Here is a 72,089-nt window from a genome sequence, read left to right on the forward strand (position 1 = left end):
TCAGTCTGCGAGGGTACGTAGACACACTCTCCCCCTCTCATTGCTATGCATCTCCTAGATAGATCTTGCGTGATCCTAGGAATTTTTTTGAAATTGCATGCTACATTTCCCAACAACAAGGACATTAATCACCTAGATACGTACACATATGGGATGGGCTTGTGGGTCCTGTGGCTTTGTTGTGGGCCAGTTGCGGGATTTATGTCAAAACTTTTATTATATGCATACATAATATTAATAAGGCCTATTTAAAAATTATATTAGACGCGGGTACATGGGTACACAAGTATGGGTTATACTAAACCATACCTGTACCCACTATACCCGATGGGTTTCAAATTTTCCTATTTATGTACCCATGGGTACTTTTGTGACCCATACCCTTGCCCTAATAGGGTTCTTACCAGCCGGGTACGCGGGTAATGGTACCCATTGCCACCCTATCTAGAACAGAGAGGTTGGGGTAGATGAAATCCCATCTTTGCTTGGAAAAAGGGCATCCCCAAAATAAGTGGTCAGTGCTTCTTCCCGTTGACAATTGAGTACAACACAGTTGTATCCATCCAGCTCAAAAGTCTTTCTTCTTAATATATAAATTCCTTGTGTTAATTATATCATGGAGCAACATCCAGAAGAACACTTTGTGTTTTAGTTGACAAGAGCTTTTCCATATCCATTTAAAATGTTCAGGAACCTTTTTATAACCAATCAGTACTTTGTAAGCCTTTGCTGATGAGTAAAATTCATTTCCCCAGATGTAGCTCCATGTATCAGCCATTTCAAAAAATTGCGATTGCCTGACCTTAATACGAATACTTTCCATCTCCAAAAAATTGCATGTGCTTGTGTTCTTAGTGGAAGATGGAAAATATCTTCTATGAATTCAGTACTGATCATTTGGTTAACATTAATTTGAGCATTGATCACAAAGGAGAACAGATGAGGGAATTTGTGCTTTAAGATGCTGTTATGCCAAAGATCCTCCCAGAACAAAGCACTTTTACCATCTCCACATTGCACCTAGCTAGGGCATTGTATTGATTTTGAGCTTAGACAATAGAACGATAGTTCTACGGTATATCATTAATAAAATTTAAATATTTACAAATAGGTAGCAAAAGGAAAAAACATCAGCTAATGCCAGTTCTATAGGGAAAATGGCCATATTAAGTTATAGATTTAGCTCAGTCCAGCGTCTAATCTTGTCTTCTTTGCTCTCCTTTGCCCTGAGTTGTGCTACCAAACCCCTCTTTCAAGTAGAATTTCTAGGTGACTATGCTTTGCGGTGCTGATCTAAAGATCTTATCATTTCTAACAGCCCATAGACTCCAACAGCCCATTATAACAATGTCCATTGCTATCTCTTTGGGTAACTGGCATAAATAGAGTAGAATCTCATCATAAGCTGAGATGCCTCTGCGTCAGCCTGGTAAGAGATGATCCCAGTAGTAGAGAGCAAATGGACAGTTCCAAAAAAGATGGATGAAAGTCTCTTCGATATCTTCCGAGCATAGTGCACAATTATAGTCCTACAGGAACATGCTTTTCCATTGAAGTAGGTTCTTGGTGTTCAGTCTATCATGTAGTAGGAACCAAATAAAAATCTTGTGTCTGAGTCTGCATGAGGTCTGCCAAAGGTTTTTGAAGATGAAGTGGGATGTGGTAGGCCCCATTAGATCCTTATACATTTTCACGGAGGAATACTGATTGGATGTCCAAGAATAAGTCCAACTGTCATCATTCTGTGTAGCCTCTCTGTTGTTGATCAGCTCTAGGATCTGATTGCATTGCAAGAAGGCTTGCTGGGAAAGAGGCCTATGAAACTGCATGCTGATATCTACATGGGCCATCATGGTGGCTAAAGTAGAGTCCTTATCAGCAGCAAAAGAATGAGTCTAATTATCTGACCAAAAAAGAATGGTGTCTCCCTTTCCTACCTTGCATACAGCATGGGCATTATAGATGGGTAGAAGTTTGAGAATAGATTTCCACCAAAAAGAACCCACCATTCTTTCTCCAGGTAGACTTCCCTGGTAATATGTTTCCTAGATGATATTTACCCACAGGGTGTCCACCTTCTTTAGAAATTTGTGTAGGTACTTCATAAGCAAAGCTTGATTGTGAGTTGCAATATCTAGAATACCAAGACCTCCCAAATTTTTAGGTTTGCAAACAGTATCCCAAGAGATCAAAGCAGGTCCAGTCTCTTGTGTCCCAATTTTTCTCCAGAAGCATTGCTTGAGATAAAAGTCAATTTATTTCACCACTTTCTTGGGGAGCATTGAAGGAAATATGCCCTAGAGGCAAAAATAAAGTTGTTATTTATATTTCCTTATATCATCATAAATATCTATTATTCATGCTAGAATTGTATTAACCGGAAACTTGATACATGTGAGGATACATAGACAAAACACAGTGTCCCTAGTAAGCCTCTACTAGACTAGCTCGTTAATCAAAGATGGTTAAGTTTCCTAACCATAGACATTGTTGTCATTTGATGAACGGGATCACATCATTAGGAGAATGATGTAATGGACAAGATCCATCCGTTAGCTTAGCATAATGATCGTTAAGTTTTATTGGTATTGCTTTCTTCATGACTTATACTTATTCCTTTGACTATGAGATTATGCAACTCCCGGATACCGGAGGAATATCTTGTGTGCTATCAAACGTCACAACGTAACTGGGTGATTATAAAGATGCTCTACAGGTATCTTCGAAGGTGTTTGTTGGGTTGGCATAGATCAAGATTAGGATTTGTCACTCCGAGTATCGGAGAGGTATCTCTGGGCCCTCTCGGTAATGCACATCATAATAATCCTTGCAAGCAATATGACTAATGAGTTAGTTGTGGGATGATGCATTACGGAATGAGTAAAGAGACTTGGCGGTAACAAGATTGAACTAGGTATGAAGATACCGACAATCAAATATCGGGCAACTAACATACCGATGACAGAGGGAATAACGTATGTTGTCATAACGGTTCGACCGATAAAGATCTTCATAGAATATGTGGGAGACAATATGAGCATTCAGGTTCCGCTATTGGTTATTGACTGGAGAAGTGTCTCGGTCATGTCTACATAGTTCTCGAACCCGTAGGGTCCGCACGCTTAACGTTCGATGACGATTTGTATTATATGAGTTATGTGATTTGGTGACCGAATGTTGTTAGGACTCCCGGATGAGATCACGGACATGAAGAGGAGTCTCGAAATGGTCGAGAGGTAAAGATTGATATATTTGATGATAGTATTCGGACAACGGAAGTGTGCCAGAATGTATCGGGTACATATCAGAGTACCAGGGGGGTTACCGGAACCCTCGGGGGGAAGATATGGGCCATATGGGCCATAGGAGGGAGGCACACCAGCCCACAAAGGGGTGGCGCACCCCCCACAGGGAAAGAGGCCGAATTGGACTAGGAGAGGGGGTGGCGCCCCCTTTCCTTCCCCCCTCTCTCTCCTTCCCCCTTCCCCCTCCGGTAAAAGGAAAGGGGGGGTGAATCCTACTAGGATCCCAAGTAGGATCACTTCACCATCACCTTCACCACGCCGTTGTGCTGACGGAACTCTCCCTCGACACTTTGCTGGATCAAGAGTTCGAGGGACGTCATCGAGCTGAACGTGTGCAGAACTCGGAGGAGCCATACATTCGGTGCTTGATCGGTCGGAACAAGAAGAAGTTCGACTACATCAACCGCGTTAACAAACGCTTCCACTTTCGGTCTACGAGGGTACGTGGACATACTCTCCCCCTCTCGTTGCTATGCATCTCCTAAATAGATCTTGCATGAGATGAGGAATTTTTTTGAAATTGCATGCTACGTTCCCCAACGGTGGCATCTGAGCCAGGTCTATACGTAGATGATATGCACGAGTAGAACACAAAGAGTTGTGGGCGGTGATAGTCATACTGCTTACCACCAACATGTTATTTTGATTCAGTGGTATTCTTGGATGAAGCGGCCCGGACCAACCTTACATGACCACGTTCATGAGACCGGTTCCACCGATAGACATGCAACTAGTTTTGCATAAAGGTGGCTGGTGGGTGTCTGTTTCCCTAACTTTAGTTGAATTGAATTTGACTACGGCATGTCCTTGTTGAAGGTTAAAACAGCAAACTTGATGAAACACAGTTGTAGTTTTGATGCATAGGTAAGAACGGTTCTTACTAGAAGCCCGTAGCAACCACGTAAAACTTGTGTAACACCCCGCATGTAACTTTCCATATTTGTAACTCCGACTCTTGCCATTTTCGGCTATGTGCTATGATATTCCCTCCGTGGTCGGGTTTTGATTTTTCGTTTTGCATTTTGTTCATGTCATGCATTTCATATCATGTCATCATGTGCATTGCATTTGCATACGTGTTCGTCTCATGCATCCGAGCATTTTCCCCGTTGTCCGTTTTGCAATCCGGCGCTCCTATCTCCTCCGGTGCACCCCTCTTGTTTTCTTTCATGAGCGGGTGTCAAACTTTCTCCGAATGGACCGAGGCTTGTCAAGTGGCCCTAGTATACCACCCGGAGTCCACCGGTCAAGTTTCGTTCCATTTGGAGGTCGTTTGGTACTCCAACGGTTAACCGGGCATCCGCAAAGTCCATTTGAGTGTCCAGCAAAAACCCCCTAAAAACTGGCCCAAAACCCACCAAACTCTCTTCCATGCTCTAGGTCGTTCGATCACGATCGTGTGGGCGAAAACCGCACCTCATTTGGAGCCTCCTAGCTCCCTCTACCTATTTATATGTGAGCCCTCCCGAAAACATTCGCAGTTCCGCAAACCCTAAAATCCCTCCGCGCCGCGCCGGACGCGTCCGCTCCGGCCGGACGAAGCCGCCGCCGCCGCCCGGCCAACCGGAGCGCGCCACGTCGCCTCCTCCCTCTCCCCACGCCGCCGGCCCGCCGGGCCCGAGGCCGGCCCGCCCGCGCCGCGACCGGGCCACGGGCGCCCGCGCCTCCGCCGTCCTTCCCCGCCGCCTCCCGCGCCGCCGCAGCGTGCCGCCGCGGTCGCCGCCGCTGGCCGCCGTGCCCCGCTCGCCGCCGCCGTTCTCGCACGCCGCCGCCGCCCGGGGCGCGCCTCCCGAGGAGCCGCCGCCGTCGACGTCCCCTTCCTCCTCGTCGCGCCCCGCCGCCTCCTCTCCTTTCCTCCGTCGCCGGCCCCATCTGCAACTCCGGCCAGATCTGGATCGGTACAGTAGCCCGGTTTGACTTTCCCCGACCCCCTCAAATTTCCCAAGTCATATTTTTCTACAGCATATGTTCATGTTCGACAGTGCATAACTCCTTGCATGTAGCTCCATTTCGCGCGTGTAATATGTCAAATTGTTCGTCTTGTGATGCTCTACATTTTGTTCAATTGCACCATGTTCATTAGAGGTCATCTTGATGCCCAAATCTCTGTTGGAAGAGGGCTAGTTGCTGTTATCTGCTGGTTCTTAGCAGAACTTGGAGATTTGTCATTTTTGTATCATTAAATCTGTGAATCTTATGGGCATGGGCTCTACATGTGTTTTGTTGTATGCCATTCCATCTTTCCAAGGGTGTATGCCATGTATTTTTGTAATCTATGTGGTGACTAGCAGCTCCGTAATGTTTCTGATTTCAGGGACTTAGTAATTTCTCCAAGTCTTTGTCTGCTGTTATTTTGTTGCCATGTAAACTTGATGCTACAGAGAGATACATGCATATTTTGGTGATGTTCAGTAAGGATGTTTTGTAGCTATAGTTGTAATGGATCAATTCCTGCCCTTGTTTGCAATTATGGAGTGCCATAGCATGACTCAATCTTGCTCTATTTTTGCTATAAAATATTTCTGGCAGATTCTTAACATGATATTCATTTTTGCCAAGCTTATTGTAGTTGATCCATACATGCTATGCTTATACTCTTGCCATGGTTAGCTTGATAAACATGCCATCTTTCTTTATGTATGCTTTTTTTGTCATGCATTGCTCTGTAGTGATTGCATCAAGCTCACAAAGAGGCCTACATATTATTGTTTCTGCCATGCTCTGTTTTCTGCCAAGTCTGAAACCTGATAACGAAACTTGCTATGTTTACATGCTTGCCATCATATCTTCTCTTCCTTTTTGGCTTATGGTCAGTAAGGGACTTTTGTCATATGCATGTAGGAGAACACTTCCATGCCTTGTTTTGCTATGTTAAGTTCCTGTGGCATGTTGATTTCGTGCTCTGAACATTGCTACCTGATGCTGTTTTCTGCCATGTCCAGTTTTTCACTAAGTCTGTGATCCTGTTATCTTTTGCACTTTTGCCATGCTTGTTTGAGCTTGATATGTTGTGAACTAGCCGTAGCTCAGTGTTCATCTTTTGTCAAGCATCTCCTGTAGATGACTGTCATGTGCTTTGTTGCTATGTTGGAGTGCTGTAGCATTGTTACTTGTTGCATTTTAAGTGCCATCATGCTGTTAATTGCAGATTCGTGTCATTCTTGTTTTGCTTGCCATTTGCAAACCGTGCATCCGTTTCCGGTGATCTTTATATCGATTTCGACCGAAATCATCTCATCTTTCCAGTGGCATGCTTGGTTTGCCAAGTTACTGCCTTGTTCATCATTTTCCTTCCGGAGCATGCATACGCATCGCATATCATATATTGCATGTCATACATGTTTTGCACCATGTTGCTTGTGCATTTCTCGTGGTTGAGTTTGTGGTTCCGTTTGTTTGTGTTCTTGTCTTGGGTAGAGCCGGGAGACGAGTTCGTGAACGAGGAACCTGTTGAGTACGCTTACGAGGATCAAGCTTTCGACAACTCTGAGAACCTTGCAGGCAAGATGACCACCCCTCGAAATCACTTCTATCTTTGCTTTGCTAGTTGTTCGCTCTGTTGCCATGCTGCGCTACCTATCACTTGCTATATCATGCCTCCCATTTTGCCATGTCAGCCCCTAACCATCCTTTCCTAGCAAACCGTTGTGTGGCTAAGTTACCGCTTTTGCTCAGCCCTTCTTATAGCGTTGCTAGTTGCAGGTGAAGTTGAAGTTTGTTCCATGTCAGAACATGGATATGTTGGGATATCACAATATCTCTTATTTAATTAATGCATCTATATATTTTGGTAAAGGGTGGAAGGCTCGGCCTTATGCCTGGTGTTTTGTTCCACTCTTGCCGCCCTAGCTACTGATATACCGGGATTATGTTCCTTGAGTTTGCGTTCCTTACACGGTCGGGTGATTTATGGGACCCCCTTGACAGTTCGCCTCGAATAAAACTCCTCCAGCGAGGCCCAACCTTGGTTTTACCATTTGCCACCTAAGCCTTTTCCCCCGGGTTTTCGCGAGCCCGAGCGTCATCTTTATTTTAAACCCCCGGACCAGTGTTCCTTCGAGTGCTGGCCCAAACTGGGCGATGTCCGGCGCCCCCTGGGCAACCAGGGTCTATGCCAACCCGACGTCTTGCCCATCCGGTGTTCCCTGAGAACGAGATATGTGCAGCTCCTATCGGGATTTGTCGGCACATCCGGGTGGCTTTGCTGGTCTTGTTTTACCATTGTCGAAATGTCTTGTAAACCGGGATTCCGAGACTGATCGGGTCTTTCCGTGTGAAGGTTTATCCTTCGTTGACCATGAGAGCTTATGATGGGCTAAGTTGGGACACCCCTGCAGGGTAATATCTTTTGAAAGCCGTGCCCGCGGTTATGAGGCAGATGGGAATTTGTTAATGTCCGGTTGTAGAGTACTTGTCACTTGACCCAATTAAAATACATCAACTGCGTGTGTAGCCGTGATGGTATCTTCTCGGCGGAGTCCGGGAAGTGAACACGGTCTGAGTTATGTATGACATAAGTAGGAGTTCAGGATCACTTCTTGGTCATTGCTAGATGACGTCCGTTCCGTTGCTTCTCTTCTCGCTCTCTTTTGCGTATGTTAGCCACCATATATGCTTATTGCCGCTGCAACTCCACCTCATTACACCATCCTTTCTGTTAAGCTTAAATAGTCTTGGTCTCGCGGGTGTGAGATTGCTGAGTCCCCGTGACTCACAGATTCTACCAAAATAGTTGCAGGTGCCGACGATGCCAGTGCAGATGTTGGGGTCGATCTCAAGTGGGAGTTCGACGAGGAACGTGGTCGTTACTATGTGTCTTTCCCTGATGATCAGTAGTGGAGCCCAGTTGGGACGATCGGGGATCTAGCATTTGGGGTTGTCTTATTTTCATCTGGATTTTGACCGTAGTCGGTCTATATGGTTGTATTTTGGGTGATGTATGAATTATGTTTATGTATTGTGTGAAGTGGCGATTGTAAGCCAACTCTTTATCCCATTCTTGTTCATTACATGGGATTGTGTGAAGATGACCCTTCTTGCAACAAAACCACTATGCGGTTATGCCTCTAAGTCGTGCCTCGACACGTGGGAGATATAGCCGCATCGTGGGCGTTACAAGTTGGTAATCAGAGCCATCCCCGACTTAGGAGCCCCCTGCTTGATCGAATCGCTGGCGTTGTTGAGTCTAGAACAAAAATGTTTTGAGTCTTAGGATTATATATATCGGGGAGTAGGATTCTTTTTACTCCTCAGTCCCTTCGTCGCTCTGGTGAGGTCTCCTGACGTAGAAGTTTTGACTATTCTCTCCTCAAATTTCACAAAAAAAAATTAGGATCACGCGGGTATCTTGGAATCGTTTCGATGGTTTTGTGATGAGAACATTGTTCTTGGTGCCTCCTCACATTTAGGGGTTGTGGCAGTGTCCCGGGGAGTTGAGCTCCGAGGTGTTGTCGTCACAATTTTATCGTTGCAGTTCTGGAATACCTGAGTTTCGCCGACATCGAAATCTCTTTTATGCAGTTGTTGGTGAGATCACCTCGACGCCACCCAGTACTGGGGCGGGAGTTCGGGAGTATTGCCATAACTTGTATAACGGATGTTTTTTGAAGGTTGAGGTAAACGATTTCCGAAGGTTTCTTGGTTATGTGTTGACAGATGGATACAGCTGGATCTAGGGATTGCTAGTTTGTGTGATATATTTTGTGTCCCCTATATCCCCAACACCAGATTGCATAACCAGAAAGTTTCGGGAGTTTATAAGTGGGAATTGAAGTAGCCTTAGGATATCTATCCGACAGACGCATGATATGAGATTGGGGTTCGACGTCTAGTGGTCCGCCTGTACACGGTTGGTTTTACAGTGGTCTCGTAGTGTCTTAAAGAGTCCTTGGCTATGCCGACTCGGGGACGCTTCGTATGTCATGTGCACAGCCTTGTACATGATGGTGCTGTACGATTGAGCCCGTGTGGGCCCCACCACGAAGACTTCGGACGAAATTTCTATCATATGTTTGTTCCGGCTTATTCTGCAAGCCAATACTTTGTTTTGTTTTGTATTATGGTATTCGAGTTGCTTCGAAGTCATATGTTGATTCCATATCTTTTACAAGTGGCTTCTCAACTTATGGAAGTGTGATGATTTACTACGGAATTCATTCGTTCATCTTCGTTCGAATGTTTATTGTGAAGACTATATGTTGCAATTTCTATCCGTTGATTCTACTTATCTATTCTTCTATCAAGATGCTAACGGATGTCACCCTCTTCAGGATGGCTCCGCCAACGCGTCAGAATCCGGATCGCAATGAAGGGAGTCAAGCGAACCCTCCGCCACCACCTCCACCTCCGGAGGCATGGCAAGCTATCATGGCAGCCACCAACTCCAATGCTCAGATGATTCTGCAACTCTTGCAAGAACGTACTCAAGGGCAAGGCAATCAAGGTCAAGGCAACAATCAGTTTTACTTTGCTACTCTCAACCAGTTTCTCGCAAATCAGCCCAAGTCTTTCAGCTACTGTGCCGAGGCCACGGATGCCGATGATTGGCTCGTGGACATCAACAAGCATTTTGAATGTAGCAATGTCAGGCCTGAGGACTATGTCAAGTTCGCTTCTTTCCAGCTCAAGGACCAAGCTACTGATTGGTATCAACAATACCAAGATTCCAGAGGAGGTCGTGTGATCACTTGGACTGACATCTGTCAGGATTTCAAAGCGCACCACATTCCACAAAGTGTTGTTGAGAGCAAGCGTGAGGAGTTCCGCAATCTCAAGCAAGGCAACATGTCTGTGTATCAATACAACATCCAGTTTCAGAAACTGGCTCGCTTCGCTAAACAAGACGTTCCTGATGAAAAGAGCATGATCTATCACTTCAGAGGTGGCCTTAAAGAGGATCTGCAGTTAGCTCTCGTTTTTGTTGAGCCTACTCAATTTGATCAATTATACAATATGGCACTGAAGCAAGAGGCTACTCAGCTCAAGTGTGAGGCTTCTAAGAAGAGAGTCAGAGATGCAGTTCAGTCTTCTTCTTCCTCACTTGTGACAACTAAGCAACAGAAGTTCTGGTTGCCTCCTCCTCCTCCGTTTCGTCAGCCTGACCAGCAGAAGAACAAAGGTGGACATGGTTCTTCCAACTCTGGCTATCAGAACAAGTCTCAGAATCAAGCTCCAAAGTCCAATGCTCCTTATCACCGTCCACTCTCAGAGGTGACTTGCAACAAATGTCAGCAGAAAGGTCACTATGCTAATAAGTGCTTCAACCAAAGGCGTCTTCCTCCTCCTCCTCCTCCTGTCAGATCTTCCAGCAATGCAGTGGTCAAGCATAATCCAAAGTCTGCAAAGGTGAACATGATGAATGCAGCTCAAGCGGAGGAATCTACTGATGTGATAATGGGTAATCTTCCTGTTAATGATATTCCTGCTAAAGTCTTGTTTGATACTGGTGCATCAATTTTTTTCATATCAAGACCTTTTGCATCCATGAACAATTTGCATACTGTTGATCTACCTAAGCCGATAGCGGTTTCCTCTCCGGGATTATTCATGAATACCAAAATGATGGCTCCCGATGTTTCTATCAAGATGGGCAATTATAAATTTCTGTCTTCTCCAATGGTTCTTGGTGACTCGGATATTGATCTTATTCTCGGGATGGACTGGCTTTCTAAGCACAAGGCTCAACTTGATTGTGCTGCCAGGGAAATTCTATTGACACACTCGTCTGAGGATGTGATTATTTATGCCGCTCGTGATGAAACCATTTGGTTATTTTCTCTCAATGAGAAGGGCGAATTGAATGCCATCTCTCAAATTCCAGTCGTTTGTGAGTACCAAGATGTCTTTCCAGAAGAGCTTCCGGGTATGCCTCCTCACCGGCCAGTTGAGTTCGTTATCGAACTAAAGCCAGGCACTGAACCCGTTTGCAAGCGTCCATACAAGCTTGGCCCCAACGAGCTGAAGGAATTGAAGAAACAGCTCGATGAACAAGAGCGTCTGGGTTTGAACAGACCGAGTTCTTCTCCATGGGGTTGTGGTGTTCTTTTTGTCAAGAAGAAGGATGGCACGGACCGACTTTGTGTCGACTACCGTCCATTGAACACGAAGACAATCAAGAACAAGTATCCACTTCCCAACATCAATGAGCTATTTGAGCAACTCAAAGGTGCTAAAGTATTCTCCAAGCTTGACCTTCGTATGGGTTATCATCAGATTCGCATTCGTGAAGAAGATATTCCCAAGACAGCATTCAGAACAAGTTTTGGTTCTTATGAATATACTGTCGTGTCTTTCGGTCTTGTCAATGCTCCTCCAGTTTTCTCTCGGATGATGAATTTCATTTTCAACCCTTATACCAATGAATTCGTTATGGTGTATCTCGATGATATCTTGGTCTTCTCCAAGAATAAGAAGGATCATGCCAAACATTTGCGATTGGTGCTCGACAAGCTCAGAGAGTATCAATTCTATGCGAAGTTCTCTAAATGTGAGTTTTGGCTCGATGAAGTTCTTTTCCTTGGTCACATCATCTCTGCCAAGGGCATCGCTGTTAACCCCGAGAAGGTGTCCGCAATTGTGAATTGGGAACCTCCTCAGAATGTCAAGCAGCTCCGCAGTTTTCTTGGTCTTGCAAGGTATTGCCGAAGATTCGTTGAGAATTTCTCCAAGATTGCTAAGCCTCTTTCCAACCTCCTCCAGAAGCATGCGAAGTATGTCTGGTCTCCTGAGTGTGACGTTGCTTTCAACACTCTGAAAGAGAAACTAGTCACAGCTCCTGTCTTGACTCCTCCTGATGAATCCAAGCCGTTTGAAGTTTGTTGTGATGCTTCTCTCCAAGGTCTCGGTGCTGTATTAATGCAAGAGAAGAAAGTTGTGGCCTATACCTCTCGTCAGTTGAAGCCCAACGAGAAGAACTACCCCACTCACGATCTTGAGTTGGCGGCAGTTGTCCATGCATTAATAACGTGGAGACATCTCTTGTTGGGAAGACAAGTGGACATTTTCACCGATCACAAGAGTCTCAAGTATATCTTCACTCAACCCAACCTCAACCTCAGGCAGACTCGATGGGTCGAAATGATTCAAGAGTACAATCCGAGTATTGAATATACTCCAGGCAAAGCAAATGTCATTGCAGATGCTTTAAGCAGGAAGGCTTATTGGAACAGCTTAATTCTCAAGCCTTTCCAACCGGATCTTTGTGAAGCTTTCCGCAAGCTGAATCTCCACGTTGTTCCTCAAGGCTTTCTTGCCAGCCTCATAGTCTCTCCTACTTTGGAAGATCAAATTCGTGAGGCACAACTCCTTTATGCCATGGTGGAGAAGGTGAAACGTGGTATCGACAAGGGTCTTTCCAAATACAAGTGCTATCGCATTGATGACAGAGACACTTTATTCTTCGAGGACCGGATTGTGGTTCCTAAAGGTGATCTAAGGAAAGTCATTATGAACGAGGCACACAATTCTCTCCTTTCCATTCATCCTGGAAGTACGAAGATGTATCATGACCTCAAGCAGTCGTATTGGTGGACTCGAATGAAGCGAGAAATTGCTCAATTCGTGAATGAATGTGATGTCTGCCGAAGAGTGAAAGCAGAACACCAACGACCAGCTGGTCTCCTCCAACCTCTAGCTATCCCAGAATGGAAGTTTGATCACATCGAAATGGACTTCGTGACTGGTTTTCCAATGTCCAAGCGTGGAAATGATGCTATCTTTGTTGTCATCGACAAGCTCTCTAAAGTGGCTCATTTCCTGCCAATCAAAGAATCCATCACAGCAGCTCAGTTGGCAGAGCTATACACCTCCAGAATTGTCTCCTTGCACGGCATTCCACAATTGATTTCTTCAGATCGTGGAAGCATCTTCACCTCTAAGTTCTGGGACTCCTTCCAGAAGGCCATGGGCAGCAACATTCGCTTCAGCACAGCTTTCCATCCTCAAACTAGTGGCCAAGTCGAGCGAGTCAATCAAATTCTTGAGGATATGCTCAGGGCTTGTGTCATTTCCTTTGGCATGAAATGGGAAGATTTTCTTCCATATGCCGCATTCTCCTACAGCAACAGCTTCCAAGCGAGTTCGAGCAAAGCCCCATTTGAGATTCTCTATGGCAGAAAGTGCCGTACTCCTCTCAATTGGTCAGAGACTGGTGAACGCCAACTTCTTGGCAATGACTTAATCACTGAAGCTGAAGAAATGTGTAAAGTCATCTGTGATAATCTCAAAGCCGCGCAATCGCGCCAGAAGAGTTACTATGATAGTAAGCACCGTGATTTGGCTTTCGAGATCGGAGACCATATCTACCTCCGCGTCTCTCCAATGAAAGGCACTCGTCGCTTCGGTATCAAAGGGAAGCTTGCCCCTAGATACGTGGGTCCTTTCAAGATCATTGGCAAAAGAGGCGACCTCGCCTATCAACTTGAGCTTCCTTCCAACTTCGCGAACGTGCACGATGTGTTCCACGTGTCTCAGCTCCGCAAGTGCTTCAAGACGCCTGAGCGCACTATCAACTTCGAAGAGATTGACCTCCAAGAAGATTTGTCTTATCATGAGCACCCCGTTGCCATTCTTGAAGAAACTGAGCGCAAGACTCGCAACAAGTCAATCAAATTCCTGAAAGTGAAGTGGTCGCACCATTCCAACAGGGAAGCCACCTGGGAACGCGAGGACCATCTCCGTTCCGAATATCCGGAGTTCTTTCAGTCCTAGATCTCGGGACGAGATCCTCTCGCAGTGGTGGAGTGTTGTAACACCCCGCATGTAACTTTCCATATTTGTAATTCCGACTTTTGCCATTTTCGGCTATGTGCTATGATATTCCCGCCGTGGTCGGGTTTTGTTTTTTCGTTTTGCATTTTGTTCATGTCATGCATTTCATATCATGTCATCATGTGCATTGCATTTGCATACGTGTTCGTCTCATGCATCCGAGCATTTTCCCCGTTGTCCGTTTTGCAATCCGGCGCTCCTATCTCCTCCGGTGCACCCCTCTTGTTTTCTTTCGTGAGCGGATGTCAAACTTTCTCGGAATGGACCGGGGCTTGTCAAGTGGCCCTAGTATACCACCCGGAGTCCACCGGTCAAGTTTCGTTCCATTTGGAGGTCGTTTGGTACTCCAACGGTTAACCGGGCATCCGCAAAGTCCATTTGAGTGTCCAGCAAAAAACCCCTAAAAACCGGCCCAAAACCCACCAAACTCTCTTCCATGCTCTAGGTCGTTCGATCACGATCGTGTGGGCGAAAACCGCACCTCATTTGGAGCCTCCTAGCTCCCTCTACCTATTTATATGTGAGCCCTCCCGAAAACATTCGTAGTCTCCGAAAACCCTAAAATCCCTCCGTGCCGCGCCGGACGCATCAGCTCCGGCCGGACGAAGCCGCCGCCGCCGCCCGGCCAACCGGAGCGCGCCACGTCGCCTCCTCCCTCTCCCCACGCCGCCGGCCCGCCGGGCCCAAGGCCAGCCCGCCCGCGCCGCGACCGGGCCCCGAGCGCCCGCGCCTCCGCCGTCCTTCCCCGCCGCCTCCCGCGCCGCCGCCGGCCGCCGTGCCCCGCTCGCCGCCGCCGTTCTCGCGCGCCGCCGCCGCCGCCGCCTGGGGCGCGCCTCCCGAGGAGCCGCCGCCGTCGACATCCCCTTCCTCCTCGTCGCGCCCCGCCGCCTCCTCTCCTTTCCTCCGTCGCCGGCCCCATCTGCAACTCCGGCCAGATCTGGATCGGTACAGTAGCCCGGTTTGACTTTCCCCGACCCCCTCAAATTTCCCAAGTCATATTTTTCTACAGCATATGTTCATGTTCGACAGTGCATAACTCCTTGCATGTAGCTCCGTTTCGCGCGTGTAATATGTCAAATTGTTCGTCTCGTGATGCTCTACATTTTGTTCAATTGCACCATGTTCATTAGAGGTTATCTTGATACCCAAATCTCTGTTGGAAGAGGGCTAGTTGCTGTTATCTGCTGGTTCTTAGCAGAACTTGGAGATTTGTCATTTTTGTATCATTAAATCTGTGCATCTTATGGGCATGGGCTCTACATGTGTTTTGTTGTATGCCATTCCATCTTTCCAAGGGTGTATGCCATGTATTTTTGTAATCTATGTGGTGACTAGCACAAGCATGCAAAGTAGGCTCCGTAATGTTTCTGATTTCAGGGACTTAGTAATTTCTCCAAGTCTTTGTCTGCTGTTATTTTGTTGCCATGTAAACTTGATGCTACAGAGAGATACATGTATATTTTGGTGATGTTCAGTAAGGATGTTTTGTAGCTATAGTTGTAATTGATCAATTCCTGCCCTTGTTTGCAATTATGGAGTGCCATAGCATGACTCAATCTTGCTCTATTTTTGCTATAAAATATTTCTGGCAGATTCTTAACATGATATTCATTTTTGCCAAGCTTATTGTAGTTGATCCATACATGCTATGCTTATACTCTTGCCATGGTTAGCTTGATAAACATGCCATCTTTCTTTATGTATGCTTTTTTTGTCATGCATTGCTCTGTAGTGATTGCATCAAGCTCACAAAGAGGCCTACATATTATTGTTTCTGCCATGCTCTGTTTTCTGCCAAGTCTGAAACCTGATAACGAAACTTGCTATGTTTACATGCTTGCCATCATATCTTCTCTTCCTTTTTGGCTTATGGTCAGTAAGGGACTTTTGTCATATGCATGTAGGAGAACATTTCCATGCCTTGTTTTGCTATGTTAAGTTCCCGTAGCATGTTGATTTCGTGCTCTGAACATTGCTACCTGATGCTGTTTTCTGCCATGTCCAGTTTTTCACTAAGTCTGTGACCCTGTTATCTTTTGCACTTTTGCCATGCTTGTTTGAGCTTGATATGTTGTGAACTAGCCGTAGCTCAGTGTTCATCTTTTGTCAAGCATCTCCTGTAGATTACTGCCATGTGCTTTGTTGCTATGTTATAGTGCTGTAGCATTGTTACTTGTTGCATTTTAAGTGCCATCATGTTGTTAATTGCAGATTCGTGTCATTCTTGTTTTGCTTGCCATTTGCAAACCGTGCATCCGTTTCCGGTGATGTTTATATCGATTTCGACCGAAATCATCTCATCTTTCCAGTGGCATGCTTGGTTTGCCAAGTTACTGCCTTGTTCATCATTTTCCTTCCGGAGCATGCATACGCATCGCATATCATATCTTGCATGTCATGCATGTTTTGCACCATGTTGCTTGTGCATTTCTCGTGGTTGAGTTTGTGGTTCCGTTTGTTTGTGTTCTTGTCTTGGGTAGAGCCGGGAGACGAGTTCGTGAACGAGGAACCTGTTGAGTACGCTTACGAGGATCAAGCTTTCGACAACTCTGAGAACCTTGTAGGCAAGATGACCACCCCTCGAAATCACTTCTATCTTTGCTTTGCTAGTTGTTCGCTCTATTGCCATGCTGCGCTACCTATCACTTGCTATATCATGCCTCCCATTTTGCCATGTCAGCCCCTAACCATCCTTTCCTAGCAAACCGTTGTGTGGCTAAGTTACCGCTTTTCCTCAGCCCTTATAGCGTTGCTAGTTGCAGGTGAAGTTGAAGTTTGTTCCATGTCGGAACATGGATATGTTGGGATATCACAATATCTCTTACTTAATTAATGCATCTAATATATTTTGGTAAAGGGTGGAAGGCTCGGCCTTATGCCTGGTGTTTTGTTCCACTCTTGCCGCCCTAGCTACTGATATACCGGGATTATGTTCCTTGAGTTTGCGTTCCTTACACGGTCGGGTGATTTATGGGACCCCCTTGACAGTTTTCCTCGAATAAAACTCCTCCAGCAAGGCCCAACCTTGGTTTTACCATTTGCCACCTAAGCCTTTTCCCCCGGGTTTTCGCGAGCCCGAGGGTCATCTTTATTTTAAACCCCCGGACCAGTGTTCCTTCGAGTGCTGGCCCAAACTGGGCGATGTCCGGCGCCCCCTGGGCAACCAGGGTCTATGCCAACCCGACGTCTTGCCCATCCGGTGTTCCCTGAGAACGAGATATGTGCAGCTCCTATCGGGATTTGTCGGCACATCCGGGTGGCTTTGCTGGTCTTGTTTTACCATTGTCGAAATGTCTTGTAAACCGGGATTCCGAGACTGATCGGGTCTTTTCGGGTGAAGGTTTATCCTTCGTTGACCGTGAGAGCTTATGATGGGCTAAGTTGGGACACCCCTGCAGGGTAATATCTTTCGAAAGCCATGCCCGCGGTTATGAGGCAGATGGGAATTTGTTAATGTCCGGTTGTAGAGAACTTGTCACTTGACCCAATTAAAATACATCAACTGTGTGTGTAGCCGTGATGGTCTCTTCTCGGCGGAGTCCGGGAAGTGAACACGGTCTGAGTTATGTATGACGTAAGTAGGAGTTCAGGATCACTTCTTGGTCATTGCTAGATGACGTCCGTTCCGTTGCTTCTCTTCTCGCTCTCTTTTGCGTATGTTAGCCACCATATATGCTTATTGCCGCTGCAGCTCCACCTCATTACACCATCCTTTCCGTTAAGCTTAAATAGTCTTGATCTCACGGGTGTGAGATTGCTGAGTCCCCGTGACTCACAGATTCTACCAAAACAGTTGCAGGTGCCGACGATGCCAGTGCAGATGTTGGGGTCGATCTCAAGTGGGAGTTCGACGAGGAACGTGGTCGTTACTATGTGTCTTTCCCTGATGATCAGTAGTGGAGCCCAGTTGGGACGATCGGGGATCTAGCATTTGGGGTTGTCTTATTTTCATCTGGATTTTGACCGTAGTCGGTCTATATGGTTGTATTTTGGGTGATGTATGAATTATATTTATGTATTGTGTGAAGTGGTGATTGTAAGCCAACTCTTTATCCCATTCTTATTCATTACATGGGATTGTGTGAAGATGACCCTTCTTGCGACAAAACCACTATGCGGTTATGCCTCTAAGTCGTGCCTCGACACGTGGGAGATATAGCCGCATCGTGGGCGTTACAACTTGCAACAACAAAGTAGAGGACGCCTAACTTGTTTTTGCAAGGCATGTTGTGATATGATATGGTCAAGACATGATGTGATATACATTGTTGTATGAGATGACCATGTTTTGTAGAAGTTATCGGCAACTGGCAGGAGCCTTATGGTTGTCGCTTTATTGTATGAAATGCAAACGCCATGTAATTGCCTTACTTTATCAGTATGCATTAGCGATAGTTGTAGAAGCAATAGGTGGTGAGATGACCACGACGCTACGATGGAGATCAAGGTGTCAAGCCAGTGACGATGGAAATCATGACGGTGCTTTGGAGATGGAGATCAAAGGCACAAGATGATGACGGCCATATCATGTCACATATTTTGATTGCATGTGATGTTTATCTTTTATGCATCTTATTTTGCTTAGTACGGTGGTAGAATTATAAGATGATCCCTTACTAAAATTATAAGGTATAAGTGTTCTCCCTGAGTATGCACCGTTGCGACAGTTCGTCGTGCCGAGACACCACGTGATGGTCGGGTGTGATAAGCTCTACGTTCACATACAACGGGTGCAAGACAGTTTGCACATGCGGAATACTCGGGTTAAACTTGACGAGCCTAGCATGTACAGACATGGCCTCGGAACACTGGAGACCGAACGGTCGAGCGTGAATCATATAGTAGATATGATCAACATAGAGATGTTCACCATTGAAAACTACTCCATCTCACGTGATGATCGGACATGGTTTAGTTGATTTGGATCACGTGATCATTTATATGACTCGAGGGATGTCTATCTAAGTGGGAGTTCTTAATTAATATGATTAATTGAACTTAATTTATCATGAACTTAGTCCTAATAGTTTTTGCATATCTATGTTGTAGATCAATGGCCCGTGCTATCGTTCCCTTGAATTTTAATGCGTTCCTAGAGAAAGCAAAGATGAAAGATGATGGTAGCACCTACATGGACTGGGTCCGTAATTTGAGGACTATACTCATTGCTGCACAAAAGAATTATGTCCTTGATGCGCCGCTAGGTGAAAGGCCTGTTGTAGGAGCAGATGTTGATGTTATGAACGTCTGGCAAGCTCGATCTAATGACTACTCGATAGTTCAGTGTGCCATGATTTACGGCTTAGAATGGGGACTTCAAAGACGTTTTGAACGTCATGGAGCATATGAGATGTTCCAGGAGTTGAAGTTAATATTTCAAGCAAATGCCCGAGTTGAGAGATATGAAGTCTCCAACAAGTTCTATAGCTGCAAGATGGAGGGGAATAATTCTGTCAGTGAACACATACTCAGAATGTCTCGGTATCATAACCACTTGGCTCAGCTAGGAGTTAATCTTCCAGATGATAGTGTTATTGACAGAGTTCTTCAATCATTGCCACCAAGCTATAAAGGCTTCATGATGAACTATAATATGCAAGGGATGGAAAACACTATTCCCGAGCTCTTCGCAATGCTCAAAGCTGCGAGGTAGAAATCAAGAAGGAGCATCAAGTGTTGATGGTTAACAAGACTACTAGTTTCAAGAAAAGGAGCAAAGGAAAGAAGGGGAACTTCAAGAAGAATGGCCAGCAAGTTGCCACTCCCGGGAAGAAGCCCAGGTCTGGACCTAAGCCCGAAACTGAGTGCTTCTACTACAAAGGGATTGGTCACTAGAAGCGGAATTGCCCCAAGTATTTGGAGGATAAGAAGGATGGCAAAGTGAACAAAGGTATATTGGATATACATGTTATTTATGTGTACCGTACTAATGCTCGTTGTAGTGCCTGGGTATTTGATACCGGTTCGGTTGTTCATATTTGTAACTCGAAACAGGGGCTACAGATTAAACGAAGATTGGCTAAGGACGAGGTGATGATGCATGTCAGGAATGGTTCCAAGGTCGATGTGATCGCCGTCGGCACGCTACCTCCACATCTACCTTCGTGATTAGTTTTAGACCTGAATAATTGTTATTTGGTGCCAGCGTTGAGCATGAACATTATATCTAGATCTTGTTTAATGCGATACGGTTATTCATTTAAATCAGAGAATAATGGTTGTTCTATTTATAAGAGTAATATCTTTTATGGTCATGCACCCTTGAAGAGTGGTCTATTTTTGTTGAATCTCGATTGTGGTGATACACATATTCATAATATTGATGCCAAAATATACAAAGTTGATAATGATAGTGCAACATATTTGTGGCACTGTCGTTTAGGTCATATTGGTGAAAGCGCATGAAGAAACTCCATGCGGATGGAATTTTGGAATCACTAGATTATGAATCATTTGATGGTTGCGAACCATGCCTCATGGGCAAGATGACTAAAACTCTGTTCTCCGGAACAATGGAGCGAGCTACTGACTTATTGGAAATAATACATACCGATGTATGCGGTCCAATGAGTGTTGAGGTGTAGCGACCAGACCTCAAACAGTCTGTGCTGCTGTGCACCAGTGTCATCCCTGGATCAGTAATGCTGACACGCACAGTACAAATGGAGGATTTATAACAGAGTAGCAATCACACACTTATTACAACGAATATCTCAAAAGAGAATAAGTATGATAAATATGGCTTAAGGCCATCTAATACGATAACAGCGGAAGACTTGCAAGAATAGTGAGTCCATCAACTCCAACGGTATCACTGAGTATAAGACCACGACCTAAGGCACCTTACTCGTCGTCTGAAAAGTCTGCAACATGAAACGTTGCAGCCCGGAAACGGGTCAGCACATGGAATATGCTGGCAATGTAACACATAGGGAGTAATGAACATAATAATGCTATACTACATGCATATATGGCTGGTAGAAAGCTCTATGGTTACAGTTTTGCGAAAAGCCAGTTTTTCCCTACTGCAAAGGAATAAATTTTATTTAACTATCATGGTGGTTGTTAAACATTGAGATGGTTGACAGCATCTCAATCCCAATTAAGTATCATCATTAACCCAACAAAATTAATTAAAGTAACATGATGAGATTCACATGATAATCCAAGTACTAGATACTCAAGATGTCCATAACCGGGGACACGGCTAACCATGATTAGATTGTACACTCTGCAGAGGTTTGCGCACTTTTCCCCACAAGACTCGATCTCCTCCGTTGGATTTCTCGCACTACATGGTGTTTGAGAAACGGATGACCGAGACACAGTCTTTCAGAAGCGTTAGCACCTTACGATGGGTAGACCGGTACACCTACATCCCCTACATCTGCTAGTCTGCCACTGTAAGAGTTCACACAACTTAATCAACTATGCTAGAGCCCATAATAGCTTGTGGCTGCACACGGAAGTTTTTAGCATGAATAATCTCATGATCCCTTTGAACCTGGGTGGCGGTCCAAAAGAAAACAGGCAATCCTGGAATACCCAGGTACCTCAATCCACCCAGATGTGAGTTTTAGTTGCCACCTTAAGTTTAACCATATATTAACAATCTCACAACTGCCATGGATATCTCTCAAACCCAATCCACGTCTACAAGCATAGCATAGCAATATAAGCAACGTAGAAGTAACTCCCAAGGGTTTGATAATAAAACAGGTGATAGGTACTACCTCAACTACTTCCCAATACCCACAATTTAATTAGATCCTAACCATGCAATGTTTGAGGGTTAATCTAATGCAACAAAACTGGGTAGTAAAGGGGTATGATCAAAGTGTTACTTGCCTTGCTGATGATCCGCGAAACCTAGCGATTCGAAGTAGCAAGCGGCGCACTCCGGGTACTCTATTGTAAACAAACAAGAAAACAATAAGTACTCATCTAATGCACAGGTAAAACTCAAATAAGAGAACTAACCAGAAATTCAACTTAAGAACTCTGGTTTGGAAAAAGAATCAATCAAACGAAGCAACGAAAATCAAACGGCGAAAGAAACAAGCTTCGTTTACTAATCTGGATCTAAATCAAATTTTACAGTAGCAAAAACTTGTTTGAGTAGGTTAAACGGAAAGAGAATTTCGAGACGAAACTCTAGGCGCTTAAATCGCCTGATTCCGATAAACGAGCGAAAAGTTAAACTAAAACGAAAATCTGATCAGAAATCGCGATCTGGAATAATCGCGGAAAATTCGTCGAAAAAGAAAACTGACGAACAGTTAAACGAACGGACGTTCGTTAACAGCGTCAACCCGACGAACACGTTCGTTAAAACGAACGGGTCAGTGAACGTTCACCAGATCATTAAACCGAAAAAAATAAACCGAACTAGGGTTTAGAAAGAAAAAACGAACGGTTTTTTTAAAGAAAACCGGCACGGCGGCGGCGGCGGCTCGGCTACCTTGTCGGCAGCTCCGGCGGGGCTCCGGCGGGTCGGGCGAGGGCGGCGAGGGGCGGCGGGGTTCGGGCGTCGGCGGGGGCGACGAACGGGCGGCGGGCGGCGGCGTACGGCGGCTCCTCCTTCGGGTGGCGGGGCGGGCGGCTCTTGGTGGCGGGGACGGGTGCGGGTCGGGGCGGCGGGGTGAGGAGAAGGACGGGGGGCTCGGGGTATAAAAGGAGGGGGGTGCCGTGGAGGAGGGGGCAAGGCGGTGGCGGCGACGAGTCCGGGAGGGACACGGGCGGCGGCGGCGTCTCCGTCTCGGTCTCCAGGAGGGAGACGAGGCGCGGGCTGGTTGGGCCGCGCGGCTAGGCTTCGGCCCAGTCGGCGCTCGGCGTTTTTTTTTTATAAATAATTCGCCGAATCTAAAAATAATCACAGAAAAATAAATAAAAATCCAAAAATGCTAAGACAAATTTTCCTCGTCTAATTAAAATAATTAGAACGAGATGAACATTTTTCTTGGCCCAAAAATGCAGTTTTGAAAACGTGCAATTTTTTTAATGCAAATAAAATCCAAATAAAATCAAATATTTGATTTTAATATTTTTCCTCCAATATTTCAATTATTTTGGAGAAGTCATATTTTCTCCTCTCATTTATTTTAATATGAAATATTTTTCGGAGAGAAAATAATTAAAACCAAAATCCTTGTTTCCTTATTTGATAAAAATCAAATAGGAAAGTCAAGAAAATCCCCAACTCTCTCCGAGGGTCCTTGAGTTGCTTAGGATTTTTCGAGTATTTGCCAAAAATGCAATAAAATATGCTATGCAATGATGATCTAATGTATAACATTCCAAATTGAAATTTGGGATGTTACATGAGGCTCGCGGCGGGTATCATTATTTTCTGACCTTCCCAGATGATTTGAGCAGATATGGGTATATCTACTTGATGAAACATAAGTCTGAAACATTTGAAAAGTTCAAAGAATTTCAGAGTGAAGTGGAAAATCATCGTAACAAGAAAATAAAGTTTCTACGATCTAACCACGGAGACGAATATTTGAGTTACGAGTTTGGTCTTCATTTGGAACAATGTGGAATAGTTTCGCAACTCACGCCACCTGGAACATCACAGCGTAATGGTGTGTCCGAACGTCATAACCGTACTTTATCAGATATGGTGCGATCTATGATGTCTCTTGCCGATTTATCACTATCATTTTGGGGTTATGCATTAGAGACAGCTGCATTCACGTTAAATAGGGCACCATCTAAATCCGTTGATACGACACCATATGAACTGTGGTTTGGCAAGAAACCTAAGCTGTCGTTTCTTAAAGTTTGGGGCTGCGATGCTGATGTGAAAAAGCTTCAACCTGATAAGCTCAAACCCAAATCGAAGAACTACGTCTTCATAGGATACCCAAAAGAGACTGTTGGTACACCTTCAATCACAGATCCGAAGGCAAGATCTTTGTTGCTAAGATCCTTTCTAGAGAATGAGTTTCTCTCGAAAGAAAAGAGTGGGAGGAAAGTAGAACTTGATGAGGTAAGTGTACCTTCTCTCGAATTGGAAAGTAGATCATCACAGAAAACCGTTCTCGTGATGCCTACACCAACTAGTGAGGAAGCTAATGATAATGATCATGAAACTTCGTATCAAGTTACTATCGAACTTCGTAGGTCAACTAGAGCACGTTCTGCACCAGAGTGGTACGGTGATCCTGTTCTGGAAGTCATGTTACTGGACCATGATGAACCTACGAACTATGAGGAAGCAATGATGAGCCCAAATTCCGCAAAATGTCTTGAGGCCATGAAATCTGAGATGGGATCCATGTATGAGAACAAAGTATGGACTTTGGTTGACTTTACCGATGATCGGCAAGCCATAGAGAATAAATGGATTTTCAAGAAGAAGACTGACGCTGATGGTAATGTTACTGTCTACAAAACTCGACTTGTCGCAAAAGGTTTTCGACAAGTTCAAGGAGTTGAATATGAGGAGACCTTCTCACCCGTAGCGATGCTTAAGTCTGTCTGAATCATGTTAGAAATTGATGCATTTTATGATTATGAAATCTGGCAAATGGATGTCAAAACTACATTCCTTAATGGATTGCTTAAAGAAGAGTTGTATATGATGCAACCAGAAGGTTTTGTCGATCCTAAAGGTGCTAACAAAGTGTGCAAGCTCCAGCGATCCATTTATGGACTGGTGCAAGCATCTCGGAGTTAGAATATACGCTTTGATGAGGTGTTCAAAGCATAAGGTTTTATACAGACTTTCAGAGAAGCCTGTATTTACAACAAAGTGAGTGGGAGCTCTGTAGCATTTCTAATATTATATGTGGATGGCATATTGTTGATTGGAAATGATATAGAATTTCTGGATAGCATAAAAGGATACTTGAATAAAAGTTTTTCAATGAAAGACCTCGGTGAAGCTGCTTATATATTGGGCATCAAGATCTATAGAGATAGATCAAGACGCTTAATTGGACTTTCACAAAGCACATACCTTGATAAAGTTTTGAAGAAGTTCAAAATGGATCAGTCAAAGTAAGGGTTTTTGCTGTGTTACAAGGTGTGAAATTGAGTCAGACTCAATGCCCGACCACTACAGAAGATAGAGACAAAATGAAAGTCATTCCCTATGCCTCAGCCATAGGTTGTATCATGTATGCTATGTTGTGTACCAGACCTGATGTGTGCCTTGCTATAAGTCTAGCAGGGAGGTACCAAAGTAATCCAGGAGTGGATCACTGGAGAATGGTCAAGAACATCCTGAAGTACCTGAAAAGGACTAAGGATATGTTTCTCGTTTATGGAGGTGACAAAGAGCTCGTCGTAAATGGTTACGTCGATGCTAGCTTTGACACTAATCCGGATGACTCTAAGTCACAAACTGGATACGTATTTATATTGAATGGTGGAGCTATCAGTTGGTGCAGTTCCAAGCAAAGCATCGTGGCGGGATCTACATGTGAAGGGGAGTACATAGCTGCTTCGGAAGTAGCGAATGAAGGAGTCTGGATGAAGGAGTTCATATCCGATCTAGGTGTAATACCTAGTGCATCGGGTCCAATGAAAATCTTTTGTGACAATACTGGAGCAATTGCCTTGGCGAAGGAATCCAGATTTCACAAAAGAACCAAACACATCAAGAGACGCTTCAACTCCATCCATGATCAAGTCAAGGAGGGAGACATAGAGATTTGCAAAATACATATGGATCTGAATATAGCAGACCCGTTGACTAAGCCTCTTCCACGAGCAAAACATGATCAGCACCAAGACTCCATGGGTGTTAGAATCATTATATTGTAATCTATACTATTGACTCTAGTGCAAGTGGGAGACTGGAGGAAATATGCCCTAGAGGCAATAATAAAGTTGTTATTTATATTTGCTTATATCATGATAAATAACTATTACTCATGCTAGAATTGTGTTAACCGGAAACTTGATACATGTGTGGGTACATAGACAAAACACAATGTCCCTAGTAAGCCTCTACTAGACTAGCTCATTAATCAAAGATGGTTAAGTTTCCTAACCATAGACATGTGTTGTCTTTTGATGAACGGGATCACATCATTAGGAGAATGATGTGATGGACAAGACCCATCCGTTAGCTAAGCATAATGATCATTAAGTTTTATTGCTATTGCTTTCTTCATGACTTATACATATTCCTTTGACTATGAGATTATGCAACTCCCGAATACCGGAAGAATACCTTGTGTGCTATCAAACGTCACAATGTAACTGGGTGATTATAAAGATGCTCTACAGGTATCTCCGAAGGTGTTTGTTGGGTTGGCATAGATCAAGATTAGGATTTGTCACTCCGAGTATCGGAGAGGTATCTTTGGGCCCACTCGGTAATGCAAATCATAATAAGCCTTGCAAGCAATGTGACTAATGAGTTAGTTGCAGGATGATGCATTACAGAACGAGTAAAGAGACTTGCCGGTAACGAGATTGAACTAGGTATGAAGATACCGATGATCGAATCTCAGGCAAGTAACATACCGATGACAAAGGGAATAACGTATGTTGTCATAACGGTTCAACCGATAAAGATCTTCATAGAATATGAGGGAGCCAATATGAGCACCCAGGATCCGCTATTGGTTATTGACTGGAGAAGTGTCTCGGTCATGTCTACATAGTTCTCGAACCCGTAGGGTCCGCACGCCTAACGTTCGATGACGATTTGTATTATATGAGTTATGTGATTTGGTGACCGAATGTTGTTCGGAGTCCCGGATGAGATCACGGACATGAGGAGGAGTGTCGAAATGGCCGAGAGGTAAAGATTGATATATTGGATGATAGTATTCAGACACTGAAAGTGTTCCGGAATGTATGGGGTACATACCGGAGTACCGGGGGGTTACCGGAACCCCCCGGGGGAAGATATGGGCCATATGGGCCATAGGAGGGAGGCACACCAGCCCACAAAGCGGTGGCATGCCCCCACAGGGAAGGAGGCCTAACTGGACTAGGAGAGGGGGCGGCGCCCCCCTTTCCTTCTCCCCCTCTCTCTCCTTCCCTCTTTCCCCCTCCGGTAAAAGGAAAGGGGGGGCGAATCCTACTAGGAGCCCAAGTAGGACTCCTCCTACTTGGGGCGCGCCTAGGGCTGGCCTCCTCCCCCTCCCTCCTTTATATACCTGGGGAGGGGGTGTTGGGTAACGTAGCATGCAATTTCAAAAAAATTCCTACGCTCTCGCAAGATCTATCTAGAAGATGCATAGCAACGAGAGGGGGAGAGTGTGTCCACGTACCCTCGTAGACTGAAAGCGGAAGCGTTAGGTTAAGACGGTTGATGTAGTCGAACGTCTCCACGATCCAACCGATCTAGTACCGATTGTACGGCACCTCCGAGTTCAGCACATGTTTAGCTCGATGACGTCCCTCAAACTCTAGATCCAGCAGAGCGTTGAGGGAGAGTTCCGTCAGCATGACGGGGTGGTGACGGTGATGGTGATGTGATCCGCGCAGGGCTTCGCCTAAGCACTACGACGTTGTGACCGGAGGAGTAAACTGTGGTGGGGGCACCACACACGGCTAATAGAATATCTGATGTGCTATGGGGTGCCCCTGCCCCCGTATATAAAGGAGGGGAGGAGGCCGGACACAAGGGGGCGCGCCATGGGGGGAGTCCTACTAGGACTCTACTCCTAGTAGGATTCACCCCCCACTTTTCGTTTCTTACCGGAGGGGAAAAGGAAGGAGAGGGAGAGGGAGAGGGAAAGGGGGGTGCCGCCCCCTCCCCTAGTCCAATTCAGACTACCATTGGGGGGGTGCGGCCACCCCTTGTGGCCCTCCTCTCTTTCCACTAAGGCCCATGTTGGCCCAATACCTCCCCGGGGGGTTCCGGTAACCCCTCGGTACTCCGGTAAAATACCCGAACCACTCGAAACCATTATGATGTCCGAATACTACCTACCAATATATGAATCTTTACATCTCAACCATTTCGAGGATCCTCGTTATGTCTGTGATCTCATCCGGGACTCCAAACAAACTTCGGTCACCAAAACACAAAACTCATAATACAAATTGTCATCGAACGTTAAGTGTGCGGACCCTATGGGTTCGAGAACTATGTAGACATGACTGAGACACATCTACGGTCAATAACCAATAGCAGAACCTGGATGCTCATATTGGTTCCTACATATTCTACGATGGTCTTTATCGGTCAAACCGCAATAACAACATACGTTATTCCCTTTGTCATCGGTATGTTACTTGCCCGAGATTTGATCGTCGGTATCATTATACCCGGTTCAATCTCGTTACCGGCAAGTCTCTTTACTCCTTCCATAATGCATCATCCCGCAACAAACTCATTAGTCACATTGCTTGCAAGGCTTAGAGTGATGTGCATTACCGAGAGGGCCCAGAGATACCTCTCCAATACTCGGAGTGACAAATCGTAATCTTGATCTATGCCAACCCAACAAACACCTTCGGAGACACCTGTAGAGCATCTTTATAATCACCCAGTTACGTTGTGACGTTCGATAGCACACAAGGTGTTCCTCCGGTATTCGGGAGTTGCATAATCTCATAGTCAGAGGAATATATATAAGTCATGAAGAAAGCAATAGCAATAACACTTAACGATCATTATGCTAAGCAAACAGATGGGTCTTGTCCATCACATCATTCTCTAATGATGTGATCTCGTTCATCAAATGACAACACATGTCTATGGTTAGGAAACAGAACCATCTTTGATCAACGAGCTAGTCAAGTAGAGGCATACTAGGGACACTCTATTTTGTCTATGTATTCACACATGTACAAAGTTTCTGGTTAATACAATTCTAGCATGAATAATAAACATTTATCATTATATAAGGAAATATAAATAAAAACTTTATTATTGCCTCTAGGGCATATTTCCTTCAGTCTCCCACTTGCACTAGAGTCAATAATCTAGATTACATAGTAATGATTCTAACACCCATGGAGTCTTGGTGCTGATCATGTTTTGCTCATGGAAGAGGCTTAGTCAACGGGTCTGCAACATTCAGATCCGTATGTATTTTGCAATTCTCTATGTCTCCCTCCTTGACTTGATCGCGGATGGAATTGAAGCGTCTCTTGATGTGTTTGGTTCTCTTGTGAAATCTGGATTCCTTCGCCAAGGCAATTGCTCCAGTATTGTCACAAAAGATTTTCATTGGACCCGATGCACTAGGTATTACACCTAGATCGGATATGAACTCCTTCATCCAGACTCCTTCATTTATTGCTTCCGAAGCAGCTATGTATTCCACTTCACACATAGATCCCGCCACGACGCTCTGCTTAGAACTGCACCAACTTACAGCTCCACCATTCAATATAAGTATGTATCCGGTTTGTGACTTAGAGTCATCCCGATCAGTGTCAAAGGTTGCATCGACATAACCATTTATGACAAGCTCTTTGTCACCTCCATAAACAAGAAACATATCCTTAGTCCTTTTTAGGTATTTCAAGATGTTCTTGACCGCTGTCCAGTGATCCACTCCTGGATTACTTTGGTACCTCCCTGCTAGACTTATAGCAAGGCACACATCAGGTTTGGTACACAGCATTGCATACATGATAGAACCTATGGCTGAGGCATAGGGAATGACTTTCATTTTCTCTCTATCTTCTACAGTGGTCGGGCATTGAGTCTGACTCAACTTCACACCTTGTAACACAGGCAAGAACCCTTTCTTTGACTGATCCATTTTGAACTTCTTCAAAACTTTATCAAGGTATGTGCTTTGTGACAGTCCAATTAAGCGTCTTGATCTATCTCTATAGATCTTGATGCCCAATAAATAAGCAGCTTCACCGAGGTCTTTCATTCAAAAATTCTTATTCAAGTATCCTTTTATGCTATCCAGAAATTCTGTATTATTTCCAATCAAAAATATGCCATCCACATATAATATTAGAAATGCTACAGAGCTCCCATTCACTTTCTTGTAAATACAGGCTTCTCCAAAAGTCTGTATAAAACCATATGCTTTGATCACACTATCAAAGCGTATATTCCAACTCCGAGAGGCTTGCACCAGTCCATAAATGGATCGCTGGAGCTTGCACACTTTGTTAGCACCTTTAGGATTGACAAAACCTTCTGGTTGCATCATATACAACTCTTCTTTAAGAAATCCATTAAGGAAGGCAGTTTTGACATCCATTTGCCAAATTTCATAATCATAAAATGCGGCAATTGCTAACATGATTCGGACAGACTTAAGCATCGCTATGGGTGAGAAGGTCTCATCGTAGTCAACTCCTTGAACTTGTCGAAAACCTTTTGCAACAAGTCGAGCTTGGTAGACAGTAACATTACGTCAGCGTCGGTCTTCTTCTTGAAGATCTATGTATTCTCTATGGCTTGCCGATCATCGGGCAAGTCAACCAAAGTCCACACTTTGTTCTCATACATGGATCCCATCTCAGATTTCATGGCCTCAAGCCATTTCGCGGAATCTGGGATCATCATCGCTTCCTCATTTTTCGTAGGTTCATCACGGTCTAGTAACATGACTTCCAGAACAGGATTACCGTACCACTCTGGTGCAGAACGTACTTTGGTTGACCTACGAGGTTCGGTAATAACTTGATCTGAAGTTTCATGATCATCATCATTAACTTCCTCACTAATTGGTGTAGGCAACACTGGAACTGATTTTTGCGATGAACTACTTTCCAATTCGGGAGAAGGTACAATTACCTCATCAAGTTCTACTTTCCTGCCACTCACTTCTTTCGAGAGAAACTCCTTCACTAGAAAGGATCCATTCTTAACAACATGTCTTGCCTTCGGATCTCTGATAGAAGGTGTACCCAACAGTTTATTTTGGGTATCCTATGAAGACGCACTTCTCTGATTTGGGTTCGAGCTTATCAGGTTGAAGCTTTTTCACATAAGCATCGCAGCCCCAAACTTTAAGAAACGACAGCTTAGGTTTCTTGCCAAACCATAGTTCATATGGTGTCTTCTCAACAGATTTAGATGGTGCCCTATTTAACGTGAATGCAGCCGTCTCTAAAGCATAACCCCAAAACGATAGTGGTAAATTGGTAAGAGACATCATAGATCGCACCATATCTAATAAAGTACGGTTACGACGTTCGGACACACCATTACGCTGTGGTGTTCCGGGTGGCATGAGTTGCGAAACTATTCCACATTGTTTCAAATGAATACCAAACTCATAACTCAAATATTCACCTCCACGATCAGATTGTAGAAACTTTATTTTCTTGTTACGATGATTTTCCACTTCACTCTGGAATTCTTTGAATTTTTCAAATGTTTCAGATTTATGTTTCATTAAGTAGATATACCCATATCTGCTCAAATCATCTGTGGAGGTCAGAAAATAACGATACCCGCCGCGAGCTTCAACACTCATCGGACCGCATACATTAGTATGTATTATTTCCAATAAGTCAGCTGCTCGCTCCATTGTTCCGGAGAATGGAGTCTTAGCCATCTTGCCCATGAGGCATGGTTCGCAAGCATCAAGTGATTCATAATCAAGTGATTCCAAAAGCCCATGAGCATGGAGTTTCTTCATGCGCTTTACACCAATATGACCTAAACGGCAGTGCCACAAATATGTTGCACTATCATTATTAACTTTGCATATTTTGGCTTCAATATTATGAATATGTGTATCACTACGATAGAGATTCAACAAAAATAGACCACTCATCAAGGGTGCATGACCATAAAAGATATTACTCATATAAATAGAACAATCATTATTCTCTGATTTAAATGAATAACCGTCTCGCATCAAACAAGATCCAGATATAATGTTCATGCTCAACGCTGGCACCAAATAACAATTATTCAGGTCTAAAACTAATCCTGAACGTAGATGTAGAGGTAGCGTGCCGACGGTGATCACATCGACCTTGGAACCATTTCCGACGCGCATCGTCACCTCGTCCTTATCCAATGTTCGTTTAATCCGTAGCCCCTGTTTCGAGTTGCAAATATGAGCAACAGAACCAGTACCAAATACCCAGGCGCTACTACGAGCAATAGTAAGGTACACATCAATAACATGTATATCAAATATACCTTTCACTTTGCCATCCTTCTTATCCGCCAAATACTTGGGGCATTTCCGCTTCTAGTGACCAGTCCCTTTGCAGTAGAAGCACTCTCTTTCAGGCTTAGGTCCAGACTTGGGCTTCTTCCCGGGAGTAGCAACTTGCTTGCTATTCTTCTTGAAGGTCCCCTTCTTCCCTTTGCCCTTTTTCTTGAAACTAGTGGTCTTGTTAACCATCAACACTTGATGCTCCTTCTTTATTTCTAACTCCACACCCTTAAGCATTGCGAAGAGCTCAGGAATTGTCTTTTCCATCCCTTGCATATTATAGTTCATCACGAAGCCTTTATAGCTTAGTGGCGGTGATTGAAGAACTCTGTAATGACACTACCATCAGGAAGATTAACTCCCAGCTGAGTCAAGTGGTTATGGTACCCAGACATTCTAAGTATGTGTTCACTGACAGAACTGTTCTCCTCCATCTTGCAGCTATAGAACTTGTTGGAGACTTCATATCTCTCAACTCGGGCATTTGCTTGAAATATTAACTTCAACTCTTGGAACATCTCATATGCTCCATGACATTCAAAACATCTTTGAAGTCCCGATTCTAAGCAGTAAAGCATGGCACACTGAACTATCGAGTAGTCATCAGCTTTAGTCTGCCAGATATTCATAATGTCCAGAGTAGCTCCTGCAGCGGGCCTTGCACCTAGCGGTGCTTCCATGACATAATTCTTTGCAGCAATGAGGATAATCCTAAAGTTACGGACCCAGTCCGTGTAATTGCTACCATCATCTTTCAACTTAGCTTTCTCTAGGAACGCATTAAAATTCAAGGGAACGGTAGCACAGGCCATTGATCTACAACAACATAGATATGCAAAAACTATCAGGACTAAGTTCATGATAAATTAAAGTTCAATTAATCATATTACTTAAGAACCCCCACTTAGATAGACATCCCTCTAGTCATCTAAATGACCACGTGATCCATATCAACTAAACCATGTCCGATCATCACGTGAGATGGAGTAGTTTTCAATGGTGAACATCTCTATGTTGATCATATCTACTATATGATTCACGTTCTACCTTTCGGTCTCAGTGTTCCGAGGCCATATCTGCATATGCTTGGCTCGTCAAGTTTAACCCGAGTATTCTGCACGTGCAAAACTGGCTTGCACCCGTTATATGTGAACGTAGAGCTTATCACACCCAATCATCATGTGGTGTATCGGCACGACGAACTGTAGCAACGGTGCATACTCAGGGAGAACACTTGTACCTTGAAATTTAGTGAGGGACCATCTTATAATGTTACCGTCGTACTAAGCAAAATAAGATGCATAAAAGATAAACATCACATGCAATCAAAATATGTGACAAGATATGGCCATCATCATCTTGTGCCTTTGATCTCCATCTCCAAAGCATCGTCATGATCTCCATCGTCACCGGCTTGACACCTTAATCTCCATCGTAGCGTCGTTGTCGTCTCGCCAACTATTGCTTCTACAACTATAGCTACCGCATAGTGATAAAGTAAAGCAATTACATGGCGATTGCATTTCATACAATAAAGCGACAATCATAAGGCTCTTGCCAGTTGCCGATAACTTTTACAAAACATGATCATCTCATACAATAACTTATATCATATCATGTCTTGACCATATCACATCACAACAGGCCCTGCAAAAACAAGTTAGACGTCCTCTACTTTGTTGTTGCAAGTTTTACGTGGCTGCTACGGGCTTCTAGCAAGAACCATTCTTACCTACGCATCAAAACCACAACGATTTTTCGTCAAGTGTGTTGTTTTAACCTTCAATAAGGACCGGCCGTAGACAAATTCGATTCAACTAAAGTTGGATAAACAAACACCCGCCAGCCACCTGTGTGCAAAGCACGTCGGTAGAACTGGTCTCATGAACGTGGTCATGTAATGTTGGTCCGGGCCGCTTCATCCAACAATATCACCGAATCAAAATAAGACGTTGGTGGTAAGCAGTATGACTATTATTTCCCACAACTCTTTGTGTTCTACTCGCGCATATCATCTACGCATAGACCAGGCTCGGATGCCACTCTTGGATAACGTAGCATGCAATTTAAAAAAATTCCTACACTCATGCAAGATATATCTAGGAGATGCATAACAATGAGAGGGGGAGAGTGTGTCCACGTACCCTCGTAGACCGAAAGCGGAAGCGTTAGGTTAACGCGGTTGATATAGTCGAACGTCTTCACGATCAAACCGATCTAGTACCGAATGTACGGCACCTCCGAGTTCAGCACACGTTTAGCTCGATGATGTCCCTCGAACTCTTGATCCAACAGAGGGTCGAGGGAGAGTTCCGTCAGCACGATGGTGTGGTGACGGTGATGGTGATGTGATCCGCTGTAGGATTGAAAGTATGTCTAGAGGGGGGTGATTAGACTACTTAACCAAATAAAAATCTAGCCTTTTCCCAATTTTAAGTCTTGTCAGATTTTAGCAACTTATCACAAGCCAAGCAATCAACCTACACATGCAATTCTAAGAGTATATCAGCGAAATATAAATCATTGCATATGAAGGTAAAGGGGAGGAGTTTGGAGGGAGCAAACACAATGTAGACACGGAGATTTTTGGCATGGTTCCGATAGGTGGTGCTATTGCACATCCACGCTGATGGAGACTTCAACCCACGAGGGGTAACGGCTGCGCGAGTTCACAGAGGGCTCCACCCACGAAGGGTCCAAGAAGAAGCAACCTTGTCTATCCCACCATGGCCATCGCCCACGAAGGACTTGCCTCACTAGGGTAGATCTTCACGAAATAGGCGATATCCTTGCCCGTACAAACTCCGTGGTTCAACTCCACAATCTTGACAGAGGCTCCCAAGTAACACCTAACCAATCTAGGAGACACCACTCTCCAAAAGGTAATAGATGGTGTGTTGATGATGAACTCCTTGCTCTTGTTCTTCAAATGATAGTCTCCCCAACACTCAGCTCTCTCTCTCACAGATTTGGATATGTTGGAAAGATGATTTGAGTGGAAAGCAACTTGGGAAGGCTAGAGATCAAGATTCTTGTGGTTGGATTGGAATGTCTTGGTCTCAACACATGAGTAGGTGGTTCTCTCTCAGAAAATGAATGCTGGAAGTGTAGGCACGTTCTAATGGCTCTCCTCACAAATGGAGGAAGGATGGAGGGGTATATATAGCCTCCACACAAAATCTAACCGTTACACACAATTTACCAAACTCGGTGGGACCGAATAGTGAAACTCGGTTAGACCGATTCAGTTCAAAATGTGAACGTTAGACATTTTGGTGGGACCGACATGATCAACCGGTGGGACCGATGTGCTAGGGTTAGGGCGTAACTTGATCTCGGTGAGACCGATCACATGAACTCGGTGAAACCAATTTCAGTAATAGGCAAACAGAGAGTTGGTCAGGCAAACTCGGTGGGACCGATCACTCATTTCGGTGACACCGAAATGTTACGAAAGGGAAACAGAGAGTTTTCATTGCGAACTCGGTGGGACCGATCGCTCATTTCGGTTAGATCGAAACATTACGAAAAGGAAACAGAGAGTTTGCAATCCCATCTCGGTGAGACCGAGATCCCTATCGGTGAGACCGAACTGATTAGGGTTTCTAGCTATGGCTATGTCAAATTAACTCGGTGGCGCCGAATAGATCAAATCGGTAGGGCCGAGTTTGAGTTTAGGTTTAGGACATATGTGGAAATGAGAAAGTGAATGAGGGTTTTGGAGCATACCACTAAGCATTTTGAGCAAGCAAGCCATTAAGCAACACCTCATCCCCTTTTAATAGTATTGGCTTTTCCTATGGACTCAATCTGATCTTGGATCACTAAAAGTGAAAAAGTAGTGTCTTGAGCTTTTGCCAATATGTGTCCTTAGCATTTTGAGGGGTCCACATCTCTAGTCCATGCCATGCCAATCATTGAACATTCTAAAATGATCATCTTGAAAGAGTATTAGTTCAATGAGCTATATGTTGTTAAGAATTACCAAAACCACCCAGGGATTAGTTGCACTTTTCAATCTCCCCCTTTTTGGTAATTGATGACAACATATATATCAAAGCTTCGACAAATGATAATAAGAATGAAATACATCGTCGCTTTGAGAAGTATGTGATAAACAGCAGATCCCCCTAAAATTGTGCATTATTTAAAATTTGCTTTGGAATGCAAATGCACAATCGATTAGGAACATGGGTTACTCTTCCATGTCACATACATCTTGGTGGAGCACTCAAAATGATAGTAAAAGGAGAATACACTCATCACCAAGACAAACTGAATGATCATACATGAGAGATAGAGAATGTCATCATTCAAGCAGAAACATTAAAGTATGATATGATCGAACACATGACCATACAAGTATCTCACACACACAACCATAAAGTATCATCCAAGCAAACAAACAAGTAGAAAAAGGCAAAAGGAAGCAAGGCTCTCTCTCTCTAAGCCTATGATCTATACACTTTCTCCCCCTTTGGCAACAAGTTGCCAAAAAGCTTGAAAATGCATAGTGCTATGCGGCTCTCTAAGCTTGATCTTCGGGAGGAGGCGTGGAGAGGAGTCCTACAACAAATGCATCTGAAGAGGTTGAAGGAGCCGGTGGAGTTGCAACTGGAGGGGCAACTGAGGCTGTGGCTGCAGGGGCAGAAGTTGTGGCTATAGTGTCTGCCACTAGCACTGCTGCAAACCTCTGCCTTCTAGGCACCCTTTGATATGCATATGTGGTAGTCTTGTCACTCTTGTCCTCAAGCTCTTCTTGGATCTTCTCCACAGAAGTCTGAATCTCAGTCACTTTGACATCCAAGTCATGAAGTTTGGTCTCTAAGATTCTCTCAAGGCTCTCTTGATTCTGAGTCAGGGTGGCCAATCCTTTCTCAATCCTCAAGGTGGCTTGAATAAGATAGCCAAGTTGATCTTGCTTTGACTTCAGAAAGACTTGTGAAGCTTCTTCTGCACTTGGCATCTTAGCTTCCTTCTTTGCTTTTACTGTCTCTCTCTTCTCCTGAGCCTCTATTGAAGTAGGATTTGTAGCATCCATGAGAACTGTGTTGTCTTCAAAATCTGGCCTCAGGGGAAGGTGCTCTTTGTCCAGCAGATATAAGCCTTTGACCATCTTGGAGTTTATGAGCATCTGGATGTGTGGAGCATACCCACATAATCTCTTCTGATCGGCAGTTGTCCTCTTGATTGTCTCTACAATTTGTGTCATCACCTTAAATTTTTCTGGCACATCAAACATATGCAGCAAATTGATGGAGTGTCATCTTATCATTCTGTCATCTCCAGACTTGGGCAACAGAGTGTGCCTTAGGATAGTATTGATTGTGGGCAGTCCTAACAGAAGATAATAGATGGAGCCAAACTTGTGATGTTCCAAGGCTGCATCTGGAATCTCTTTGTACATATGTGCCATGGAGTTGTGTCCCTTCCTTGGCTTGGCTTACACATCAGTGTCATCTTCATGCTCTTCAGGGGCATTGATTAGCTTGGCCCACTTAGCAATGGTAGACTGGTACCTTGTACCTTCAGACAACCAAACAATTCTGCCAGCTGGGTAGAAGTGAGTTGTTGAATAGAATTGCATGATAAGCTCATCATTCCACTTGGTTAATTTCTGACCCACGCAGGCATCAACTCCATTCATCCTGAAGCTTTCATGAACTCTAGGGAACTGATCTTCATTTTCATCAATATATTCCCAATCAACCCATCTCATATCACTTACTATGGGCTTCTTCTCTAGGAGCACAGTCTCATAGAAGTCATGTTGTTCCTTATTATGGAACCTGTAGTCTACAGCAGTGCTCCTTCTTGCAGCATAGGGATCTGACTGTCTCCACAGTATAAGACCTGCATCCTTCCTGATCTTCATGTTTTTAGCTACTGGATGTGTATCATCATGATCTGGGATCTTGAGCTTCAGTTTTCTGAGCACTTGGGCTCCTTCTCCTTCTTCCATTTCAGGCACTGGGGCCTTGTTCTTCTCAGCTGCTGGAATGTTCCTGGTGCTTCTGTTTGGTGCAGTTTTGGGGGTTGGAGCAGTAGCTTTGGGGAAGTCTTAGGCTTTGAAGGAGCAACCCAAGACTTGATTGCACCCCCCATCAGCTTTTGAGCTTTAGGTGCTGGTGCAGCATTCTCTTCTTCATCTTCTTCCTCATCAGATGAGTGCTTCTCAAATTCAGCCATGGGATCAACTTTCTTGCACCATCTCCCTCTCTTCCTATCCTTCTTTTTCTTGCCCTCACCAGCAGCCTCTCCAGCAGTGGATTTGGATGCTTCAATAGTTGAGTCTCTGGCCTTAGACATGGGAACTCTCTTTGCAGGAGCCTTCTTGTTCAAACCAGGCTTTGTTCAAGCTGTTGTGCCAAATTCCTTCTTGACAACTTTCTTCTTTGAGCTGACTTCTTCCTCAACAGCAACATAGTCTTCATCCTCTGAACCAGAGTTTCTCTTTCTCCTAGTCCTTGTTGCTGCCTTGGGCAAGTTGCTTGGGGTGCTTCTGCTACCCTCATCATAGCTGCCAGAGGGACTAGTGCCCTCACTCAGGTTAACTTGCTCTTCAGACTTATTTTGGCTATCACTCTGATCAGACATTGTTGACACTGCAAACTGAAAGCTGACCTTGTGAATAGATGTAGTTGAGATAGAGTGGATGAGCATCACAAAGTACAGATATTTTGCAAAACAAATGAGTCAAAAACTTAGTTTTAGTTTTATACAGAAAGCATTTCGGAGCTACCGATTTGTTAAACTCGGTGACACCGGAGCAATATTAGAGTTTGAACAAGTGAGATCGGTCAGACCGAGACACAGTTCGGTGACCCCGAGATTGCTAGGGTTTCACTAAGAGTTGAACTCGGTCACACCAATTTGCAAATTTCGGTCAGACCAAAAGTTATAAGTGCAATGGCCTAAGCCAAATTGGTGAGACCAATTTCTACAACTCGGTTGGTCCGAGATGAGTTCGGCGGAAACCTAACCCTAAATTTCTGAATCAAAACTAATCTAAAGGAAGTTTTTACGAGATAGAAGTATCTCAAACATAGCAAGAATCATGGCATTGACTTTGTGCTCAGAATCGGAGGTAAAGATTGCACAAAAGGATCGAACTCATACCCTAACTTGGCGATGAGCTCGCTAAGGCGTCAACGGCGGTGAAGATTCCCGTTGACGGCGGCGGAGACTAGCGGCAGGAGGTCGCTGGCGATGAGAAGACGATCCAAAGACCCTGAGTCGGCAGAGCAGGATACGCGCGGGCGAAAGGTTTCGGAGAAATTTCCAAAATTTGACCCGTGGGTATTTATATCCTGACCCTGTCAGTGTGACCGAGTGGAACGACTCGGTGGCACCGAGATGCAGAATCGCAAGTGGTTACTGCAACTCGGTGTGACCGAACAGTTCAAATCGGTTGCATCGAGATTGAAAACCTAGATCAAGTCAATGAACTCGGTATGACCTAAAAGGATGAATCAGTCAGACCGAAATACACAGAGAGGTTTTGGAAGTTTAAGTCTATGACGAATCGGTGACTCCGAGTGCTCCTCACCCAGAGGGTTCGAATCTGACTTGATCAAACTTTGTGATGCAGCATGAATAGAGTTTGAGACAAGAAAATCATAGATAGCTGGAGGAAGTTCTTAGGCATTCTTGTCCATCCATTTCGCAAAAGAAAAAGAGCCAAACAACGAAGCAACAAATGGATGTCCTCGAATGGGAAAAATATGCAATCAACATGCTCACTCAATAAGATGGCAAATGAAATATGTGGCAAAGCATGCACAAACACTCTAGCATCTATCAAGCAATTAGCGATGACTAGGTCATCTATATATGAGTATATTGACTGAGGAGTCAAATGAGAACATTTGATCATAGGTCATACTCATCGTTTAAGCACAAGTGGGGTTACCACTTTTACATAAAGCATTGTTGTGTTCACACCGTTAGGGTTGCTTTAGCTCAATTCTTAGAGTAAAGCTCCCCCTAGATGTGATATCCCCCTAAGAGGGATGAACTAACCTTGGGTTTTGTCGATGATGACTTCATGTAGATGTTGAAGATGTGGATGCTCAATGTTGATGTAGATCATTTGGAGCAGTCCATTGGAGTGAGTTGCACTTTCAATACCTACATGGGTTAGTCCCACAAGGAACAAACAAGGATATCCATAGACATAGAGTGAAGTACACACAAGATGATGTCCATGAAAGCTTTAGGTTACCGTGTCCCTTGTCTTACCAACAAGAGGGTTTGTGACTCCTTGAAGTAGTGCAAGATGTGGAAGTTGATTGCACTTGTCATTGCCAAAATAAATGTGAGTGAAGTATGTTGGCAGAGTCACCCTCAAGAATTCTCTAGTTCTTCTTCTTTGGGATCCACATCAACTTGATGGGGATCCTTGGAGTTGTAGTCGTACTTGATGAGGTAGAACTTGATGTAGTCTTGGGAACCCACTTGACCAAGGCCTTAGGAGCTTCTTCAAATGCATCAATCTCCTCTTGAAGCTTGTCCTTGCCTTTTTGCTTGTGGTCTTGTGGTGGAAGATCATCTTGAGCTTGTGTCCCCTTGAAAGAAGTAGGATCATACTTCTCTTGTTGAGGAACAAACTTCATCTTGGGGTATTGATCTTCTTCCCACTCAACTCCATTGGCATTGAACTTTCGTTCAAAACCAACACCTTGATTCTTTCGGTGCCTTCCTTGCTTGCGTACAATTTCCTCAAATTGCTTACTTCCGGCAAGGCTTTTGTAAACACCTTTATCTATAATTCCCTTCAATAAGCTATTTTCTTGCTCAAGTGTAACTTGGCTAAGAGAATCATTAGTAGAATCAAGAGAACTACTAGAAGCAACAATATTAGATTTAGCATGATCATTGTTACTACTAGGTGAAGAATCTTTCTTACTCTTGTTGCTAGATTTTACTTGTGGCATGTAAGTAGATAAGAGTAAACGCTTGGCAATGTAAGAAGTACTTTTCTTACGAAGATCATCATTGATTGCTTTTAAGAACCCATGCTCTTGCTCTAGGTTGAGCTTTTCAAAGCGTAGCTTCTCATGAGTCTTTAAAAGCTCTCGATGATCTTCTAAGGTAGTTTCATGAGCTAACTTAAGAGTGTTTAGTTCTTTAGTTAGACATTCAATCTCCTTCTTATCATCGTCATTCATTTTATCTTGTTTAGCATGATCATAATTTTCATCACTAGAGTTGTCAACAAGTAAATCATCATCACCTAGCAAATCATCTTCATCACTATTGAAATCAACATACTCGGGGTGTGATACCTGTCAGGGGGATGAACCCCAGGCAGGCAACGGAACCCAGATCCTTTTCAAAAACAACGGGGCCAGCATCGCCCCTTGATTCGGCTCGCCCTTGGCCGGGTCGCTCGACCCGGCCAGGCCCCGTGACCCGCCAGGATCTGCAACCCGGCCGGACTCCTCGACTCGGCCCCAATAACCAAGCTCAAGACTTCTCCAACAAGCCAGCACCGCCCTTGGCGTGTTCTCCAAACCCGGCCAAGGGTCAGCGGCCATCCCATCCCAGCTGTATGATGGGACGAGTCTCCACCAACTGATGACCAAAGCCATAGTGCCCCGCCCATGCCTTTGGTCAGCCGGACGAGGCAACAGTGCCCCCCACCTACCCGCTGACCAGGGCTGGCGTGGCAACAGTGCGCCCGACGTCACCCATGACGCCAGTAAGCGGCGACCTGACGGAACGCCACTGTAGCCGACTCGACTCGGCCTCGCCCTGACGATCGACAAGACGGCACACAGTGCCCCCTAGGCGCATGGGGCCCGCGCCCGGCGAACCCGGCGAGCCCTGGCACCCGGCGGGTCCCAGCACCGGGTTCTTGGACACTGACGACCCGGCCCTACGGCCTTGTAACATTACTGTTGTATCCCTGGGGGGTTGACCTATAAAACCCCCCAGGAGCCCTCGTGCATACGGGAGCTCACTCATTCGCACAGGCGATCACACACACCTAGCAAGCAACACCCGAGGAGAGGGAGCAGCCTACGCCTTGGCCAGACCTCCTTCTTCCTCCATACAGCTCTAGGAGCAACCTTGTACTATTACGTATAAACCACACTCGACAGGACTAGGGGTGTTATCTCTCCGAAGAGCCTCGAACCTGGGTATGTCTGGCGTCCCGCGCTCGCTCATGCCGACCTCGCCTCTGGAGCCCACCAGTGCCCTCGAGCCTCCTCCTATCTTCAGCCATCCCTTGCCATCTGCCGAGCGCCCACCACGAAAATACCTTTGGGCCTTTAGCCATGAAGCATCTTCTAATTCCTTCATTTGGTGAGTCAAATATGTCATAGGAGTTGGTTGACACAAGTGCTAGACCAGCAACACCTTCATCTTGAGTATATTCTGAGTCTGAGTGATAACTTCTCTCGGAGTGGTGGTTGGAGTCAGAGCCGGATACCCATTCACCAACATGAACTTGATGTCTTTGTTTTGTGTAGCTCCTTGATGACTTGTCCTTTCTTTCCGAATCCTTGCTTCTGCGAGAGGTTCTTCGTTCATAAAGATCATCTCTACTCCTTCTCTCCCTTGGAGGTGATTCTTCTCTTTTGCTTCTCCTTTTAGGTGATTCTTCTCTTCTTTTCTAGGGAGCCATACACTCATTGGAATAGTGTCTGGGTCTTCCACAATTGTAGCAATTACGCTCACGACTAGAAGATCTTTTTTCATTGTAGGACCTTGACTTGGAAGTTCTTTCTTTGCTTCTACTCTTGTAGAACTTGTTGAAGTTCTTCACCATTAGGCTCAATTCTTCATTGAAGGCTTGTTTCTCACTTGATGATGTAGGAGCATCACATGAGGCTTTGTAAGCACCACTAGACTTGTTGTGAAGCTCTTCTTTATCCTTGAGTGACATCTCATGAGCAACAATTCTACCAATGACTTCGGTTGGCTTGAGATCTTTGTAATTGGGCATTATTTGGATCAAAGTGCACACAGTATAATATTTTCCATCCAAGGCTCTTAGGATCTTCTTGATGATGAATATGTCGGTCATCTCTTCACTTCCTAAGCCGGCAATCTCGTTTGTGATGAGAGCAAGCCTAGAGTACATTTCAGCGACACCTTCACCATCCTTCATTTTCAACTTGTCAAGCTGACTTTGAAGCACATCCAATTTGGATTCCTTGACGGAGTCGGTACCTTCGTGCATATCAATCAAAGTATCCCAAATTTCCTTAGCATTCTCAAGACGGCTGATTTTGTTGAATTCTTCGGGGCACAATCCGTTGAAGAGGATATCGCAAGCTTGAGCATTGTATTGCAACATCTTCAATTCTTCCACGGTTGCTTCATGATTAGGTTCTCTCCCATCAAAGAATTCACCTTGCAAGCCAATACACACAATAGCCCAAATGGCGGGGTTATGTCCAAGAATATGCATTTTCATCTTATGCTTCCAACTAGCGAAATTAGTACCAGCAAAGTAAGGACCTCTACGGTGGTAATTTCCCTCGCTAGACGCCATACTCTCCTAGGTTGTGAAACCAAGGCTATGATCACCAAAGCTATGGAAATCAAGGCAAATGGAGACCAAAGCTCTGATACCACTTGTAGGATCGAAAGTATGTCTAGAGGGGGTGATTAGACTACTTGACCAAATAAAAATCTAGCTTTTCCCAATTTTAAGTCTTGGCAGATTTTAGCAACTTATCACAAGCCAAGCAATCAACCTACACATGCAATTCTAAAAGTATAGCAGCGGAATGTAAATCGTTGCATATGAAGGTAAAGGGGAGGAGTTTGGAGGAAGCAAACGCAATGTAGCCATGGATATTTTTGGTGTGGTTCCGATAGCTGGTGCTATCGTACATCCACGTTGATGGAGACTTCAACCCACAAAGGGTAACGGCTGCGCGAGTCCACGGAGGGCTCCACCCATGAAGGGTCCACGAAGAAGCAACCTTGTCTATCCCACCATGGCCATCGCCCATGAAGGACTTGCCTCACTAGGGTAGATCTTCACGAAGAAGGCGATCTCCTTGCCCGTACAAACTCCTTGGTTCAACTCCACAATCTTGATGGAGGCTCCCAAGTAACACCTAACCAATCTAGGAGACACCACTCTCCAAAAGGTAATAGATCGTGTGTTGATGATGAACTCCTTGCTCTTGTGCTTCAAATGATAGTCTCCCCAACACTCAACTCTCTCTCACAGATTTAGATATGGTGGAAAGATGATTTGAGTGGAAAGCAACTTGGGAAGGCTAGAGATCAAGATTCTTGAGATTGGATTGGAATGTCTTGGTCTCAACACATGAGTAGGTGGTTCTCTCTCCGAAAATGAATGCTGGAAGTGTAGGCACGTTCTGATGGCTCTCCTCACAAATGGAGGAAGGGTGGAGGGGTATATATAGCCTCCACACAAAATCTAACCGTTACACACAATTTACCAAACTCGGTGGGACTGAATAGTGAAACTCGGTCAGACTGATTCAGTTCAAAATGTGAACGTTACGCATTTTGGTGGGACCGACATGATCAACTCGGTGGGACCGATGTGCTAGGGTTAGGGCATAACTTGATCTCAGTGAGACCGATCACATGAACTCGGTGCAACCGATTTCAGTAACAGGCAACAGAGAGTTGGTCAGGCAAACTCGGTGCGACCGATCGCTCATTTCAGTGAGACCGAAAAGTTATGAAAAGGAAACAGAGAGTTTGCATTGCGAACTCGGTGGGACCAATCGCTCATTTTGGTTAAACCGAAATGTTACGAAAAGGAAACAGAGAGTTTGCAATACCATCTCGGTGAGACCGAGATCCCTATCGGTGAGACCGAACTGATTAGGGTTTCTGGCTGTGGCTATGTCAAATGAACTTGGTGGCGTCGGATAGAATAAATCGGTGGGGCTGAGTTTGACTTTAGTTTTAGGACATATGTGGAAAAGAGAAAGTGATTGAGGGTTTTGGAGCATACCACTAAGCATTTTGAGCAAGCAAGCCATTAAGCAACACCATATCCCCTTTTAATAGTATTGGCTTTTCCTATGGACTCAATGTGATCTTGGATCACTAAAAGTGAAAAAGTAGTGTCTTGAGCTTTTGCCAATATGTGTCCTTAGCATTTTGAGGGGTCCACATCTGTAGTCCATGCCATATCAATCATTGAACTTTCTGAAATGATCATCTTGAAAGAATATTAGTTCAATGAGCTATATGTTGTTAAGAATTACCAAAACCACCCAGGGACTAGTTGCACTTTCAATCGCAACCTTTTTGGTAATTGATGACAACATATAGATCAAAGCTTCGATAAATGATAATAAGAATGAAAATACATCGTCGCTTTGAGAAGTATGTGATAAACAAGAGCTCCCCCCCTAAAATTGTGCATTATTTAAAATTTGCTTTGGAATGCAAATGCACAATCGATTAGGAACATGGGTTACTCTTCCATGTCACATACATCTTGGTGGAGCACTCAAAATGATAGTAAAAGGAGTATACACTCATCACTAAGACAAAGTAAATGATCATACATGAGAGATAGAGAATGTCATCATTCAAGCAGAAACATTAAAGTATGATATGATCAAACACATGACCATACAAGTATCTCACACACATAACCATAAAGTATCATCCAAGCAAGCAAACAAACAAGTAGCAAAAGGCAAAAAGAAGCAAGGCTCTCTCTCTCGAAGCCTATGATCTATACACTTTCTCCCCCTTTGGCAACAAGTTACCAAAAATCTTGAAAATACATAGTGCTATGCGGCTCTCTAAGCTTGATCTTCGGGAGGAGGCGTGGAGAGGAGTCCTGCAACAAATGCATCTGAAGAGGTTGAAGGAGCCAGTGGAGTCGCAACTAGAAGGGCAACTGAGGCTGTGGCTGCAGGGGCTAATGTTGTAGCTCTAGTATCTGCCACTGGCATTGCTGCAGACCTCTGCCTTCTGGGCACCCTTTGATATGCATCTGTGGTAGTCTTGTCACTCTTGTCCTCAAGCTCTTCTTGGATCTTCTCCACAGAAGTCTGAATCTCAGTCACTTTGACATCCAAGTCATGAAGTTTGGTCTCAAAGATTCTCTCAAGGCTCTCTTGATTCTGAGTCAAGGTGGCCAATCCTTTAGCAATCCTCAAAGTGGCTTGAATAACATAGCCAAGTTGATCTTGCTTTGACTTGAGAAAGACTTGTGAAGCTTCTTCTGCACTTGGCATCTTAGCTGCCTTCTCTTCTTTTGCCTTCTCTCTTCTCCTGAGCCTCTACTGAAGTAGGATCTGTAGCATCCATGACAACTATGTTGTTTTCAAAATATGGCCTCAGGGGGAGGTGCTCTTTGTCCAGCAGATATAAGCCTTTCCCATCTTGGAGTTTATAAGTATATGGATGTGTGGAGCATACCCACATGATCTCTTCTGATCAACAACTGTCCTCTTGATTCTCTCTACAGTGTCATCACCTTGAATTTTTCTGGCACATCAAACATATGCAGCAAATTGATGGAGTGTCCTCTTATCATTCTGTCATCTCCAGACTTGGTCAACAGAGTGTGCCTTAGGATCGTATTGATTGTGGGCAGTCTTGACAGAAGATAATAGACAGAGCCAAACTTGTGATGTTCCAAGGTTGCATCTAGAATCTCTTTGTACATATGTGCCATGTAGTTGTGTCCCTTCCTTGGCTTGGCATACACATCACTGTCATCTTCATGCTCTTCAGGGGCACTGATTATCTTGGCCCACGCTGCAATGGCAGACTGGTACCTTGTACCTTCAGACATCCAAATAATTCTGCCATCTGGGTAGAAGTGAGCTGTTGAATAGAATTGCATGATAAGCTCATCATTCCACTTGGTCAATTTCTGACCCACGAAGGCATCAACTCCATTCATCCTGAAGCTTTCATGAACTCCAGGGAAGTGATCTTCATTTTCATCAATATATTCCCAATCAACCCATCTCATATCACTCACTATGTGCTTCTTATCTGGGAGCACAGTCTCATAGAAGTCCTGTTGTTCCTTAGTATGGAACCTGTAGTCTACAACAGTCCTCCTTCTTGCAGCATAGGGATCTGACTGTCTCCATAGTCTAAGACCTGCATCCTTCCTGATCTTCATGTTTTCAGCTACTGGATGTGTATCATCATGATCTGGAATCTTGGGCTTCAGTTTTCTGAGCACTTGGGCTCCTTCTTCTTCTTCCATTTCAGGCACTGGGGCCTTGTTCTTCTCAGCTGCTGGAATGTTTCTGGTGCTTCTCTTTGGTGCAGTTTTGGGGGTTGGAGCAGTAGCTTTGGGGAAGTCTTGGGTTTTGAAGGGGCAGCCCCAGACTTGATGGCATCCCCCATCAGCTTCTGAGCTTTAGGTGCTGGTGCATCATCCTCTTATTCATTTTCTTCCTCATCAGATGAGTGCTTCTCAAATTCAGCCATGGGATCAACTTTCTTGCACCATCTCTCTCTCTTCCTTTCCTTCTTTTTCTTGCCCTCACCAGCAGCCTCTCCAACAGTTGATTTGGATGCTTCAAGAGTTGAGGCTCTGGCCTTAGACATGGGCATTCTCTTTGCAGGAGCCTTCTTGTTCAAACCAGGCTTTGTTGAAGCTGCTGTGCCAAATTCCTTCTTGACAACTTTCTTCTTTGAGCTGACTTCTTCCTCAGCAGCAACATAGTCCTCATCCTCTAAATCAGAGTTTCTCTTTCTCCTAGTCTTGTTGCTGCCTTGGGCAAGTTGCTTGGGGTGCTTCTGCTACCCTCATCATAGCTGCCAGAGGGGCTAGTGCCCTCACTCAGGTTAACTTGCTCTTCAGACTTATTTTGGCTATCACTCTGATCAGACATTGTTGACACTGCAAACTCAAAGCTGACCCTGTGAATAGATGTAGTTGAGATAGAATGGATGAGCATCACAAAGTACAGATATTTTGCAAAACAAATGGGTCAAAAACTTAGATTTAGTTTTCTTCAGAAAGCATTTCGGAGCGATCGATTTGTTAAACTCGGTGACACCGTAGCAATATTAGAATCTGAACAAGTGAGATCGGTCAGACCGAGACACAGTTCGGTGACTCCGAGATTGCTAGGGTTTCACTGAGAGTTGAACTCGGTCACACGGATTTGCAAATTTTGGTCAGACCAAAAGTTACAAATGCAATGGCCTAAGCCAAATCGGTGAGACCAATTTCTACAACTCGGTCGGTCCGAGATGAGTTCGGCAGAAACCTAACCCTAAACTTTTGAATCAAAACAAATATAAAGGAAATTTTTACTGGATAGAAGTATCTCAAACATAGCAAGAATCATGGCATTGACTCTGTGGTCGGAATCGGAGGTAAAGATTCCACAAAGGATCGAACTCATACCCTAACTTGGCGATGAGCTCGCTACGGCGGCAACGGCGGTGAAGATTCCCGTTGACGGCGGCGGAGACCAGCGGCAAGAGGTCGCTGGCGATGAGAAGACGATCCGGAGACCCGAGTTGGCAGAGCAGGATACGGGCGGGCGAAAGGTTTCAGAGAAATTTCCAAAATTTGATCCGTGGGTATTTATATCCTGACCCTGTTGATACGTCTCCAACGTATCTATAATTTTTTGTTTTTCCATGTTGTTTTATTATTAATCTTGGTTGTTTTATAATCATTTTATAGTCATTTTATATCATTTTTTGGTACTAACCTATTTCCCTCAAGTGGATGACCTAAGGTTTATCAATCCGTGGGAGGCGTAGGATGAAGATGGTCTCTCTCAAACAACCCTCCAACCAAATAACAAAGAGTCTCTTGTGTCCCCAACACACCCAATACAATGGTAAATTGTATAGGTGCACTAGTCGGCGAAGAGATGGTGATACAAGTGCAATATGGATGGTAGATATATGTTTTTGTAATCTGAAAATATAAAAACAGCAAGGTAGCAAGTAATAAAAGTGAGCGTAAACGGTATTGCAATGTGTAGAAACAAGGCCTAGGGTTCATACTTTCACTAGTGCAAGTTATCTCAACAATAATAACATAATTGGATCATATAACTATCCCTCAACATGCGACAAAGAGTCACTCCAAAGTCACTAATAGCGGAGAACAAACGAAGAGATTATGGTAGGGTACGAAACCACCTCAAAGTTATTCTTTCCGATCAATCCATTGGGCTATTCCTATAAGTGTCACAAACAGCCCTAGAGTTCATAGTAAAATAACACCTTAAGACACACATCAACCAAAGCCCTAATGTCACCTAGATACTCCAATGTCACCTCAAGTATCCGTGGGTATGATTATACGATATGCATCACACAATCTCAGATTCATCTATTCAACCAACACATAGAACCTCAAAGAGTGCCCCAAAGTTTCTACCGGAGAGTCAAGACGAAAACGTGTGCCAACCCCTATGCATAGGTTCATGGGCGGAACCCACAAGTTGATCACCAAAACATACATCAAGTGAATCAATAGAATAACCCATTGTCACCACGGTTATCCCACGCAAGACATACATCAAGTGTTCTCAAATCATTAAAGACTCAATCCGATAAGATAACTTCAAAGGGAAAACTCAATCCATTACAAGAGAGTAGAGGGGGAGAAACATCATAAGCTCCCACTATAATAGCAAAGCTCGCGATACATCAAGATCGTGCCAAATCAAGAACAAGAGAGAGAGATCAAACACATAGCTACTGGTACATACCCTCAGCCCCGAGGGTGAACTACTCCCTCCTCATCATGGAGAGCGTCGGGATGATGAAGATGGCCACCGGTGAGGGATCCCCCCTCTGGCAGGGTGCCGGAACAGGGTCCCGATTGGTTTTTGGTGGCTACAGAGGCTTGTGGCGGCGGAACTCCCGATCTATCCCGTTCCCCGATGGTTTTAGGGTATATTGATATACATAGGCGAAAGAAGTCAGTCAGGGGAGCCACAAGGGGCCCACGAGGGTGGAGGGCGCGCCCAGGGGGTGGGCGAGCCCCCTGCCTCATGCCCTCCTCGTTGATTCCCTGACGTGTACTCCAAGTCCCCTGGATTGCTTCTGTTCCAAAAATAACTCTCCCGAAGGTTTCATTCCGTTTGGACTCCGTTTGATATTCCTTTTCTGCGAAACACTAAAACAAGGGAAAAAACAGGAACTGGCACTAGGCTCTGGGTTAATAGTTAGTCCCAAAAATAATATAAAAGTGTAAAATAAAGCCCATTAACATCCAAAACAGATAATATAATAGCATGGAACAATCAAAAATTATAGATGCGTTGGAGACGTATCAGCATCCCCAAGCTTAATTCCTGCTCGTCCTCGAGTAGGTAAATGATAAAAATAGAATTTTTGATGTGGAATGCTACCTAACATATTTATCAAAGTAATCTTCTTTATTGTGGCAAGAATATTCAGGCCCGAAAGATTCAAGATAAAAGTTTAGTGTTGACACAAAAACAATAATACTTCAAACATGCTAACCAAGCAATTATGTCTTATCAAAATAACATAGCCAAAGAAAGCTTATCCCTACAAAATCATATAGTTAGGCTATGTTTCAATATTGTCACACAAATGTTCTCATCATGCATAACCCCGATGACAAGCCGAGCAATTGGTTCATACTTTTAACGCGCTTCAGCCTTTTCAACTCTTACGGAATACATGAGCGCAAGCCATGGATATAGCACTATGGGTGGAGTAGAGTATAATGATGGGGGTTATGAGAGAAGACAAAAAGGTAGAAAGTCTCACATTTACGCGGCTAATCAATAGGCTATGGAGATGCCCATCGATTGATGCCAATGAGAGGAGTAGGGATTGCCATGCAACGGATGCACTAGAGCTATAAATATGTGAAAGCTCAACAAAAGAAACTAAGTGGGTGTGCATCCAACTTGCTTGCTCACGAAGACCTAGGGCATTTTGAGGAAGCCCATCATTGGAATATACAAGCCAAGTTCTATAATGAAAAATTCCCACTAGTATATGAAAGTGACAACATAGGAGACTCTAATCATGAAGATCATGGTGCTACTTTGAAGCACAAGTGTGGTAAAAGGATAGTAGCATTGCCCCTTCTCTCTTTTTCTCTCATTTTTTATTATTTTTTATTTAGGCCTTTTCTCTTTTTTTATGGCCTCTTCTTTTTCTCCCCTTTTTTTATTTGGGCTTCTTTGGCCTCTTTTATTTATTTATTTTTCGTCCGGAGTCTCATCCCGACTTGTGGGGGAATCATAGTCTCCATCATCCTTTCCTCACTTGGGACAATGCTCTAATAATGATGATCATCACACTTCTATTTACTTACAACTCATGAATTACAACTCGATACTTAGAACAAAATATGACTCTATATGAATGCCTCCGGCGGTGTACCGGGATGTGCAATGACTCATGAGTGACATGTATGAAAGAATTATGAATGGTGGCTTTGCCACAAATACGATGTCAACTACATGATCATGCAAAGCAATATGACAATGATGGAGCGTGTCGTAATAAACAGAACGGTGGAAAGTTGCATGGCAATATATCTCGGAATGGCTATGGAAATGCCATGATAGGTAGGTATGGTGGCTGTTTTGAGGAAGATATAAGGAGGCTTATGTGTGATAGAGCGTATCATATCACGGGGTTTGGATGCACCGGTGAAGTTTGCACCAACTCTCAAGGTGAGAAAGGGCAATGCACGGTACCGTAGAGGCTAGAAAATTGTGGAAGGTTGAGAGTGCGTATAATCCATGGAGTCACATTAGTCATAAAGAACTCATATACTTATTACAAAAGTTTATTAGCCCTCGAAGCAAAGTACTACTATGCATGCCCCTAGAGGGATAGATTGGTAGGAAAAGACCATCGCTCGTCCCCGACCGCCACTCATAAGGAAAGCAATAAAAGAACACCTATGTGTCAAAATTGTTACACAACTTTTACCATACGTGCATGCTACGGGACTTGCCAACTTTAACACAAGTATTTCTCAATTTCACAATTACTCAACTAGCACACTCTAATATTACCACCTTTATATCTCAAAACACTTATCAAGTATCTAACTTCTCATCATATTCAATGAACTCAATATGGAAGATTAATTTATCAATTAAAGCAATTTAACATGCTGTTTAAGAATCTCAAAATAATATAATTGAAGCATGAGAGTTCATATATTTCTTCAAAATAAAACTACCGTCGTGCTCTAAAAGGGTATAAGTGAAGCACTAGAGCAAACAACAAACTACTCCGAAAGATATAAGTGAAGATCAATGAGTAGTCGAATAATTATGCAACTATGTGAAGACTCTCTAACATTTAAGAATTTCAGATCTTGGCAATTTATTCAAACATCAAGCAAAACAAAAGAAAATAAAATGACGCTCCAAGCAAAACACATATCATGTGGCGAATAAAAATATAGCTCCAAGTAAATTTACCGATGGATGAGGACGAAACAGGGGATGCAATCCGGGGCATCCCCAAGCTTAGGCTCTTGGTTGTCCTTGAATATTACCTTGGGGTGCCTTGGGCATCCCCAAGCTTAGGCTCTTGCCACTCCTTATTCCATAGTCCATCGAATCTTTACCCAAAACTTGAAAACTTCACAACACAAAACTCAACAGAAAACTTATAAGCTCCATTAGTATAAGAAAATAAATCACCACTTTTGGTACTGTAATGAACTCATTATAAATTCATATTGGTGTAATGTATACTGTATTCCAACTTATCTATGGTTCATACCCTCCGATACTACTCATAGATTCATCAAAATAAGCAAACAACACATAGAAAACAGAATCTGTCAAAAACAGAATAGTCTGTAGTAATCTGTATCAAACGTATACTTCTGGAACTCCAAAAATTCTAAAATAAATTGGTGGACCTGAGGAATTTGTCTAGTAATCATCTGAAAAAAGAATCAACTAAATATCACTCCAGTAAAAAGTTTTAGCTAATCTCGTGAGCGCTAAAGTTTCTGTTTTTTACAGCATGATCATAAAGACTTCACCCAAGTCTTCCCAAAGGTTCTACTTGGCACAAACACTAATTAAAACATAAAAACACATCTAACCAGAGGCTATATGGATTATTTATTACTAAACAGAACCAAAAAGCAAGAAACTAAAATAAAATTGGGTTGCCTCCCAACAAGCGCTATCGTTTAACGCCCCTAGCTAGGCATGATGATTTCGATGATGCTCACATAAAACATAAGAATTGAAACATAAAGAGAGCATCATGAAGAATATGACTAGCACATTTAAGTCCAACCCACTTCCTATGCATAGGGATTTTGTGAGCAAAAAACTTATGGGAACACTAATCAACTAGCATAGGAAGGCAAAACAAGCATAACTTCAAAACTTTAAGCACATAGAGAGGAAACTTGAAATTATTGCGATTCCTACAAGCATATATTCCTCCCTCATAATAATTTTCAGTAGCATCATGATTGAATTCAACAATATAACCAGCACCTAAAGCATTCTTTTCATGATCTACAAGCATAGATTTTTTATTACTCTCCACATAAGCAAATTTCTTCTCATTCGGAATAGTGGGAGTATCATAAGAGACTCGAATACTATAAATTGTTTCCACATTAAATGAGTAATGTTAAGAAAAAGGGTAAACATAATCATGACAAGTTTTATAAATATAATCATCACTACTTTTTATAGCATAAGTTTCATCACAATAATCATCATAAGTAGCAACTTTGTTCTCATCATAATCGATTGAAACCTCTTCCAGGATAGTGGACTCATCACTAAATAAAGTCATGACCTCTCCAAATCCACTTTCATAAATATTATAAGATTCAACATCCTCCAAAATAGTGGGATCATTACTTCCTAAAGTTGACACTCTTCCAAACCCACTTTCATTAATATAATCATCATAGGTAGAAGGCATGCTATCATCATAACAACTTTGCATATCAAAACTTGGGAGGCTAAAAATATCATCTTCATTAAACGTAGCATCCCCAAGCTTGGGACAAACATTAATTGCAGCAAATATATTCTCAAAAACATCATCTTCATCAAACATAGCATCCCCAAGCTTGGGCCTTTTCATATCATAATCATAATCACTCTCATCATTAATAGTATGGATAGCACCAATAGTATAGCAATTATCATCATCACAATGAGTAATAGGAGCAACATCATTTGGGGGAGATACCTTTCTACCTTTGCTTATCCGTCTTTTCTTTTTCTTCTTCACATCATGTGTGGGTTCAATCCTCTTTTTGGAGGTCCTTATTAATGAGATTGGTTGAATAGAAGGCTCCTCCTCGTTACCTGATTCATCATAAGAAATAATAGGAGAATATTGGAAAGTCTCTTCCCTTTCATCAGTATTCTCTTCATCCTCTATGTGTTTTCTTTTCTTTATGTAATTGGCAATATAAGGATTTTCAATGCAATTCACCGCACAATACATAGAAATTTCTTCTAGATCAATATCGAGGAATTTCTCAAGGTTATATTCTGGAATAATCTTAGTTTGACGTTTCATTTCTTCATAACCCAAAAGCAAACTAAGTTCATTATGATGTGCAAGGGAAATCAAGTCATCACAATTTTTGGACACGATTCGATCATGAAACAATTTGCATTTGATATTTAAATGACCGTGTTCATTGCAAAGTTCACAAGTATGGCTAAGAAATTTTAAATTTTCAGCACTAACATTTAGCCTTTCTTGCAACCATTTAGTTTCTAAATGCTTATGCCTCTTACAATATCTATCTTCCCTATTTGGTATGTACTTGCAAACCCAATGCACTCCACAAAAACTAACATGTTTATAGGAGACATTTTCATCATAACTAGTGCAATCATCATTAGTACTATGGATATTCAAAGAGTTCATACTAACAACATTGCAATCATGCTCATCATTCAAAGATTTAGTGCCAAACATTTTATAGACTTCTTCTTCTAGCGCTTGAGCACAATTTTCCTTTTCATCATACTTACAAAAGATATTAAAAAGATGAAACGTATGAGACAAACTCAATTCCATTTTTTTTGTAGTTTTCTTTTATAAACTAAACTAGTGCTAAAACAAGAACCAAAAAGATTCGATTGCAAGATCTAAAGATATACCTTCAAGCACTCACCTCCCCGGCAACGGCGCCAGAAAAGAGCTTGATGTCTACTACACAACCTTCTTCTTGTAGACGTTGTTGGGCCTCCAAGTGCAGAGGTTTGTAGGACAGTAGCAAATTTCCCTCAAGTGGATGACCTAAGGTTTATCAATCCGTGGGAGGCGTAGGATGAAGATGGTCTCTCTCAAACAACCCTCCAACCAAATAACAAAGAGTCTCTTGTGTCCCCAACACACCCAATACAATGGTAAATTGTATAGGTGCACTAGTTCGGCGAAGAGATGGTGATACAAGTGCAATATGGATGGTAGATATATGTTTTTGTAATCTGAAAATATAAAAACAGCAAGGTAGCAAGTAATAAAAGTGAGCGTAAACGGTATTGCAATGTGTAGAAACAAGGCCTAGGGTTCATACTTTCACTAGTGCAAGTTCTCTCAACAATAATAACATAATTGGATCATATAACTATCCCTCAACATGCAACAAAGAGTCACTCCAAAGTCACTAATAGCGGAGAACAAACGAAGAGATTATGGTAGGGTACGAAACCACCTCAAAGTTATTCTTTCCGATCAATCCATTGGGCTATTCCTATAAGTGTCACAAACAGCCCTAGAGTTCGTAGTAAAATAACACCTTAAGACACACATCAACCAAAGCCCTAATGTCACCTAGATACTCCAATGTCACCTCAAGTATCCGTGGGTATGATTATACGATATGCATCACACAATCTCAGATTCATCTATTCAACCAACACATAGAACCTCAAAGAGTGCCCCAAAGTTTCTACCGGAGAGTCAAGACGAAAACGTGTGCCAACCCCTATGCATAGGTTCATGCGCGGAACCCGCAAGTTGATCACCAAAACATACATCAAGTGAATCAATAGAATAACCCATTGTCACCACGGTTATCCCACGCAAGACATACATCAAGTGTTCTCAAATCATTAAAGACTCAATCCGATAAGATAACTTCAAAGGGAAAACTCAATCCATTACAAGAGAGTAGAGGGGGAGAAACATCATAAGATCCAACTATAATAGCAAAGCTCGCGATACATCAAGATCGTGCCAAATCAAGAACACGAGAAAGAGAGAGAGAGAGAGAGAGAGAGAGAGAGAGAGAGAGAGAGAGAGAGATCAAACACATAGCTACTGGTACATACCCTCAGCCCCGAGGGTGAACTACTCCCTCCTCATCATGGAGAGCGCCGGGATGATGAAGATGGCCACCGGTGAGGGATCCCCCCTCCGGCAGGGTGCCGGAACAGGGTCCTGATTGGTTTTTGGTGGCTACGGAGGCTTGCGGCGGCGGAACTCCCGATCTATCCCGTTCCCCGATGGTTTTAGGGTATATTGATATATATAGGCGAAAGAAGTCGGTCAGGGGAGCCACAAGGGGCCCACGAGGGTGGAGGGCGCGCTCAGGGGGGTGGGCGAGCCCCCTGCCTCGTTGATTCCGTGACGTGTACTCCAAGTCCCCTAGATTGCTTCCGTTCCAAAAATAACTCTCCCAAAGGTTTCATTTCGTTTGGACTCCGTTTGATATTCCTTTTCTGCGAAACACTAAAACAAGGGAAAAAACAGGAACTGGCACGAGGCTCTGGGTTAATAGGTTAGTCCCAAAAATAATATAAAAGTGTAAAATAAAGCCCATTAACATCCAAAACAGATAATATAATAGCATGGAACAATCAAAAATTATACATACATTGGAGACGTATCAATGCCTATGTAATGATCATTGCCTGGATATCGTCATAATTATTTGAAGTTCTATCAATTGCCCAGCAATAATTTGTTTACCCACCGTTTGCTATCTTTCTCGAGAGAAGCCACTAGTGAAATCTACGGCCCCCGGGTCTACTTTCTCATATATTTGCTTTGCGGTCTATTTTATTTACACTTTTTTATTCAGATCTATTAAACGAAAAATACAAAAATACTTTGCTGCACTTTATTTTATTTGCGATCTATTTATTCAATCTATTAAAACTTTCTTTCGTCAACAGCAATTTCTGGCACCGTTACCCGAAAGGGATTGACAACCCCTTTAACACGTCGGGTTGCGAGGTGTTGTTATTTGTGTGTAGGGGCTGTTTACGTTGTGTTGCTTGGTTCTCCTACTGGTTCAATAACCTTGGTTTCATATCTGAGGGAAATACCTACTGCCGTTGTGCTGCATCATCCCTTCCTCTTTGGGGAAATACCGACGTAGCTTCAAGCGACATCAAAAGGAATTTCTGGCACCGTTGCCGGGGAGGATCTTCAACATAACTAGGTTCCTAATCACAAATCTCAGCTCCTCGCAATTTACATTATTTGCCTTTTGCCTCTCGTTTTCCTCTCCCCCACTTCACAAAAAATTGCCGTTTTATTCGGCTCTCTTTTTCACCGATCTCTTGTCTCTAGTCCCAATGGCTAGCGTCCCTACTCCTCCTTTGTGACCAGATTTTGAAGTTCTTTACTTCAAGGAAAGACAAGGAGAAAATCTGAAAGATGCCTGGTATAGGCTTATGGAATCGTATCGCATTTCCAATCTAAAGGGGGATGCTCAGGTTTTGCTTCGTATTTTTTACATAGGATTAGCTTTGCATCATAGACAACTTCTTGATTTTGCCACTAAAGGAAATTTTATTGAGCTTCATACAAACGTTGCCTATGAAATTTTGGAAGGAATTTTGGGAATTCCTCCTCAAAAGAAGGGGTTTTCCTTTACCCCTGAGGGAGTTCAAATGTTGGACAAACTTGGTGATTTGCATAAACATATGGTTGAAATACAGAAATATAATGAACCCCTCAAGCACCTCAATGGTAGTATCAATCGCATGAATACCTTGATTACTCTTTGCAACAAGCGATTAGATATTTTGGATCTTAAGATGGTTTCTTTTCCGGAGAATTTAGGGAAGTGTAAAGAGCCTCCCGGGTTTGAGAAAACCCTTACAAAAGTTGCCAAAACTTTGGAAGACAAAACTTAGATCCTTGCCTTACGCCTAGCTAAGGGCGTAAAACTATAGCGCTTGTTGGGAGGCAACCCAATAAAGAAAATTTATTTTTGCTTTTAGCTTTCTGTTTTTGTGTGTTTGCACAATTATGCTACTGGTATTATTGCGTTTTTTGTGTTTTAATTAGTGTTTGTGCAAGTAAAGCCTTTAGGATCTTCTTGGGTGATAGTTGTTTGATCTTGCTGAAAAAGACACAAACTTTGTGCTCACGAAAACAATTTTCATAAATCACAGAAAGAGCTTTTGCCCTGATTCTTTTTGCAGAATATTAATATACAAATTACCCTGGTCTTCCTAATTTGGTAGAATTTTTGGAGTTCCAGAAGTATTCGCAAAAGTCAGATTGCTACAGACTGTTCTGTTTTGACAGATTCTGTTTTCTTTGTGTTGTGTGCTTATTTTGATGGCTCTATGGTTTTCTTTGATGAGTTTTTGCCATAGAAAAGTTGGAATACAGTTATAATACAAAAAAATATTAATTGGTTTGATAGAGCACTTATAGTAGTGGTTTGCTTTCTTTTACTAACGGATCTCACAAAGGTTTTGTTGAGTTTTGTGTGATTGAAGTTTTCAAGTTTTGGGTTATCTTACGATGGACGAAGGAAGGATGTAAGAGCCTAAGCTTGGGGATGCCCCGGCATCCCAATCTACTATCCAAGAATGAGCAACCAACTAAGCTTGGGGATGCCCCCGAGTGGCATCCCCGCTTTCTTCCAACAACTATAGGTATTTTACACGAGGCTATATTTTTATTCGTCACATGATATGTGTTTTGCTTGGAGCGTCTTGTATGATATGAGTCTTAGCTTGTTTTATTTTGTGTTTTAAGTCATCAATCCTTGCTGGACACACCTATTTGAGAGAGCCAAAATTATTTCATGACTTGTTAGAATTGCTCTCTGTGCTTCACTTAAATCTTTTATGAGCTAGGACTTGCTCTAGTGCTTCACTTATATCTTTTTGAGCATGGTGTGCTTTGTTATTTTTGAAGAAATGCTCTCTTGCTTCACTTAGATTTATTTGAGAGTTAGTAAAAAATTTAAGAAATTCTCTCTTACTTCACTTAAATTATTTCGAGAGAAAGAAAATTTGTTATGCTCATGATCTTCACTTATATTTGTTTGAGCTTGTGAAAAGCAACATGAAAATTAGTCCCAAAGTGATAGATATCCAAGAAGGATAAAGTAAAAAAATTCATGAAGATCATTTGTAGAAAATAAACCTGATTCTTAGTAATAGTTTTGAGATATGACGATGTGATATGTGAGTTATGTTGATGAGTAATTGTGCTCTAGTAAGAATATTGGTGTTAAGGTTTTTGATTCCCTATGCATGCACGGAAGTCAATAATCATGCAATGAAAAATATATCCTACCTGTGGTGCATTATTTGGTGTTAATTATGCTTAATTCTTGCTTATGAGATTATTCATTTCTTGGTTGGTCGCTTCTCAATCTTTTTGCTAGCCTTCATTTTGCACCAAGTATGATCTCTACTTGTGCAATCCAAAATCCTTTAAACCAGTTTTGCCACATGAGTCCACTATATCTACCTATATGCGGTATTCTTTTGCCGTTCTAAGAAAATTTGCATGTGCCATCTCTAATTTTCAAGATAAACTTCTCTTTTGTGTGTTTGTTTCGCTCGCTAATATTTTTCGGTGGGTAATATTTTCCATGTTGGATGTGTTATTCTCACGATGAGTGTTTATTCACTTGTCATTGCACGAGAGTAAGGCAAAGGTTTTAGGGATGCCCAGTCCCGAAATGCAAAAATGAATTTACTTTATGTTGTCAAATAATAAATTCCTTGGAAAGTGTTGGTATGGAGGGCACCTGTGGATACGGTTAGCCATGGAAAGTGAAAGAATGGTGGAAAAAGGAATAAACTTTATTTTCTGTTTGGGAACTGCCTATGGCATATCTAGCATGGAAAGTGTTCGTAACTCTGAGTCGTTTTCGATGGTGGGATGGATACACCTCCCAAAATGTTTTTATCTATAATTTTTTGCTTTGAGCTCTGGCACCTCTACAAATCCCTACTTCCCTCTACGAAGGGCCTTTCTTTTACTTTATGCAATTTTTATTTTTATTTTGAGTCTCCATCTTCTCTCATAAAAAGCACCAACTAGGAGACAATATGATCGTACTTAAGTATCGGGTGTAGCTAATATTCGAGTGTGTTTCATGAATGGATCAATGTTTGAGCATGATGGGCTAGGAATAACTTATTTTAGCATTGTTGAAAGACATGGTTGCTTGTTGATATGCTTGAGTATCTAAATTATTATGTCAAAACTAGACTATTGCTTTGAATCACAAAAAGTCCAAATGTCCATGCTATAAAGAAAATAATATGATATGACTTGATAAACAGCACTCCACATCAAACATTCTGTTTTTATCACTTACCTACTCGAGGACGAGTAGGAGTTAAGCTTGGGGGTGCTGATACGTCTCCAACGTATCTATAATTTTTTATTGTTCCATGTTGTTTTATCATCAATCTTGGATGTTTTATAATAATTTTATAGTCATTTTATATCATTTTTTTGGTACTAACCTATTGACATAGTGCCAAGTGCCAGTTGCTATTTTTTCCATGTTTTTTACATCGCAGGAAATCAATATCAGACGAAGTCCAAATGCCACGAAACTCCATGATGATTTTTTATGGGCCAAAAGGAAGAAGTTGGGCCCTGGTTGCACCTGGGGGAGTCCCGAGGAGGGGACAACCCACCAGGGCGCGCCCTGGTGGGTTGTGCCCACCTTGGGTGCCCCCAGGACCGCCTCTTTGCTCTATAAATACCCCAATATTCCAGAAACCCTAAAGGCATCGACGAAATATTCATCCAGCCGCCGCAGAGTCCAGAACCACCAGATCCAATCTAGACACCATCACGGAGGGGTTCACCACTTCCATTGGTGCCTCTCCGATGATGCGTGAGTACTTCTTTGTAGACCTTCGGGTCCGTAGTTAGTAGCTAGATGGCTTTCTCTCTCTCGCTGAATTCTCAATACAATGGTCTCTTGGAGATCCATATGATGTAACTCTTTTGCGGTGTGTTTGTTGGGATATGATGAGCTTCGAGTTTATGATCAGTTATATCTTTTTATATCCATGAAAGTTATTTGAGTTTCTTTGATCTCTATATGCATGATCTCTTATAGCCTCGTATTTCTTCTCCGATATTTGGGTTTTGTTTGGCCAACTTGATCTATTTATCTTGCAATGGGAAGAGGTGCCCGGTAGTGGGTTCGATCTTACGGTGCTTGATCCCAGTGACAGAAAGGGAACCGACACGTATGTATCGTTGCTACAAAGGATAAAAAGATGGGATCTATATCTACCGCCATAGATAAACGGATCTTGTCTACATCATGTCATCGTTCTTATTGCATTACTCCGTTTTTCCATGAACTTAATACACTAGATGCATGCTGGATAGCGGTCGATGTGTGGAGTAATAGTAGTAGATGCAGGCAGGAGTCGGTCTACTAATCTTGGACGTGATGCCTATGTAATGATCATTGCCTGGATATCGTCATAATTATTTGAAGTTCTAACAATTGCCCAACAGTAATTTGTTTACCCACCGTTTGCTATCTTTCTTGAGAGAAGCCACTAGTGAAATCTACGGCCCCCGGGTCTTCTTTCTCATATATTTGCTTTGCGATCTATTTTATTTGCACTTTTTTATTCAGATCTATTAAACCAAAAATAAAAAATACTTTGTTGTCCTTTATTTTATTTGCGATCTATTTATTCAATCTATTACAACTTTCTCGCATCAACACGCAATTTTTGGCGCCGTTACCCGAAAGGGATTGACAACCCCTTTAACACGTCGGGTTGCGAGGTGTTGTTATTTGTGTGCAGGGGTTGTTTACGTTGTGTTGCTTGGTTCTCCTACTGGTTCAATAACCTTGGTTTCATATCTGAGGGAAATACCTACCGCCGTTGTGCTGCATCATCCCTTCCTCTTTGGGGAAATACCGACGTAGCTTCAAGCGACATCACCTGTCGGTGAGACCGTGTGGAACGACTCGGTGGCACCGAGATGGAGAATCACAAGCGGTTACTGCAACTCAATGTGACCGAACAGTTCAAATCGGTTGCACCGAGATTGAAAACCTAGATCAACTCAATGAACTCGGTATGACCGAAAAGGATGAATCGGTCAGACCGAAATACACAGAGAGGTTTTGGAAGTTTAAGTCTATGACGAATCGGTGACTCCGAGTGCTCCTCACCCAGAGGGTTCGAATCTGACTTGATCAAACTTTGTGATGTAGCATGAATAGAGTTTGAGACGAGAAAAGCATAGATAGCTAGAGGAAGTTCTTAGGCATTCTTTTCCATCCATTTGGCAAAATAAAGAGAGCCAAACAATCAAAGCAACAAATGGATGTCCTCGAATGGGAAAAATATGCAATGAACATGCTCATTTAATAAGCTGGCAATAAAATATGTGGCAAAGCATGCACAAACACTCTAGCATCTATCAAGCAATTGGCGATGACTAGGTCATCTATATATGAGTATATTGTCTGGGGAGTCAAATGAGAACATTTGATCGTAGGTCATACTCATCGTTTAAGCACAAGTGGGGTTACCACTTTTACATAAATCATTGTTGTGTTCACATCGTTAGGGTTGCTTTAGCTCAATTCTTAGAGTAAAGCTTGACGGAAATATGCCCTAGAGGCAATAATAAGTTGTTATTTTATATTTCCTTATATCATGATAAATGTTTATTATCCATGCTAGAATTGTATTAACCGGAAACTTGATACATGTGTGAATTCATAGACAAAACAAAGTGTCCCTAGTAAGCCTCTACTAGACTAGCTCGTTAATCAAAGATGGTTAAGTTTCCTAACCATAGACATGTGTTATCATTTGATAAACGGGGTCACTGTTGATGGTATAATTTGGCTAGTTAATATATGATGAGCCAAATTGATTCAATGATTTATCAAGCTGATCGGTTGATGCATTTTTTAAGTATTGCAACAGGAATTTTCATGGACAATAAAGATGCAAGTTCTAACAAGGATCGGATGCTAAGCTAAACTATGGCGTGGAGTGCATGGTCTATATATCTACGTATGCGGAGAAGTATGCTTAGTGCTGATGGCTATTATCCAGGTTGATTTGCGACGTTGCCGGAGTATTTTATTATTTTCTTTGAAGGCTAAGGTATTTTATGAGTATGCTTAGAACTTGGGCTACTATATTATCTGGTGATAGCAACGTGGCCGGAATATTTAATTGATAAGGCAAGGTGTGTATACGGTCAGAAGGGATCGTCATGCAGGTTAGCCTAATGTAAAACGTCAAGTACTATACATGGTAGCCCAATTAGGATGACCTGATTAGATTCTAGTCGGTTTGATTTTGGAATTCAACTCGTGTACGCCAAGTCTTGCCTTGTATACGTCAAAGTCCAGCGTGCCTTATATATAAGGCCATCGCCGATTGGAAATGCCCCCAACAATCGATCTATCAATACAAACTACTTTTTCACGTATGTTTATTTTCCATCGTTCTTTTCCTGCCGAGCCCTAGCAGCCCTAGGGTTTGGCGATCTTTGCCATTTTGCGCTGGAAAGCAGCCAGTTCTCCTCCACGAAAGCAAGGACATCTTTGTTGCTTTGCTCGTAAAGCAATTGTTTGTCATCACGAAAGCACGGCAAATATCCTGGTGTTGCACGGTGATTTCGCGTACCAACACAATTGGCGACTCCGCTGGGGACGAGAAGAAGAAGAGCTACACGATGAGTACCGAGTCCAAGAACGGGAGCGACATCGACCCGGAGAACGTCATCGCCGTCACACTCGATGATCTGTCGGAAGATGTTTGGCACGAGCTTGAAGAGGAGCTTGAGAAAGAAAAGGTTGAGAGGTTGAAGCTGAAGTTGGCTGGATACGCGAAGACGAGGAACGGCGTCGTCAAAAAGGTAGTTCCGGGCTCTTCCGATGCGTTCAACACTCAGGTAAAAAACTCAACCGAAGAAATTGCTCATCTAATCGATGTGTCCGTAGCTAGTAAATATGTGTCTGATATGGAAAATACGGCGCGTACAATTACTAAAGCAGTAGCTAATAGACTTGAAGAATTTAAGGTGCAGTTTAATAAAGATCTTGAAAATTGTCTACCTGGTCATGTACGCTCATTAGTGCTGCAAGTCAATGATGAGTATTCTGGAAAAAGACCGATGCCAACAGACAGTAGCGGATTTAACAATTTGCCAAGTAATATGCATACGCCTAGTGCATCGGCTAATGCTATGCAGCCTTACGCCCCTTTAAACAATAATCTGGATGGCCGGAACTATGTTGGTAGTTCGGCTAATAATTTTGTTCCTAGTACTACTGCTCCTATTGTTTCGACTTCGGTTCCAGAAAATCACAATAGCAATAACCAAAGTTTTGGATTTAATTCTAATATCCAGCAGCCTAGTTATCGGACAGTGGCATATAGTACGCCACCGCTGCCGCCTGTCGGTATCGGGGTTCCGTATGGGCCGGTACCTGATTCATATTTTAGTGGGTCTCCGTTGCAAACTTCGCATGCTCCAATTTCTTTGCCGGAATTTCCGCCACGTGCTTGTGTTCCATCTGCTCCACAAGCCAGTTCTCTACAGCCCAATGATAATTTTAAAGATCAACTTGCTAGTATACTTAGAGAATTTGGTTTAGAACCTAAGGGTAGAGCACGTGCATATCAAAAACCATACCCTAATTACTTTGACTCGACACCATATCCTCGTGGTTTTAGAATTCCAGGTTTTGTTAAATTCACGGGGGAAGATGGTAGATCTACTTTTGAACATGTAGGACAATTTTTAGCCCAATGCAGCGAGGTCGGCACATCGGATGTTTTTAGATTAAAATTGTTTCCATTATCTTTATCCCGCACTGCATTTACTTGGTTTACATCACTTGCTCCTAATTCTATTTCAACATGGGCACAATTGGAGCAAAAATTTCATGAGTATTTTTATAGCGGTGAAACAGAACTTCGACTTTCAGATTTAACTATGGTTAGGCAGAAATATAATGAGCATGTTCATGATTATATTAGGAGGTTTAGAGATGTCAAAAACCGATGTTTCAGCTTGACCATAGCCGAAAAGGATTTAGCCGATCTTGCCTTTTCGGGTCTACTTGCTCATATTAAGGATAAAATAGAAGGGCAAGAATTTTTAGATGTTAATCAAGTTTTGCAGAAGGCTTTGGCACAAGAAAACCGGGCTAAGGAAATTAAACAATATAGCCGGTTTAAAGATAATAGAAATAAAGAGAAAGATAACCATGTAGTTAATGCCTTAGATTATGATAGTGATTCGGCTAGTGAGGATGATGTTAATATATGTGTAGCCGAATGGGTTCAAGCGCCGAAGTCAAAACCTTTTGCATGTTCTGCTTTAAAACCTACACCTGCTAGAAGAGACGAAATTAAATATACTTTTGATGTAAGCAAGTGTGATAGAATTTTTGATATGTTACTGCAAAATAAATTAATTAGAGTGAGGGAGGGTCATGTAATTCCACCTCCAGAAGAATTGGGTAGAAGAGCTTATTGTAAGTGGCACAATTCTTTTTCTCATGCTACTAATGATTGTAACGTGTTTCGTCGACAGGTGCAATCGGCCATCAATGAAGGACGATTGACGTTTACAGAAGGTTCTAAGATGAAGCTCGACAGCGACGCTTTTCCTATCAATGTGGTCGAGCTTGAGAGTAAAAAATGCTTATTCGGTCAGATCAGACCGAATCCGCAAGAGATAAAAACATTGTTGATAACAGTGCTCCTCCAAGGATGATCAAGCCAAAAAATCCAGAAATAGGAGTGTGGAAAGTCAACGGAGGGAGGAGACAAGCTCCAAAGCCAAAGCCGACAGTTAGCATGTTGTTGGAAAAATATACCTCACTCAAGACCAACAATGTGTTTAATCGGCTCGGAGGTAATAAGCGTCCAAGATCTCCTTCTAGACCTCGCAGCCATGAGCAATGGCAAGGAAGTGCATATGACCAACAGCTGTATTTTGCAATGGAGCCGACATATTGGGGTTGTGCACCTCCGATGTATCCACAGTTTCCTCCATGGGGATTTAATCCTTGGGCGCCATATCCTACAGGGCCAGCAGGTTATTTTCAGCCGAGATGGATTCCGTCGAGGCCTATGTTTACATCAAACGTGCATGAGAAAAGGACCCGGTTCAGTGAGGAGGCTAGATCACATGATGCTATTGAAACTCGAGGAGGTCGATCACCGGCACGCAGTGCTGAGCGCAACAACTATAAGGGCGATCACAAGCGCATATGGATGCCGGTGAAGCGTGCTGAACCTAAACCAGTAAAATGTCCAGATGATGTTGACGCTAGGCTGAAAGTGGTGGAACATCAATCAGATGAGGTTGTTCTCAATAGCACAGAATCAAGCAATGATGTTGAACTACGATCAGTCCCAAAGAAAATTGTTAGTACAGTGGAGAGCAATGGTGTGAAGGTGCAGCCAATGGGTCGATCTAATCAATGTGAGGAGAAAACTGATTCTGGACGTACCATGCATGCACAATCAGATAAGGAATATGTTGTATCCTCACCTACTAGTCAATAGTATAAATCGGCAAGTTCGTATGCTGATTTAATTATGAGAAATTGTGGCCCAGGAGCGTCCAAGAGTTTGCCTCCAATGGGTTTGAAGTATAACAGCAACACATGCACACGTTGGGATTCCAGCAATGTACGCGGACATAATTCTAATGCTAGTAAAGTATATAATCAGCAAGGAAGTTTGTCGGCTAAAGACAAAATATTCATCCCAGGACAGGCCAAAGGACCCAGGGGGCAGCAAAATTAAGTCAGTCGCGCCAGGGACTAAACCAGCACCTCAGTGGTGCCCAAAGGGACTTACTCACACTCAGAAACGGCATGTACAGCGACTGCGGACATTGGAAATAAAGGAAGAGATAGCTGAGAAGAAGCGTGATAAATGGTTCAACCAAGATAAACCAATGATACCCACAAAAACTTGGAAGGAGAAGCGCATCGCAGCTGAAGAAAATAAAAATACGGATGACACTATTATTGCAGAAAATTCAGATAATGATAAAGATGTACCAACTGATATGGATGTTAATATGGTGTTCGCATTGCCTGCTGAATTTCGCGCGCCCAAGGCTGAAATTGCTGAACTTGTTCTTGGCCCAAAGAATGCTACATTTGAGAAACCAGAGAAGCATGGACAGCACCTAAAGCCATTATTTATCAGAGGTCACATTGACGGTAAGCCTATTGGTCGCATGCTTGTTGATGGCGGTGCAGGTGTTAATATTATGCCCTTCTCGGTATTTTCTAAACTGGACCGAAAAGAGAGCGAGTTAATGAAGACCAACATGGGACTAGTGGGTTCTCAGGAGAATTATTCGAGGCTAAGGGTGTTATTTCTATGGAGCTCACAGTCGGAAGCAAAACGTTGCCGACTGCGTTTTTTGTTATCGATGTCAAAGGACGGTATAACATTCTTTTGGGACGTGACTGGATTCATGTAAATTGTTGCATTCCTTCTACTCTTCATCAATGCTTAATTCAGTGGGTTAATGATGGTGTTGAGATGATAGAGGCGGACAATTCTTCTTGTATTGCTTTGACGGAGGCGCCGGTTGATTGGCAACACGGTGAGATGCGTTGTTTGACCGGTAGGGATTTATCGGACTATGATTACATTAGTATTGGTAGAGATGGTTTTGTACCTATAAATGCACAGCTGGCTGACGTAGCTTGGCTTAATGATTTATCTATATAAATGATGAATAAAGACGACAGTATTAAGTGGCTGCAGAGACGCACAGAGGAGTGTCGTTCTGGAAAGAACGATATGCATGAAACTATTGAAGATTTTCATAACATGGAAAAGCTTGGACAGGGATTCTCATCGGCTGATACACTTGAAGAAATTGATATTGGTGATGGAAGTATTCCGAGGCCTACATTTATCAAAGCTAGCTTGAAAGCCGATCAGAAAAGTAAGGTATGTCTATTACTTAAAGAATTCGTTGATTGCTTTGCTTGGAATTATACTGAGATGCCCGGTTTGAGTAGAGATTTGATAGAACATAGATTACCTATTAAATATGGTTTTAGGCCATATAAACAACCTCATAGAAGTTTCAATCCTAATTTGTATGACCGCATCAAAGAAGAAGTTGATCAGTTGTTAAAAGCTAAGTTTATTCGGCCGTGTAGATATGCATATTGGGTTTGTAATATTGTGCCCGTGGAAAAGAAAAATACTGGTAATATTAGAATATGTGTTGACTTTAGAGATTTGAATAAGGCTACTCCAAAAGATGAACATCCTATGCCTATAGCCGACATGCTTATTAATGATGCCTCGGGACATAAAGTAATTAGCTTTTTAGATGGTAATGCAGGTTATAATCAAATATTATGGCCGAACAAGATATGTCTAAGACTGCTTTTCGTTGCCCAGGTTTTGTTGGTTTATTTGAGTGGGTCGTTATGACATTTGGGTTGAAAAATGCCGGCGCTACATACCAACGAGCTATGAATTTATTTTTTCATGATCTTCTGGGCATTGTACTAGAAATATATATTGATGACATAGTTGTTAAATCGGATGGGTTTGATCATCATTTAGCCGATTTAAGATTAGCTTTTGAAAGGATGCGCCGGTATGGATTAAAAATGAACCCACTCAAATGTGCTTTTGGTGTGTCGGCTGGTAAGTTTTTAGGTTTCATAATTCATGAAAATGGCATAGAGATTGACCCTAAGAAAGTGGAGGCAATTAGAAATTTGGAGGAACCCACGTGTAAAAGGGATGTGCAAAAGTTGTTAGGAAAAATTAATTACTTGAGACGATTCATATCTAACCTTACAGGTAAAATTGAATCGTTTGTTCCTCTACTTCGGCTAAAGAATCAAGCCGAATTTACTTGGGGGGCAGAGCAACGAGATGCTTTTAATTATATAAAGCGATGCTTGTCGAATCCTCCAATATTGCGGGCGCCCAAGTCCGGTGCGCCGTTCAGGCTGTACATTGCTGCAGAAGATAGGGTGATCGGTGCGGTGTTGGCACAAGAGGTCAGCGGCAAAGAATACATCATTGCATACTTAAGCCGTTGTTTGCTCGATGCCGAAAGTCGGTACGTGTTTATTGAAAAGTTATGCTTATCTTTATATTATGCATGTACCAAATTTCGGCCTTATCTTCTTTCTAGTACGTGTGTAGTAGCTTGCCAGGCCGACGTCATTAAGTATATGTTGCAACAACCGATTCTTAGTGGTAGGATTGGAAAGTGGGCTTACGCGCTAATATAATACGATTTAACATATGAATCGTTGCGTGCTATGGAGGGTCAAGTTATCGCCGATTTCATTGTTGATCATAGGATTAAAGATGATGAAAATATTAATTATGTTAGTGTGTGTCTATGGAAGCTTTATTTTGATGGATCGGTTTGTAGGGATGGGCAAGGCATCGGTAATGTTTTAGTTTCACCTAATAATGTTGTTTATGATACATCGGTCCGTTTGGAATATCCTTGCACTAATAACCAAGCTGAGTATGAAGCTTTACTGTTTGGATTACAAACTTTAGTTGATATGGGTGTAAAGGATGTAGATGCTTTTGGGGATTCGCTTCTGGTAGTACAACAAATTAAAGGCAAATTTCAATGTTTTGATGGATTATTAAATAGTTATTTGGACCGATGTTTAGACATAATTAAGTCTCTAGATACGTTCACCATCCATCATATACCTAGAGAAGAGAATTCTAGAGCTAATTGTTTAGCACAGCAAGCATCCGGTTTTTACATTAGTAAAGGAATGTTTTTTATATTAGACAAGCCGATGCATGCTGAGTCTATAATGGTGGATACTTTGCCACAGGGTGCACTTGGGCCTAGGACAGTTGAACAACTAGCTGTACAATGTACTGCAGATTCGGTGCATGGGTCACAAACGACCGAATTAGCAAATAATTTAGAACTAAGTGATTGGAGAGTTCCTCTAGTTAATCATTTAAAGGATCCAAGTCAAACAAGAGATAGGAAAATTCGGCGACAAGCTTTAAAATATACTTTGTTTAACGACGAGTTGTATCGCCGAACAATAGATGGGTTATTTTTAAAATGCTTGGATTCCGATCAGTCTAGGATAGCTATGGGTGAAGTGCACGAAGGAATATGTGGAACACATCAGTCGGCTCACAAAATGCGATGGTTGTTAAAAAGAGCGGGGTTTTATTGGCCGACTTTGCTAGAGGATTGTTTTCGGTACTATAAAGGTTGTGAGGCATGTCAAAAATTTGGTAATGTACAGTTAGCGCCCGCGTCTATGTTAAATCCCATAATTAGGCGGTGGCCATTTAGGGGATGGGGCTTAGATTTTATTGGTGAAATACATCCTTCGTCTTCTAAAAGACATCGCTTCATCCTAGTTGCTACAGATTATTTTACTAAATGGACTGAAGCGGTTCCTTTGAAAAATATGACTCATAAGGAAGTTATTACTTTTGTTTTGGAGCATATTATTCATAGATTTGGTATTCCTCAGACTTTAACTACCGATCAAGGTGCTTCTTTTATGTCTCATCAATTTCGTGCATTTGCCAAATCTTTAGGAATTAAATTGTTAAATTCGTCGCCTTATTATGCTCAAGCTAATGGACAGGCCGAATCTAGCAATAAGACTTTAATTAAGCTTATAAAGAAGAAAATTGAGGAACATCCGAAAAGGTGGCATGAAGTACTTTCGGAAGCTTTATGGGCTCATCGGATATCTAAGCACGGAGCGACTCAAGTAGCACCGTATGATCTAGTATATGGCCAGGAGGCGGTGTTACCCGTAGAGGTTAATTTACAAGCTCTTAGAGTGGCCAGACAAAATGATTTGTCGGCTATAGAGTATAATGACCTGATGATGGATAAGATAGATGACATTTCAGAAGAGAGATTAAGAGATTTGCAAGAAATTGAGAAGGAAAAATTAAGAGTAGCCAAGGCTTATAATAAAAAGGTGAGAGAGAAATCGTTTCAAATAGGAGATTTAGTGTGGAAAACGATTTTACCTATTGGAACTAAAGATAGGAAATTCAGCAAATGGTCGCCGAGTTGGGAGGGCCCATACAAAATCTTAGAGATTGTTCCTCGGAGTTCATATTTTGTACAATCTTTGCAGGGAGAAAAGTTGTCCAAAGCTCTCAATGGAAAATATTTGAAGAAGTACTATCCTAGCATGTGGCAGGAGGCCTAAACATGTTGTGGCCGATATGTTATTTCAAGTATCGCCCTAAGAAAATTTGGCCGATGTATCTTTGGACATCGCCCTGAGTAATGATATGATCGTGATCGACTTCATCATACGGTAACTGCTATAGTATTTTTGGTCAATGCAATTGTACCAAAAACAGGGGGCATGTGTTGATGGTATAATTTGGCTAGTTAATATATGATGAGCCAAATTGATTCAATGATTTATCAAGCTGATCGGTTGATGCATTTTTTAAGTATTGCAACAGGAATTTTCATGGATAACAAAGATGCAAGTTCTAAGAAGGATCGGATGCTAAGCTAAACTATGGGCGTGGAGTGCATGGTCTATATATCTACGTGTGCGGAGAAGTATGCTTAGTGCTGATGGCTATTATCCAGGTTGATTTGCGACGTTGCCGGAGTATTTTATTATTTTCTTTGGAGGCTCAAGGTATTTGTATGAGTATGCTTAGAACTTGGGCTACTATATTATCTGGTGATAGCGACATGGCCGGAATATTTAATTGATAAGGCAAGGTGTGCATACGGTCAGAAGGGATCGCCATGC

The sequence above is a fragment of the Aegilops tauschii genome, chromosome 4 (assembly GCF_002575655.3).
Source record: "Aegilops tauschii subsp. strangulata cultivar AL8/78 chromosome 4, Aet v6.0, whole genome shotgun sequence".
Taxonomy (NCBI): Eukaryota; Viridiplantae; Streptophyta; class Magnoliopsida; order Poales; family Poaceae; genus Aegilops; species Aegilops tauschii.